Source organism: Cupressus sempervirens, chromosome 9, assembly GCF_028749045.1.
Source record: "Cupressus sempervirens isolate cs-2001-9-10 chromosome 9, ASM2874904v1, whole genome shotgun sequence".
Lineage (NCBI taxonomy): Eukaryota > Viridiplantae > Streptophyta > Pinopsida > Cupressales > Cupressaceae > Cupressus > Cupressus sempervirens.
This window is the reverse complement of record NC_143126.1, coordinates 808564281-808636369: the sequence shown is the minus strand read 5'-3', so window position 1 is coordinate 808636369 and position 72089 is coordinate 808564281. Positions and strand designations below refer to the sequence as shown.

The 72089-nt window shown below is 36.6% G+C and overlaps 2 protein-coding genes across 3 annotated transcripts; one reads left to right on the top strand and one right to left on the bottom strand.

The window, feature by feature from the left end:
- Positions 1–25037: 25037 nt before the first annotated feature.
- LOC149541166 (uncharacterized) lies at positions 25038–25737 on the top strand. Its single transcript, XM_089802791.1, has 2 exons — positions 25038–25453; positions 25695–25737. Exons 1-2 carry the CDS (start codon positions 25038–25040, stop codon positions 25735–25737), a joined length of 459 nt encoding a protein of 152 aa, XP_089658917.1.
- Positions 25738–28450: 2713 nt separating this feature from the next.
- LOC149541165 (O-fucosyltransferase family protein) lies at positions 28451–69351 on the bottom strand. Of its 2 annotated transcripts, XM_089802164.1 has the most exons (10): positions 68972–69302; positions 68683–68872; positions 67478–67519; positions 63015–63093; positions 62827–62897; positions 48913–49001; positions 38062–38188; positions 37658–37941; positions 29914–30043; positions 28451–29180 (listed from the first exon to the last, which is right to left on the bottom strand). In XM_089802164.1, exons 1-10 carry the CDS (start codon positions 68977–68979, stop codon positions 28536–28538), a joined length of 1665 nt encoding a protein of 554 aa, XP_089658290.1. In that variant the 5' UTR covers positions 68980–69302; the 3' UTR covers positions 28451–28535. The 2 variants fall into 2 exon arrangements, with proteins under 2 accessions (XP_089658290.1, XP_089658291.1); XM_089802165.1 differs by lacking the exon at positions 67478–67519 and having other exon boundaries at positions 68972–69351.
- Between the last annotated feature and the right edge of the window lie 2738 nt (positions 69352–72089).

Genomic DNA, 72089 nt, shown 5'->3' with positions numbered 1-72089 from the left:
TGTCATATTGGACATGGTTAGGTTATAAAAAATTAGGATTGGAGACCCATTACCCATAAATTTATCCTCCATAAAGGCATAGTTTGCCAAAGATGTTAGAACCAAACACAAATTCTATAAAATATATGGTGGAAGAAGCTCTAAAAAAATAGAGGAAGAAATAGTGATGCAATTATCTCAAATTATTCACTACATATTACTACCAAACATAGAAGAAAGTCCTTTCACTAGTAATACCTGATTCACGGTGCATGGTCATTTTGATATCTTAACTTAAAGGTAAATGTGATGTAAATGCAATGGAAGAATGGTTGACAAAATTGGATAGGAATTTTTCTATGAATACCTTCTAAGAAGATAATATCTTCACTTCTGAAAGCTAAAGCACATGTGACATAATAATGGAAAGGAAAAATCTCAACAAGGAAAAATACTCTAGTAAACATGAGGAGGAAGAATCAAATAGAGGAATGGGTGACAATCCTACATAAGGGGACTTCATGGAATCTATTAAAGTATATTATTTTCTTAAGGAAACTTATGAGGAAAAATGTATGGAATGGAAATTCCTACGACAAAAGAAATATCAAATAGTGAAAAGATTGTACCAACAAGTTTGCCTTATCAACCAAACTTGGAATACACCACTAAGATAATCATTTAGGTGTTGAGATACCATTATCATGGGCTTCATAGGTATATTCAAATATAAATGTCCTTCGTGAACATTCAAACAATGGGAAATGCTTATAAAAATGCTACAATAATTGAGGAGAAGTTTTAACAAAAGGGGACAGAGGAATACATTTTCCCTAATAGAGCCAAAGCCTCGAGAAAAAAAATACTACCAGCAATCCTATCTCCTAATCACCAACATGGAACACATGTATGTAAAAATACCTAGAGAAATAAGCATATGGTGTGATATCCATTAGAGTGCTTAATACAATAAAAAGAATTGAAGGGACACAAAGAAATCAATGAAAAATGACCAATAGGTGGAACTAGAAGCACATATATTTCCCATAGAACTCTTTGACCAATATAATGGTGAAATAGTTATTGAAGCAAGTCCATGTGCCATAATTGCCACTACAAAAATCATTTATCAGGAAGACGAAGAGCATGTATTTCACTAGTAGATGTGTACGAATGGGAAAGCCTTACATTTCATAGTTGACAATGGGATTCAAAAATATATAATCTTTGCTAAAGTTGTAAAGAGAATGAATTTGAAGATGAAACCTCATCCTTAGCCATACTCTACAAGTTCATTAAATCAAGGAATTGATATCTAGGTAAAATAATAATGTTTCTTATATTCCATAAAACTATTCAAAGATAAGGTCATTTGTGATGTTACAACTTTGGACGTGTATGATGTATTTTTTGGGAAAATCCTTTATGTATCAATACTATGGTGTATATGAATTGAGTTTGTGTAGAGTCATTGTCAAGGTGGATGAGTGAATGTATCAAATCCCTAGGGAAAATCCCATAAATTTTGCTTCTTTAATTAGTACAAAAGAATGTCAGAATTTAATTTCCTATTCTGGAGTATTTACATTGTTGATGATACAATCAAAGAAGCCCAAAATGATGGTGTGTATATGAGTGAGTAAGAGATTAGTGAAGGATATACATACACAATAAAATTGAGCATATGTGATCATACAAGTACATTTATAACAAGAGATTCATGAAGTGAATAAATCAAGATCATAATTCGTTGAAAAGCCAAATATGAGAAGGTGAAACTTTGTTTTGGAAGTTGACACTTCCTAAGTAAGAGATTGATATCTCTTACTAAGTTGGTGTTTAACTATAGGGGCTGGGACCTTCAATATGAAGGTGTCTATGAATTGTGGGGATTGTTGTCTCTAGTGGGTTGATGCCTACAGATTTTGGTGATTGGCATTTCTAGTGTGTTGGTGTCTACAAAGTAATATTTTGTTGTGATTTACTCCCAGAAGGGTTTCTACGAAAATATTGTGCTCCTTGAGTTGCATAATTATTAAATTTTGTGTGATTAATATTGTCATGGTTGTGAAAAAGATAAAGTCTACCATTTATTGATTCACCCCTCCCCCTCCACTCAAAATATAGGTTTGTGCTTATCATCATGTATGTTAAGGTAGAGGACCCAAAGAGAGTGGAAGTTGCTCAAAATAAAGCAAGAGGACATGTAAGACAAAGTTAAAATTTAATCAAATAAGTTTCATGCTAATTATTGAACAAAAAAGCATATCCTATAGCCACACAGAAGGATAGTTCCAAACACTAGGGAGGCTAACAAATGATAAAAATATGCACACTAGGTTTCAAATATCAAAGGTATGGGTACTAGCTCTAGGAAGTAGTATCCCAACTATTATCACATAAATAGGGCTAGAGAGTAAAGGTAAAGTAAGTGATTAAATTTAAAACATCACGAACAAAATAGTTTGTGCTTAATAGAAATCAACTTTGTTCAATGCGCCCCTTGGAAATCTCAGTATGGTTCCTATCTACACACTAATAGAATAATTGTAACAATTCTATGAAATTATAAGGCAGATGCATTTTGTCTAGAACTATAGGACACTATAGGTGCTAATACTACCTATAGGAAACAACTTCCCAATTATTATCACATAAATAGAACATAATATATTATGATAAAGATGATGGTTAAATCAAATCTCACTAGCAATCGAAATCCAAGGAAGAATAAAAGATTATATTCATGTCCAATTATAATCAACAATGTTAATGGAAAAAAAAATTTAAAAGTGACAAAAATATGGAAAAAATGTGCAATTGTACTAAATATTGTAAGGAAACTCAGGTGCGGAAACAACTTCCTACACTAATCTCATAAGGAAAGTATGATGCAAATCCTATTAAAAATCTTCTACACTTACAGATTTCAATATCATGTAAACAACAATATTGCAACCAACCATGCATACAGAAAATAGACAGAGAAAGGAACACATAACACAAGGATTTGCCGGTGGGGAAAAACCTTTCAGTAAAACAACCCCACCCCTTCAGAACTTGCACAATGTATTATCTTCAACACGAGGTTACAATACACTTGCAATGCAAGTTCAACATGAACAACTGAAGACTCCAGTAGCTACTCGCAGTACCAACAATACACCCTTTTCGCATCGCATCTCTTTGCAACCCTAAAAACGCTTATAACATGCACTTCACTTTAGGGCTACTCCCAAAGGTAAACCATATTAGGGTTTTACCATTCTTCGAGAAAATAGGAACCCCAAAAAAAATTTCGGGCCGATGCCTCGAACCCCACTATTGGGGTAGAGCGTACAGTACTCAAATACCTTAGTTGCCACATGTCTTCAATTGTCATTGAATCTTCCTAACATAGCTCTTACGTGTCATAGGAATCCATCATAACCGTTTTAGTCATGATCTCCTTATACACAATTCAAGATGTCGACACATCAACATTATTTGCAAGAAATACATTTTACAAAACAAATAATAAGAATAGGAATTATAAAAGGTTGAGACACCTTATTCCTAACAAATATAAAAGAATTATTAATAGAATTACCTCAATTAAAAATCTTGAGAATAATCAAATAGACGATCCAAAAGTTACAACCCAAGAAGCAATTTCATTTTTCACTAGCATGCTTAATAACTAGGAATTCTTAGAGCTTAATGCTCAAAATTCAGTTCTAGAAAACATTGCAAACCTTATAAAAAATGAAGATGATGATATGTTAAACCAACCCTTAACTATGGGATAAATTAAAGAAACTTCACTTCAAATGAATCATGACAAATCCCCCAATCCTGATGGCTTCCCAGTAAGTTTCTTCCAAAAATGTTGGCACTTTATGGATTATGAGCTATGGGAAGCAATTGAAAATTTCATGAGAGGAGGTAATTTTCTTAAGGAAATCAATAATACCTTCTTCGCACTAATTCCAAAAAAAACTAAAGTTGAGACCTTTAGTGATTTCCAACCTATTGTCCTTTGTAATACAATTTACAAAATAATGTCTAAAGCTATTTACAACATATTAAAAATCTTACAGCCTGGACCTATTTCTGAATAATAAACCAGATTTATGGTTGGAAGGTTAATCTTTGATGGTATAATCATTATCCAAATCGTGTCAAATTCCCTAGTCATGATGGCTTCCCAACAAGTTTCTTCCAAAAATGTTGGCACTTTCTAGATTATGAGCTATGGGAAGCAATTGAAAACTCCATGAGATGAAGTAATTTTCTTAAGGAAGTCAATAATACCTTCCTCGCACTAATTCCAAAAAAAGCTAAAGTTGAGACCTTTAGTGATTTCTAGCATATTGCCTTTTGTAGTATCATTTACAAAATAATGTCTAAGTTATTGCCAACATATTAAAAATCTTATAGCCCAAAATTATTCCTAAACAATAAACTAGATTTGTGGTTAGAAGATATATCTTTGATGGTATAATCATTATCCAAGAGTTGATGCACTATATCCTCAAAAATAAAAAAAACCAACCATGTTTATCAAACTTGATATCCAAAAGGCTTACGACAAAGTAGATTGGTGCTTCCTATGTAAATGTCTAGAAGCCTTTGGCTTCTCAAAGCAATGATAAGATAAGATAAATTTATTAATGTCCAATAGGAGACCAAGGAGGGTCTAAGGGACTTGAAATAGTACAAAGGGAAAATGCTAGTAGGGGGAGCACCAAACGGTGTTTGGAGAAAGAATGTGAAAGCAAAACAACAAAAGAACCAAGAAAAGGAATAACAACTAAGAACTCACAAACAAGAAGTAGTCTGTAGTGGAAAGGTGGACATTAAAGAAATCAAGTACTCTCGAAGGTTGCTACCGAGTGTGATCCCTGTGGGGTCTCACAGATCTAGTGCATGACCCAAGATAGTACAGGGAGGCTTATTCAATCCTCAAGCAAGGACTATAGGACTGAAGAAAGAGGTGATGAGCTATGTAGGGGTCAATGTCGAGAAAAGTTGGAGCTGTATAGTGTTCTTGCGAAGCCGCATGGTCTCTTGAAGGTAGAGTGCAAGATAGTGTTGGTCAATATATTTGAAGAAAGAGGGAAGTGGCCGACACTCTCTGAACAAATAGTAGAATCTCCCTTGGATCTCATAGTAAATGGGACAATGAAAAATATAATGAGACTCAGTCTCCACCTCCCTGAGGTGAAAAAGTTGACAAATCCTCTCCTCCCTACTAATCTGGTGATCAATCTAAATACGTAGCCAGTGAGATCTCACTCTAAAAGATTCCAAGGAGATGTGAAGAGTGTGAGCCCAACGACAAGTGAGATACTAGGGCTGTAAGATGATCCCATCCTACATATCAAGGAAGTGCTCAGCATAGAAGGTCATATGCAGGTGTAGCCCACCTGGGGGATTCCTCCAGGTCATGATAACATATTGACTGTAGATGTCAAGTCTAACATGCTCATTCAACTCCCGCTGAGATGGAAGAAAATGGATCAACCTTATTTTTAATCTTATCTTAATTCCCAAGTTTTCAGTCCTTGTCAATGGATCTCTCAAAGGATTCTTTGAGATCTCAAGAGGCATCTGCCAATGAAACCCAATTTCTTCATTCCTTTTCATCTTAATGGTTGAAACCTATGGTAGAACTATGCATCTTGATGGTCAGATTAAGGGAGTAAAGGTTACAGATGGAGTGGAAAATATAACTCACCAACAATTTGTTAATGATACAATACTACAGGGGGAAAGTATTGTTAACAAACCAACAAAACATAAGGGAATTCTAGATCTCTATATGAGAGCATTCGAGCATAAAGTTAACCCTGGGAAATCATAAATCTTTTTCTTGAATACATTGACCCACTAAAGATGTCATTTGTAACTGCTTAGGATACAAAAAGGACACCTTTCCTTGTAAATGCATAGGTATCTCTTTAGACAAGGACAACAGATCAAACAAAGTTTGGGATCCAATGATTAGTAAAACTGAGGCAAAATTAGACAATTGGAAAGGTAAATCGTTGTCCAATGCATGACGGTTGATGATGATAAAAAAATGTTCTTGTTGCTCTCCCCTTGTATCAAATGCCATGTGTTTCTCTCTCCTCTAAAGCCAAATTACATCTAGATGGCAAACTGAGGAGTTTCTTTTGGCAAGGTGTCTCTAATAAGAAAATAAAGTTGTTAATTAGTTAGGATAAATTAAGAAGTCTTATCAAAAAGGGTGGAATAGGTATAAAAAATCATGGCAAAATAAAGCTATGGGAGCCAAATTATTTTGGAAGTTGTATCAAAATTTGAAATGCAAATGGGCTAAGATTATCTTTCACAAGTATCTGGACACCCTTTAATCCTTTGAGTATTTTTAGGACCATCGACCCCCCTAAGGGTTCCAAAGTCTAGAGCTTTATCCTCAACTGCAAGGATATCATTGTCATCAAACTCTCATGGGATATTGGACAAACAAAGCATTATTCTAGGAAAATTCCTGGGGTGGTTACCCCCTGCTATTAGATTTAGTATCCCCTAATACTAAGGCTATCCTGACCAATCTTTGGGGCAAGGTAAACTTTAAGAAACCCCCCTCCCGAAAAGATATATATTATTGGTGAATCTTTCATTATTTTGAAAAAACAAATTATTTTCATCAGTGAATCTCTCAATTTTTTAATTTTAAATATTATTTACGTTGGCGAGTATTTTGGAATCATAATTTTTGAGTAGAAAATATTGGTGAATCTTAATAATAGTAGGAAGTTCGCTAATTGTCATGGAATATTACAAATCAAAATTGAACATGTTTTATCTCATGGAAATTATGGGGATAATTACATTATATTTTAAATCAATAGTGAAAACTAAATATTGGTAATATATCCCTAAACTAATAATTATAATAATTATTGGTGAATTAATTTTAATTTCTTCAATAATATATAATATTTAGGTGAATCAAATCTAATCATGTATGGAATATTGTGGCAAATATTTGAGTTTAAATTTTTTAATAAAATAAATTATTAAGAAATTTTAAATATTTTTGCACTAAATCTAATAAAAATGCGGCGATTTAGGTTGCATTAAATCTTAAATTATTAGCCAAATTACTAGCAAAAAATTCTAAAATTCATAAAATTATGAATATTCACCACTAAAAAATACCCTACTTTGGAGGAAAATAGTGGACAATTACATTGAATTTCTAGACAGGGACCCCTACCGTAATTGGAAATGAGAAGTTGTGGATAACACTCCTCTTTCACTTGAAGAAAAAACTGGATTAATGTTCATCTTGTTATTTAGAGTTATAACTCCTAACTTTAATAATGACAAACTTATATGGCTTGTATCCAAAAATGGGTTTTACAATGTCAAGGACGAGCATAATATGCTCGTAGTCAAAATTGGTAGTTCACAGACTTCCCCTACATTATGTTGGGATAAATTTTGCAACCCAAAGCAAGAATGTTTACTTGTGCGGCTCTTAAAAAACACACCATCACAACAGAATGGTTCAGGAAACTAGGCCGTGAAGGACCATCTCAGTGTGTTTTATGCAAAGCCCAAGAGGAATCTATGGATCATATGTTGTTGTTTTGTCCATATGCTCAACGATGATGGAGGTGGCTTATTGGTAGGCTTAATATTTAGATTACCCTCCCTAACAATCTCTTGGATTTCTTCAAAAGTTGGCCCCTTTTGAACAACTTTACCTTCACTCCCCTTTGTGAGATTACAACTTCCCATCTTGATTTGGGAGTTATGAAAGGAACACAACTGGAATTTGCCAAGATAAGCTGATGAAATCATAACACCTCCTCAAGAAAATGGAAGCTAGCGTTGCGGATGTAACAAATAGTAAGCTTTGAAACAAGATTAAGAAAGATTGGCCTAACCTTTTCACCCCCCGCTCCCTCTCTGAAGTTGGTGAAGGGGGCAAAGAAACACTAATTGCTAGACAAAACTACAAATGATCTCCTCCCCCTCATATTGGCACAAACTTAATTTAGATGGTGCTTCCATAGGAAATCTTGGAATGAGTAGAATTGGGTGCATTATTCATGACTAGGAAGGTGAGGTGCTTGGTAAGATAGCCAAACCAGAAGGCTCTGTAACTAATAATATAGCAAAAATTGAAGCCATGTGTGAGGGACTTCTTATGTCCAAAGCCTTAAAGATTGCAAATTTAGAAGTGGAAGGAGACTCACAAATTGTAATTAGTGCATTAAGAATTGGATTGACACCGAATTGGGAGATAAACATAAGACTTTTTTTTTTGATAGGTAACATTTATTTAATTATAAAGATTATTCTTACAATAGTTTGTCATAGTGTTAAGTGGACACTGTAAAAGTCCTCATAAAAACTCCCATTAACAAAAATGTTAATGCATACTAAAAACAAGATGCATTAACACCTATAAACTTATCCCATCTCATTACATTAAGTAAACATAAATCTTGGGGAAGCAACCAGTCGTCCACAAAAAGACCTGGCCCACTCAAATCTTGAACCAGGTTGCAGCCTCCTCCTTAGTGAAATTCAAGATGGAGAGGTCTTCTCCATTGATTGTCACCTCCTACAATATCCACTTGTTCCTGCCTCCCTTGCCAGAGACACATCAACCCACATTCCTGTTAGCATGAATGATGATGATACTACTTTGGAGGAGTATCCTAAGCATTAGAGAGCATTGACATGTTGCATTCATGACTGTGTTTGTCATTGATGTCAACATAGCAGTGGGTCTATAAAGATTGGCATAGTAACAAAGAGGGATTGTAGTTGTATGAACAAGGTGTTGCTTGTATGGCAATGCGTAGTCATGGACATATTTAGTACAGTGTCCTAATGATGTGGTTTAATGCATAGCACATAAGTCGAAAATGTATGGAAGTTTTACTTGATTTACAGAGCACAGTTCAAAGATAAGAGTGCTTGGAAAGCAGTTTCTGACATTTGTATTATATCTTTCATCTGAGATGTAATAAGAAGATGTGCAGTCAGATAGTGACATAGGACAGTAGGACAATGACATCAACTGATGTGCAAGCCCTAGTATAGCACGTGTGAAGTTTTGCATAGACTATGAGTCGACAGTGCTATTGTAATTATAATTAATTAATTATCTTATTATAATTAATTGGGAAAGCCTCCAGGCCAACTCAAGGAATTATTTTGAAGATATGGTAAAAAGGAAAGGTGTTTTCCTTGTTTGTAAAGTGTATCTAGTATTGTATGAAGTGTGAAGTGCAAAAAAGAGCAGTATTTACTGCATGCAAGTGATCCAAGGGATTATTGGATGCATGTTTTGTGATTTGGTTACAAGATCAAAAAGGGAAAAGGTTCGATTGACAGGATAGAGGAAGGAAGTACTATTCAAATCCATTATTTAGCAAGGAATAATATAGATATCATTTGGACAGTGGGTTCATTGGTCTTGCCCCTGAAGTTGTTTGGGCAATGGGTCCAGTTGTCTTCTACAACTCCTAACAAGGTTGGCAAAACTCCTAATAGGGATTCAAAGTCTCCTACCAGAGACTGATATGTACTAAATGTTGTTATAGACTCCTAACAAAGTCCATCCTCTAACAAGGAATATTTATATTAGTACATCATCTTGTGGGTACCATCCCCACTGGGGTTTTCCCTCTAATCAAGGGTTTCCCTAGTTAAAATATTTGGTGTTAGTGTAAGAGTATCTTGTTGTGGTTTCTGATTATATTCTTGCTCGCATGGACTCCCCAGCAGCATCACATCTTTTCTTGCACAGCTGGTATCTCAACGGTTCTCCAGGTGGTTGCACACTTTTCCTCGGTGTCATCTTCATAAAACCCTTCTTCCCATCATCCAACACCTAGATCTTTTCCTGCAAAAAGGTGCATGTGCTACTCTAGGGGAGTTGCAAACATCCACACAACCAAAGGTTGCAGCGAGGAATCTCCACCTCCAATTAGCCTCCACGGTTCCTACCCCATTTCTAGCCCTACACCCAACTCGGCTCTATCAATGACCTCGTCTACTCCCAAAAACCATTGCGGGTCAATGCACTCAACAATGACCTTGCGTACTTCCTCTTTTGTCTCTTTGACTAATAGTTCCAAGGCCACAAAGAGGGACATGAGATCCAGATTGGAACTCCTCCAATAGGATTCCAAATATTCGAGGCCAAACATCTCCATGATGTCACTCATGAATTCTTGATCTTCGATGAGAAATAAATTCTTCAGGTGCCTTGTTGTGATCTTCCCTTCGTATGCCTAGGTCTGATTGTCTAACTCCAATGCAAAGTTGGCCTCCATCTCTGAAAACTCTGGTAAATTTCTTGCAAAAAAAAAAAGACCCCTCCCTACTTTAAAACTCTCCCACAAATGATCTAGAAGCCCACACTTCGAGATCTTAATGAGTGTGGATCCTTTGTCACGCACGGAGGATTACTTGCTCATGAGTGTCCTTGATAGCAGGGGTAAATAATTGAAAATTGATCCATCAAAAAGGAGGCAGATGGACATAATGCCACTTAAAACACACCATCCTTAATAAAAAAATAAGAAGCCTAAAGTCTTCAAAAATGTCATTCTAGTTCCCAAAAGGGACATTTGCTCCCAAGTTGGTCAACTTATCTACCACCTTATTGCCTCCTTGTAGACATGGGATATCTTGAAGTCCTCAAACTCCTTCAACGAGCACTTTATCTAGCTTATGTGCTTATCAAGATGCCAAGTCTACAATTTACCTTTCTTGATCCCATTTATGATAATCTCTTAATCTCCTTCCAGATGCACTCACTCGATACCCAATTTGACTCCTAACACTAGAGCCTCTTTTTTTGCTTCACATTCTGCCACATTGTTGGACTCATCCCTTAATCTTTTAGTAACAAGAGCTACAAAGTTACCTTCATGGTCTCTTGCTATACATCCAAATCAAGGCATATGCAAGTTTCCTTAAGCAGCCCCATCAAATTTTATTTTTATCCATCCTTCCTCTGGTGGTTGTCAAAAGCATTTTTCCTTCCTTTGTCAAGGATTAACCCTTAAGGGCCCATTAACGGGCCACCTAAACTCTAGACTTATTAAAGCTATTAACCTATCTAATTATCTTGCAAATAATAATTTTTAGTCATATTTACAGAGAGGGTAACTCTACAGTGGACAAATTGGCTAAATTAGGAGCAGATAGCACTAATATCATCTGAGAAACTAATCAACCCTACTGTTAACTTATCATTGTTCTAATTTATAACCCCTCAGAATAAGCCCATGGTCTAATGTGTAGCATTTTCCAAAATGAATTCATAGAAATGTTCATTTATATGTATGAGTAGGTGTAGGTTGATTTAAATATTTTATCCCTATATCTACTTGTAGATATAAATAAGCACTATGATGTACTTATAATTACAAGTATTGGCAAAGAGTTAAACTAGTCAATAGGCTAATCTCTCAATTAAAATAATCAAGGTCCTTGGAGCTTTTTTATCAATGTCCATAGTCGTATTTATAAATACAAACAATACTTATTTATATGCATGGATAGGTGCAGCTTGAGTACTATAAAATAAGAATTTTCAGATCAGAGGCAAATTCCACTGCCTATTATGGGATTATAGATCCCTTTCGGCATTTTTAAATTATTTCGATCAGCAATGTCTTGTGTTATACCTCCAAGAGACTTCATCACTGCGTGATCTCACTTGACAACATATGTTCCCTCAAAGTTAGGCCTTGGGTCAGCTCATCACCGAATTTTTTCTGCCTAGGTCATCCTCCAGGGGCATGAAGAGGTTGCTTGCTACTGCTTGTCTCCAGGCACACTAGATTTGTTAGACCTCATCGTGGATTGCCCAAACAACAACACCCTACCTCTAGTGTTACTCAAAGACGGATTTGGACCCTTGATCGCCCTAGGCCTTATCCTTCGGTGTTGGATTTCTTTTTACCAATAAAGGATAGTTAGTCCTTCTCTTGTATGTTGTGGCTCTCTTTCTTTGCTTTCTTATTATTTTTCTCTCAGTCATTGTTTGGTGCACCTGTTGGGTTGTTTTTGTAAGAATTTGCCTAAGGCAATAATTCAACACCAAGACCAAGAAGCTCAATAGATAGCACAAGAGAGACTAATGATGATCAAATGAGAATCTCAATAATGATCAGAATAATAATTAAAATCAAATGAATACACACTAGAAGTGTCTTGTATATAAAGGCAATTAGGATGACTAGGAATCAACAAAGAGATAATCATCATGACTAAGCACATGTCCACCAAGAGTAGATTATCCTCCATTGAGCACAAAAGTTTGTGCGATGATGAGAGGATAAGTTTACATAGGTGTATCTCATAAAGAGATGTTGTAGACACCATGTGCTCTAATAAGTTGCTAACTCATGTGTTGTCAACAGGACAACTCATATGACTATGCATATTCCTAAGTAAAGTTAAGTGTAATAATAATTAATTATTTACACTAACACCCCCCCTTAAGTGCAACTTAGGGGAATGCACATAAGCTCACAAAGCTGAATGCAAGATGCAATGTGGGTCCCGATTATTAGGCTATGTTAGGTACCCATGTACAAATGCAATGCAATCTCTCTGAAAATGGAGAAAGAGGGAATACCTAATGGAAAAAACCTCCTCCAAAATGAGAGATAAATACAATAAAGAAGAGAAGAGTCATGTGACACCCCCCCACCCCCTCCCCCTCCCCCCCCTGATGAAAAATCCCGCACCCCCAAGAGATCTCGCAAATGAAGATACTTGACCTCAGTGAAGGACTTGGTGAAGATATCTGCAATCTGTTGTTTTGTAGGACAATACTGCAATGCAATGACCTGGCCATGAATTAGCTCGCTGATGTAGTGCATATGAACCTCAATGTGTTTTGTGCGTTGATGTTGCACTGGATGTTTTGGGATTTCAATGGCACTCTGATTATCACAACGTATGACTATGGGTCTAGGTATGTCAAAACCAAACTCGTCCAGAATATGTTGTAACCAAATAGCTTATGTAGTTGTAGTGACAACTCCTCGATACTCAGCCTCAATAGATGAAAGAGCAATAGTATTCTTCTTTTTACTCTGCCAACAAATGGGGCCAGAACCAAGATGAAACATGTATCCTAAAGTGCTTTTACAAGAATCAAGATCCCCTGCATAGTCTAAGTCTGTATAACCCACTCACTGTAATCCAGTACCAGCTGCATAGCATATCCCATATGTATGTGTACCCTAGATATAGTGTAAGATGCTTTTGGTTGCCTTCTAGTGAAGTTCATGCGGCTCTTGCATGAAGCGAGAAACCATGCCAACTGCAAATGATATGTTAGGGCATGTATGTGTCAAGTAGATGAGACTTCCAACAAACTGTCTATACAATTTAGCATCAAAAAGTGGAGTGGAACACTTTTCTTCTAACTTAACACCTAAAAGAAATGGAGTTGATACAGCCTTGCAATCACTCATGCGAAATTGAGCAAGTAGATCAAGAGCATACTTGGGTTGTGATAATGTGATCCCTAATGAAGATTGTTGTATCTCAATACCAAAAAAGTAATGAAGTAGACCCAAGTCAGTCATGGAAAATCTATCTTGCAAAGTAGACTTGACACGATCAATGATTGATGTTGTACTCCATGTAATGATCAAGTCATCAACATAAAACACAAGTAACAAGTGAGAATCATCCCGCTGAAGAATATAGACATTCGAATCTGAATGACATCTGGTGAACTCTACTGAGAGAAGGAAAGAATCCATCTTGGCACATCAAGCTCTTGGAGTTTGTTTTAGTGCATGGATAGACTTTTTCAACTTGCAAACCAAAGTAGAATCATGAATGAACCCCTATGGCTGCTCCATATAAATCTCCTCATGAAGATCACCATTCAAGAATGCACTCTTCACATCCATCTGATGAACAACCCATCTATGAGCTGCAGCTATAGCTAGTGTCAAACGAATGGAGTTCATTTTGCAACTAGAGCAAAGGTCTTAGTGTAGTCAATACCAAGTACTTGAGAGAAACCTTTTGTAACCAGTCTTGCCTTATCCACACTTCCATCCGCTCGATAGATCCACTTACACCGAACCAATTTTCTTCCCTTAGGAAGAGAGACTAAATCCCATCAAATTTTTTTCATAAGAGATTTGTATTCTTCCTCTATTGCTTTATCCCATTCTGGAATTCCTGAAGCTTCTTTGAATGATTGAGGATCGGAAGCAACTGTAATATAAGCATGAGGGAGTGAGTTGTGTTGTGATCTTGTCCTTCTAGTATCTGAAGGATTCCCTACCAATGGTCCTGCTGCATCCAATATCTGCTGAGCCCATTTTGGTGTAGTAGTAGAAGATGTAGAAGTAGAAGGGATTTTCTCAACCTCATCTATCTAATGCCTCTGTTTGGGTCATGGATGAACATCTTCCAAGTCACTGTCATCACTTTCACTCTCTTCAATGAAGGAGGAAGAAAGAGGAGTTGAAGAAGTAAAGCTTGGACAACTTTCTTCAAAGTGTACACTCTCATAGAAAATGTTGTCTCAAGACCCATCAATTTGTAGGCTTTATGAGAGTTTGCATAACCAACAAAGATGCAAGGTTTACTTTGAGGCTCCAATGCCTTGTGTTTCTATGGAAGTATACGTGCCCATGTTGGACAACCAAAGACTCTAAAGTGCTTTACAAAAGGTTTCCTTCTAGTCCAAGCTTCAAAAGGAGTTACACCATCCAAAACTTTATGAAGACTCCTATTCTTGATGTAATTTGCATAATTCATTGCTTCGGCCCAAAAAACTTGATCAAGAGACTTATGTAGTAGCATGCAAATGGTCATCTCCTTGAGGGTCATGTTCTTCCTTTTTGCAACACCATTCTACTGTGGAGTGTATGGTATTGAATGTTAAAGGTCAATTCCCTCTCGAGTACACAAATCTACAAGTCTTGAGTTCACATAATCCCTTCCATTATCTGTTCAAAGAACCTTGAAGGCTTTCTCTGACTACTTTTCTACTTGAGCTTTGAAGGTGAGAAATCATTCAAACACTTCACTCTTATGAACCATGAAGAATACCCAAGTATAGCGAGAGTAGTCATCAATGAAGGTGAGTGCATAGCGAGACTTTCCAAATGATGGCACTAGAAATGGGCCCGCCACATCACTATGAACTAGGTCAAGAACACTTTGTGATGTCCAAGACTTCCCCTTGTCAAACGTTTTTTTCTATGTGCTTCCCAAGTGTGCAACCTAAACAAACACCATCTAAGAATCGGACTTGAGCTAGACCATGAACCATGCTCTTGCTGCTAAGCTATTGAAGATACCTGAAGTTGATATGTCCAAACCTCTCATGCCACAATTTGCTTTCTGTATTCAAATGAATTAACAAGGCTTGTGCATTAGATTTAGGCACAAAGGAAGAGAAAGTGTAAAGCCTTGAATCATGTTTATCTTCACCTAATTCAACCATAGAATCATCTTTGATGCTTTTCACAACTGAATTTGGAAGAAATTCAACCTTGTTTCCACCTCCATAGTGAGTGATTTGGTAGACTGAAAGAAGGTTGGAGGTAAGATTAGGAACATACAGAACATCTTTGAACGCTCCACTTTCCATCTCAACTTCACCTTTTCCTTCAACTTCTACTTTAGTATCATCCCCTACAAAGATGTGAAATACCTCTGAAGGTGTCATTGAAGAAAAATCTCTCTTTGAAGTCCCCATGTGATGTGTGACACCTAAGTCAATAATCCATTCGCCCTAACTGACAGTGTGTGTGAGTAAAGCTTGCCCTTTGCTCTTAGGATCTGAAGATGAAGACCATGTTTCCTTATAAGCATTAGGCAATGGAACATTGTGCATCTTCATGATGTTTTTCAATTCATCAACCTACTTGTCATAACACTCATGTTCATCATAACCAATTCTTTTACAATAGGCACACTTCTGCTTTTCTTGATTATTGTCCCCCTTTTTGTTGGTATTAGGAGAAGACTTGCCTTCTTGTTGATTTGGTTTAGGTGTTGATTTTTTTGTGTCCCCTTGTTTGTTATCTTTCCGCTTCTTCTTTTTGCCCTTGTCTTTGTTTGAACTTTCACCAATTGGATTTTTGGAGCTCTCATTTTTAGCCACCAATGCCTTGAACTTTGAAGACTTGAGAATCCCCATTGTTATCAACTTAGCTTGTTCATCCTCTAACAACTGGGCATAGTCATCAAAAGTGGTTTCTTATAAGAAGCCCCTAAGGTAGCCCTTGAGGTGTTGAAAGAAGAGACAAATGTGGAGTAGTATGATTGCAGCTTATTCAGAATTAGATAAATCAATCTTTCATCCTTAATGGGACTACCACAATCATTAAGTTTTGTTCTCAACTCATTCACCTTAATGATAAAATCCTAGAAGGAATCAAAATTCTTAGGATCTAGAGAGATAAGTTCATCTTCTATCTTGTAGGCATCCTCCTCAGTCACTTTCCCATATAGTTTTTTAAGGGCATCCCAAGTTTCCTTGGATGTATCATATTTTATAATCTAATAAAGGATATTATCATCAACCCTTAACCTAATGATTCCTAGGGTTTTTCTATCTACCAATTCCCAAGCACGAATTTTAATTTGATTGACTTGATCACCTATGGGTTTAGGAAGAGATCCATCTACATATTGAGAAACTTCATTCATTAATTGACACCATTTTTTCACTGACCATGTGGCATAATTATGTGGTGTTAATTTTGGAACCTTAATGTTTCCCATAATGCAACGAAAGAAAGATAGCAACAAGAAGAAAACCCAAAAATGAATGCTTTGGGCACTTTATACTTAGTGTGATTACAATAGCCACTTGCCAATTTAGGGCCTAAGTGGACTTCTGATTTTGTTGTTTAGAACCTCCTCTTGGAGTTCAAATCTGGTACTTAGAAGGGTAGCTCAGAAATACAACAATTTTGAAGTTTGATCAAAGCAATACAATGCAAAAAAATGACTTCTTTCTGAAAGTGGTATTTCTATGCACACAAGCCTATAATCTGATAGCAGATCTAGAAAGTAGACGAAAAATTATGCACTTTCAAAGAAAAACAGAACTTGATCATGTGTCTAGATGAGCCCGTACGGAGCATTTGAAGTTGCAAAATGCAGGAATGGACAGATACAGTCACCAAAAAATGATTCTTCTGACAACTCCATGCACCAAAATCAGAAAATAATAGCACCACTAAAAAATTTAAGAAATTCTAGCTCAAATCAAAAAAAATTGTACCTAATTTGGAGTCCGGATGACCAAGATATGGCTCTTTGAAATCAAACTATCAAATCAAAAATGCATATCAAGAGGGGTCTACCTTGATGACATAAGGAAACCGCTAGGTTAAATTTGACATCCAAACGGCTGTCTCGGCAGTGTAATTTGTCCTACTTATGACAATCAAATGGCCGTCAATTTTAGGCACATGAGTTAATGACGTCAGCAAAAAATGGTCTGGCTGGCTCACATGACAGTATGGACGAATGACATGGCAGATCGTACAGTGCTAACATGTTTGTACAAGAAGCTGACTGTGCAGGGGGCGTTGATGTGTCACTATTGCCATCGGATGCTAATGGGGCGATAACATGTCTATGACGTGTCTGCGTGACGAGTCGAAGGGTCTGACGTGGCAACGCTAACTTGTCACCATGGGCAACGGAGCCAGAAAAGCCTTGCTGGCAGTCGGAGGTTGTTGGAGGAAACTATGGTCGCCGATGGGAGCGGCGAATGATGGTCGGCGAATGAGAAGCCGACAGTGAGTGAAGCTGGCAGGTGGTATGGTCGGCGGGTTGTGTGGGAATTTTAATCCCACACGCACCACGTTCGGGTGAATAAAAGTAAAGGGCCGCAGAGTTAAAACAACTCAAAGCCACCCATATGTCGTGATTTGAACGTCGTCACCAATTGGATGTGTTATGTGTCGGTATGTTGTGGTGTTGAATAAGCCGGTCACAGTTGGAATATGTTGGCTGCTACATGAAATATTCCGACCGTGGGCTGCCGCGGTTTGATCGCCCAATTTGTCTGCAATAAAAATTACTCTCCTACAGGCCTAAAAGGCCAAAAAAATTCTGAAAAAAAATAATGCAAATTCGAAAAAAATTACAAACGCAAATAAAAAATGCAAATCTAAAGAGATCATACCAATTTCACAAATCGAGCCTTCGAGTTTCAATTTGAAAAAAAAAAAATTGCCTCAGATTTGACTATAGCCTAGGATAGGCAAATTTATAGTCAAAGTTCACCGAATCAACGCTTCAGACGCAATGGTGAGGTCCACTTTGGCTCTAGATGCTCTAAATAATTGCAGATACTCTGGATCTGAATTGTGGCCCTACGAGAGGTGAAGCAAAAAATGGTCTCCAATAGCTATAAAATGAAGATCCCTCCGCTCTGATACCATGTAAGAATTTAGTATAGCTCTGATGCCATGTAAGAATTTGCCTAAGGCAATAATTCAACACCAAGACCAAGAAGATCAATAAATAGCACAAGAAAGACTAATGATGATCAAATGAGAATCTCAATAATGATCAAAATAATAATTGAAATCAAATGAATACACACTAGAAGTGTCTTATATATAAAGGCAATTAGAATGACTAGAAGTCAGCAAAGAGATAATCATCACAACCAAGCACATGTCCACCAAGAGTGGATTATCCTCCATTGAGCACAAGAGTTTGTGCAATGATGAAAGGATAAGTTTACATAGGTGTATCTCATAAAGAGATGTAGACACCATGTGCTCTAATAAGTTGCTAACTCCTATGTTGTCAACAAGACAACTCATATAACCATGCATATTCCTAAGTAAACTTAAGTAAAGTGTAATAATAATTAATTATTTACACTAACAATTTTTCGCCCTTGTTGTATCCTTCAGTCCCTTAGACCCTTGTTTGGTCTTTTGTTGGACATTAATATCATTGTCTCGTCTTATCTTACCTTGTCTCTACACCTATATGTAAGTCTTAATAAGTACTAAAGATGTATTTATAAATATGAGTAGCTGCAGAGATACTAACAGGACACAGGTCTTATATAATCCATTTTATTTATTGTATCTTTATTAGACCATCCCATAGAAGATTTAGCCATATATCTTTCTTCCTTCTAACAAACTCTAGTATGCCCAACCGATTATAGAATTCAAAGAGAAGACCATCTTTGAAATACTCTGGCCTGAAATTGAAAGAAATCTGCTCTTTCTACCATATGAAAACACTGAATGGTTGTATCATTAATTGTCTGCAAAGAGTTTTATAATGCCTCTATCTTACAAGTGGTTGGATCTTCAAGTTATGCAGATAAAGCTCCACAACTCTTTCAAGAGACAAAGTAGGAACAAAAAGAACTGGATAAATGTTGAAGCTCTATTCTTGAAGGATTCCAAGGATAGCTTGGATGAAGAATTAGTAATAATTAGGAAGAAATGAAAAAAGGAGTCAAGGAAGCCAGTTGATATTTTGCTTTAAACATTACCAGTTAAGATAAGGGATCCTTTGGATACAGTCAATAGAAGTGTGGCATATGTTCCAGTCTGTATATAGCAAATAGTTTTACATGACTAGACATGTAGATAGCTAGTACTATGGTCACTATCTTTTGAATTCGGCACCTGTCTGAGCATATAATATGTTTTATTTTATATTATCATCTATTAATATGAATGATGTGCTTCTAATATCTGATGCAGGACAGCAAGGTAAACATCAAACTATCATTGCCTTAAGAAATATAGCCTGGCTATCAATGATTATCCTTGTTTTTTTATTGGTTTTAAGATTGGGTTTCAATTCTAAATAGTTAGTTTGCTCAATAATAACTATGATTTTGTTATTCACAAAGCATTTGGCTCTAATACATATTCTACTAGTGAATTGGTGTATTAGAAAGTGGCTTACAGGAAGATCCCACCAGCTGAAGATATGTAATGTTCCTGAACAGAAATAAATGTATTTAATTATTTTTGTGTAACGGGCTGATTGTTTAATTTAACTCAGACCCAAATTTAATTTTTCTCAGAGTAGAGTGTGTCGCCGTCAGCTAATTTTGTACACCCTCGGAAAGATTTTTCTGATGGGTATTTAAGCACGGCTCGTAGTAGTTGATAGGTATGCTTTTGGATTTCAATTATCTATATTGCGGATTCCTATTGGAATTCAGCAATTATTCGCCATTTTGGAAGTGAAAGACCTTCCCTATTTGGCTTGCGCGGTTTCGATGGGATTCAACCCTCACCCTATTCCATTGGTGTCCGCCTCGATCTGTATTCGGCAATTCGAAGACTTAATTATACAAATATCTCCGTTGGTGATTGCTCTTGGTTTGGTATCGGCTAATTGTATATGTATTTATTGCAATTAAAGTGGCATTGTTTGGTTTATGATCATTTACAGGAGTCCCTTGTGTAGTTCGGGATACTCATTCTAGCTGTACGGCTTGTTATTTTTACATAAAACTCGTTACCATTCATTCCCTACAGCATTCAACATTTTCGTACGCCATTTCTTTGTATATACATCTGTACGGCATTTCCTATGCCTGTACGGCCTTGACCAACCACTGTACGGTTATTCTAAGCACCGTACGGCCTTTCCAAAGCAATCCTCAACACCATACAATCAAGCTCATTTTGCAGCTCCCGAGTGCTTGTTACCGTACGGCCCACCATTTATGTTTGTTGAGTCACACTGTACTGTCTTTCTTGCTCCCGTACGGACACACTCCAAACTTTGTACGAACTTTCTATAGGAAAATTTTCATCCAGTTTGAGAATTAACTTGCCTTGGAACATTACAGTGGTATCAGAGCAATCGATCCTGCCAGCCTGTCATCGGTGAATGCGAGTTTATAGCCGGAAGCGAAGGACACATTCTGTTGATCGAATGGCTGAAGAACAAGAATGGGAACGGGAACCGACAGGTGCCAAACTCATTGCACTTATGAGGGATCTTGCGCGAAACCAAGCACAAATCACTAATACTCAGCGGCTTATGGAAGAAACTCTTAAAAAGTTGGCGGAAAACAAAATTTTGGAGAACCGAATGGACATAGCGCAAATTCGGTGGCAAGCAAATCACACCCTCACACTGCACACTCTCGACCATCCATGCCGAGTTTCCCACCACAAACTGAGACACATCACGAAGAGAGACTTCCAACCTTCGAGGAAATACGAGAGGATTGGCGGAATGCAAATCTTGAAGAAGACATCTCCTACAAGGATTACGCAAATCTAAGAATGAGATACGCAGGAGGTGGAAACAAAGGAGGATATTTTAACGATGACCTAAGGAAAAAATTGAGTAAGGTGAACCTGTCTCCATTTGACGGTTCAGGCTCCATTTCAGCACAGGCATGGGTAATGAAAGCCGACACCTACTTCCAGCTAAATCCTATGCCCGAAGAAGCGATTAAATTTGCCGTGTTACACTTGGAGGGCATTGCGCACAAATGGTGGCACCACGGCGCTATCACTCTTGGGCATGATCAAATAAAGACTTATGCTGAGTTCACGGAGAAACTAATTGAACGATTTGATGGAAAAGATCCTGAGCTCAATTTCAAAGATCTGGCACAGCTGAGGCAAACGAGATCAATAGATCAATTCATCGCAGAGTTTCAGAGACTTTCTATGTTGGTGACAGACATTTATGAACGAAGGCGGGTCGTTCTCTTTATGGATGGACTGGCAGAACCACTGAAAGGTTGGGTGAAAGGATTCGACCCGTCAACTTTGACGGAAGCAATCAGTAAGGCACAAAACATGGCGTCATCGTCAGCATCATCCTCTTCCTCTCGGATTCATTCACATCTGAAACTGCCGACGTTCTCGAGGGACAAACCTCCACCCAAGAAGCCATCACTGGATGAAGCATCCCGACAAGAACTCTGAAGAAAGAAGTTATGTTTTAATTGCAAGGGGCCTTGGGAACCTAGCCACCGATGTCTCAAGAAAGGGAAAATTCATTACATCGAATTGATGTCTGATGAAGAAGATGAGCAGGATCGAGAGGAAACGCCAGTAGAAGACATCCAACCTAGCGATGACATTGACATGGCCAACTTCAACCATACGGAGAGGATTGCCGCTTTAATAAAACATGGAGGATCCATTGCCTTGGCTAGCAGTCTGAGGTGTACAGTTTTCCATGTGCGAGGTACCCTTCAAGGACAAAGGATCACAGTGATGCTGGATAGCGAAGCTACATTGAATTTCATAAATTCATCTTTAGTACAGCGAAGAAATCTTCCGATGGAAGCACACGTGGGCTTTCAGGTCAAAGTTGCCGAAGGGACTTTCCTGCCCTGCACGCACCTAGTTCCTCAGCTGAGCATCACGATGGCAAATCACAAGGTGACAGAGGACTTTTTCATAGTGGATCTGGCCGACATGGAGGCCATCCTCGGCATACAATGGATGGAGACGCTTGATGAATACACTCAGAGTTTCAAGCGAATGGACTTCACTTTCGTGGCTAATGGGAAGAAGGTGGTTCTCCGAGGGATGGCAAATGAAGGACCGAGGGAAGTGTCTGCGCATTGGATGGAGGCAATCCTACGGCATGGGGATGTTGCGTGGGTTGCACAATGTTTCATCTTGGCGGAACCTAGTAAGGGGCACCGAACACCTCCACAGGATAAAGAGCTTCAGGATGTTTTAAGTAAGCATGAAAGGGTTTTCATAGATATTCCTCCTGGCATATCGCCGCATCGAGGATTTGAACATATAATAGAGTTGGAACCAGGAGCGAAACCTATTATAACCACACTGTACCACCACCTGAAGAAGTTCAAAGATGAAATCGAACGAACGATCCAAGAGGTACTTGATAAGGGATGGATTCGTCCAAGTTCTAGCCTATTCGCATCATCAGTGGTGTTGGTCAAGAAGAAGGATGAAACATTGCGTATGTGTGTGGACTATCGCGCACTGAACAAGAGGACAATAAAGAACAGGTACCCCATTCCGAGGATAGATGAGTTGTTGGATGAACTATATGGTGCGGTCTATTTCTCAAAAATAGATCCCCATTCTGGATACTATTAGATCTGAATGAGGGAAGAGGATGTGGAGAAAACGGCCTTCCATTGCCATTACGGACACTATGAGTTCTTGGTCATGCCGTTCAAGCTGACCAACGCACCTGCTACATTCCAGTCATGCATGAACCGCATCTTTAATAACCAGTTCCGTAAGTATTTGTTGGTGTTCTTTGATGATCTTCTCATTTATAGCAGGACATGGGAGGAGCACCTAAAACATTTGAATGAGGTTCTAAGTATCATGGAAGAACAGTCCTTGTTCGCCAAACAATCCAAATGTCAGTTCGAAATGACGGAGATATTGTACTTGGGGCATGTTGCCAATCAATATGGGGTTCAAGTGCATCAAGAGAAGATCTAGGCTATCCTCGATTGGCCTCTCCCGAAATCACTCACGAATCTGCGAGGGTTCTTCGGATTGTGCAGCTACTACAGGAGATTTGTCAAGGGTTTTTTTTAGCTCAGCGCACCTTTAACAGATCTGACGAAGAAAGGGGCTATCCAATGGAATGAAGAAGCGCAACTCACATTTGATAGGTTAAAAGAGGCCATGAGCACTTGTCCGATGTTGGCATTGCCTGACTTCACCCGACCATTCATTTTGGAATGCGACGCCTCAAGAGAAGGCATTGGAGCAGTTTTGATGCAGGACAGACACTCCATCACCTATGAGAGCAGGAAGCTTACACCAGCTGAGCGCCTATATTCCATCTATGATAAGGAAATGTTGGCCATTGTTCACACACTGACCAAGTTTCGACAGTACCTAGTTGGTGCCAAGTTTGTTGTCCGTACGGATCACAACAGTCTGAAATATTTCCTCGAGCAGCAAGATCTGAACGAACGGCAACAAAAATGGGTAAGCAAGGTTCAATCTTTTGATTTTGATATTGAATATGTAAAGGGGAAAAACAATGTTGTTGCAGATGCCTTGTCCCGAAGACCCACCATCTGCTCACTAGAGCAGATCTCAACCGACTAGAAGGCACAATTGCTGGTGGAATATTCTAAGAATACTTTTGCGTGTGAGATAAATGGATGGTCACATCCACGATGATCGTTATAAGGTGGTGAATGATATCATTTATTATAAGGATCAAATCTACCTAGTGCCTGAATCAAAGTTGAAGAAAAAGATCCTAAAGCACGTGCATGACTCCCCTCTGGCTGGTCATCCCAGCTTCCTAAAAACTTACAGAAGTATGAGGGAGAGGTTCTCATGGAAGGGATTGAAAGGGGATGTATTGCAACATGTCAGAGCATGTACTATTTGCCAACAGAACAAATCCAAACACACTCTTCCTGCTGGATTGCTACAACCTCTGTCGATTCCCAAACATAAGTGGAAAAGTATATCCATGGATTTCATAACAGGTCTTCCCAAGGTGAACGGAAGGGATTGCATCTTCGTGGTAGTTGACCGATTGACAACGTACGCTCACTTCTTCGCCATCCCTTCGGACCTTCAAGCTGCACAGATCGCCAATCTATTTTTCAGAGAAATCTTCCGCCTACACGGGTTACCCCGAAACATCCTCAGCGACCGGGATAGACGCTTCATCGGTATCTTCTGGACAGAACTGTTTCGGATGGCAGGAACTAAACTATCACCGAGCACAAGTTACCACCCACAGACAGATGGCCAAACTGAAATTGTGAACAAATGGCTCGAAGGTTATCTACGGAACTACGTCTCGGCACAACAACGCGCGTGGGTGAAATGGATCCACCTCAGAGAATACTGCTACAATACCACTTATCACATGTCGATCGGAATGACGCCATTCAAGGCTCTATACGGGCACGAACCACTCTCCTTGATATAGTGTTGAGCGACAGTCGCGCTCCAAAGGCGAAGGATTGGCTTTAGGAAGGACAGGACATTCTGAAGAGTTTGAAAGAAAACTTGCAGCAGGCACAAAACTGACAAAAGGTATATGGCGACAGACATCGATTAGAGAGGAGTTTTGAAATGGGGGATTTGGTCCATCTCCGACTACAGCCTTATCAACAGTCCTCACTAAAGGGAACAGGGAAGGAGAAACTAAAGCCCCGATTTTATGGTCCCTACTGCATGATCCGTCGCATTGGTGAGGTAGCGTACAAACTGGAGCTTCCCGAAGGTAGTCGCATTCATAATGTCTTCCACATTTCTTGTTTGAAGAAGGCTATCGGGCAAAACATCTCCGTCACTACAAATCTTCCACCACTCAATGAGGGGAAACTCATCTTGAAACATGTTGAGATTCTCGAAGTACGCAAAAAAGTCTTGCGTAACCGAACGGTGAGAGAATACTTGGTACGTTGGCGACATCTATCGCTGGACGATGCAACGTGGGAAGGCGAACACATCCTTCAGCATCCGGCATTGCATTTTCTTGAGGACAAGCAAATTTCGGAACGGGAGGACTATAATGTTCCTGAACAGAAATAAATGTATTTAATTATTTTTGTGTAACGGGTTGATTGTTTAATTTAACTCAAACCCAAATTTAATTTTTGTCATAGTAGAGTGTGTCGCCGTCGGCTAATTTTGTACACCCTCGGAAAGCTTTTTCCAATGGGTATTTAAGCACGGCTCGTAGTAGTTGATAGGTATGCTTTTGGATTTCAATTATCTGTACTGCAGATTCCTGTTGGAATTCGGCAATTATTCGCCATTTCGGAAGTGAAAGACCTTCCCTATTTGGCTTGCGCAGTTTCGATGGGATTCAACCCTCACCCTATTCCGTTGGTGTCCGCCTCAATCTGTATTCGGCAATTCGAAGACTTAATTATACAAATATCTCCGTTTGTGATTGCTCTTGGTTTGGTATCGGCTAATTGTATATGTATTTATTGCAATTAAAGTGGCATTGTTTGGTTTATGATCATTTACAGGAGTCCCCTGTGCAATTCGGGATACTCATTCTAGCTGTACGGCTTGTTATTTTTACATACAACTTGTTACCATTCATACCCTACAGAATTCAACATTTCCGTACGCCATATCTTTGTATGTACATCCGTACGGCATTTCCTATGCCTGTACGGCCTTGACCAACCACTGTACGGTTATTCTAAGCACCGTACGGCCTTTCCATAGCAATCCTCAACACCATACGGTCAAGCTCGTTTTACAGCTCCCTTCATGCTTGTTACTGTACGGCCCACCTTTTATGTTTGTTGAGTCACACCGTACGGTCTTTCTTGCTCCCGTACGGACACACTCCAAAGTCTGTACGGACTTTCTATAGGAAAATTTTCATCCAGCTCGAGAATTAACTTGCCTTGGAACATTACAAGATAAATGTGAGGATTTGAATTAAGTCTATTTTTAGAATACAAATCAGTTTGCAGGGCCCAAGAGAAGACATCACTTAAGATCAGACTCAGGCTGACAGCTGTCATTTTAAGTTCTAATACACTCTCCAGAGTCGAGAAGGAATATTGTTAAAGGCAGATTGCAGCAAGTATTAATGGATTACGTCATCCATCAAGGATAGAACCTTGAGCTCTTATGTAATAACAAATTGTATTTTATGGCCATGAGCTTCATTTGGTCATGAAATTCACTTATATCAAGGGGAATGCCCCTGGGGTCACTTTGTGTTAGTATTAGGACTTGCTCCCGGGCTATACCGAAGGTTTTTCTTCCCTCCATTCTTTTCCTCTGATGCCTGCATTGAATGGAGGTAAATGTTTAAAAAAATAAAAATTAATAAAAATCAACGCTTATGCTGTTTACCCAAAAAAAATGCAGCTAGTTCAAATATTTAATTACCAGTGCTCAAATGAAACAGTAAAGATGAAATTACTAAAACAAAATCTGAGGAAAGAGGATTAAACAGAAGGTTAATAAAGCCCTGGAGAAGTCAAAATGTGCAACCATAGAATACAAGTCAATCCCGCAAAATGGTACCCACTTGCGAAAAACGAGCCACCAAAGATTAGGGAAAAGGAGCAAAAGAAAAACAAATACCTCATCTGTCAGAGACACAAGATGCAGCAAGCCCATAAGTGTATTCGACCTCACTGCCAATGAGAATCAAATTTCTGAAGCCAGATATCCACAGCAAATATCCAGAACCAAAATCTACATACTTCTAAGTTTCCATCAAAATAAGGCGGGAGAGTAAAGGTAAACTAAGTAATGAAATTTAATACATCACAAACAAGATCACTTGTGCTCAATAGAAACCAACTCTGTTCAATACGCCCCTTGGGAATCTCAGTATGATTCCTGTCTACACACTGGCAGAATAAATGTAACAATTCCATGAAATTATTGGGCAGATGCATTTTATCTAAAACTATAGGATGCAATATGCTTTTTGCCCGTATATGAAAGTCAATTAGATCTAACTAATTAGGGGATTTTAGGCTGCAGAAGTGGAAAGATTATAAGTGTAAAGTAAAGCAGGGGTTCTGTCTTCCTTCCCAGGTAAAAAGGTTAGACATTCTTTCGGAATATAACTCTGTTAAACCAGATGTCTCTGATGCATTTGAATCTTCCAACCAGCATTTGTGCTTCATTTTCCTTTTACAGGGGCAGTTTGTGATTCCCTCTAGCTTTTATTGTTGCATGGCCTGAGTACTCTATTTTACTGTATCTGCATCTTAAAAATAAAATTATTCACAAACTATATGCAATTCATTTATCATAAGAACAACTTTGAACAAAAAACAATCATTAACATTTCCTTACCTGGCAAACGAAAGCATATCCATTTCACAGAGTAGATGGATTCCTGTGAAATAATCTTCTGAATGAAGCCAATATGCAATACTAATATTCAGTTTCATAAGAACTTCTTTGAGAGCATAATAGTTTACTCTGCATCTCAACCTTTGGTATTCACAATTGTCAACCCTTCCACCAAATGATGTGAAAATGAAGTGAGATATACATCACCATGATCTTCAATATTCTCCAACTAAACTGTTTCATACCAACCTGGAGGAGTATCTTTTGGGGGAAAATACAACAGGGAAAAGGAAACTAAACTGTTCAGATTTTATTTACATGCAATATAAGCATGATAGTATTTAGTTAAATAGCACAGCTACATTTTATCAGAAGTAAACACGGTTAGTCTTGTGTGCCTCGAACTGCATCAATTTTTACTTCTTCCCTGTCGCTGACATTTCTAATTTTATGGAGAATTCAATAGAACCTTTACATCATATTTAAGAGATTTGATGAAGTGATCAACCCCATGAGTACCTGCAAAGGCATCATTATATATGATCATAAAGACTTAATGAAATGTATATGATTCCCAGTAAACATGTTTAGAAGCACCATTTACATCCTCGACCACTTGAAGCAACCCCTAGGAATAACTGATTGATGGAGCATTCTTTAACGAAAATTCATTAGTGAATATACTCAAGCAATGGGCATTTGATGAAGATAAAAAAATTCAAATTCTTAAACGTGGAGCACAAGAAGTGCGGAGTCAACAAAAACAAATCAATACTAGATCAATTATGCACCATGCATAATTGATTTTCCATCCAAAGAATGATTCAAAGGGCTTTCAGTGGCCAACACATCTAGACCTTTTACATCAGACGATTGATTTTTCACAACCTCCATGAATTTTGTGGTGGGACACTTGTGCTCAACACTATCTGTAGATATTTGGCAGAAGCATTCAGGCCAAGGATTTGTATAAAATGACTCTGGATGAATCCGCTTGTGTGGACCACCAAACGGTGTCTTCTGCATTACTAGCCTCACGAGAGCTTCAAAGTTCCGAGCTCGGGATCTCTCACGATCAATAAATATTGTAGCCAGTGCTTTTCTATCAGGTTGAATGGTGGACCGAAAACCATAATACAGACGATGTCCCAATAAATTATTGGCAAAGTTACTAGGACCATCGTATGTTGGCATGAATATGTCTGAAAGAAGACAGACCATGTAATCAACTGCAGGTCCCAGTAACCCTCTTCCATCTGCATTTACTGCTGCCAAATCCTTAGCAGAGGCAACAGTGGTCCGATTTTCAAGGTGAGGAAACAAGGCATGGAAGGGCTTCATGAAACGCTGACCACCAAATAGTTCACCAGCAGCCAAATATATGCGAGTTGAATTATCAAAGCCCATTGCATTAAGGATAAGGCCAACCTGAAATTTTCAAATATGTCCACTGATGAGTTATAAAGAAAATCAAGATCTCCATATTAATCAAAAAAATCAAATTAAAAAATATAAATTAAAGAGCCTGGCCTCGGTTGGAGAAATAATGAACTCTTGATACAGATGTATATCAATAGAATGAGGCCCTGTTCTACAAATTTTATGCATCATCTGTGGGCTACTTGTGGGACATATGTGCTTGCTCATTTATGTTGATGAATAATTAAAATGCAAACTAACTGGTGTAAGTGTCAATATTAACTTAGGTTAAAATTAAAAAATTATTTTTCTGTGGGATTTTACCTGTATGCTTTTAGGCATCTCATTATGACTAGTACTCATAATTTCCTCAGTAAGTTATTATCACACTAAAAATAATTTTTCCTTCATACATGGTAATAATTACAAAGGCAAGAGGACACACTTAGCAGACATGCAACTCTAATTCTAGGCATTTGTTAGTAGGGAGCAGGATGACGAATTTAATTTTCTACTTGGAATTTTTCACCATCTTGCCTGTCTCCCCAGTGGCAAAGCTTTTGAAGAATGAGTGCTTCAGAAAATCGTTAAATAATTGCAAAATAATAATTGGCATTAGAAGCCAAAAAACAAAACAGTAAAAACCTTTGGAGGCCAAAAACTACCACACACTGCAAGTTACATTGTATATAAAGGGAAATTGCACAAGAAAGAAAGAGAAAAACCAAGAGTTGGTAAGTACCTCCTCCGGAGTTAAAGGACATTTGCCAATAATTCTCCTTTCAGAATATACAAGTCGTTTCTCTGCAAAATTTTGCTCCCTGTACTTCCTTAAGATAGCCTGCTCTTCTGGGGTAAAGATATCAAAGCACCTGAACATCAGAACAGGCATCTTAACATTAAAAAGAGAATATAAATTGAGCTTGTGAAATATGGTTATTTAAAGCTGACGACAGGCTTCTTAGCTTCCACAATCATGTAGAAACAACTCAGAGGGTATGGTATTAGCTGCTTCACATCTTGAACATTAGTTTTTGTTTTTGTACCACCAAAAAGAATAGGCATCCACTGACTACAAATTTGTATGCCGTATATTTTCATGAAGATATTTCTAGCTCTATGTCAATATGCAATCTTCAGTCTTAATTTTGCAGATGCTTGGAGGATACCCTTCCACGCTATCATTAGACGATGAATCATGAAACTGTTTATTTCAAGATTTGAATACATAAACTATGCACCTAGCTTATTCCTCTATATATATGCATGCTAATTGGATTAATGTTGGATAAAAGTATCTAGAATAGGTTCTGTTCAGTTGATTTTGATTGCTCATCTCAGGGCAACCATGGTTTTCTGGTACAGAGGTTCTTTTAAGATCCCCAGGGATCTTTGGAGGATCTTTCTTTCTTGGTTCTGAGGTTGGAAGTTGGCAGCATCATCATAATGCAAGTCTTTAGAAATTAAAAGGGGCTCTCAAATTTTTATCATTAACTGCAAAATAGTACCTAGAGAGTTAAAAGCTCAAAAGCATTTAGGAAGAAAGTTTAGTACTTGGTAGCCATTTTAAAAATATTGTATTCTCTCATTGCTTGAACTTAAAGAATCTTATAACGTGGCAGACTAGTTAGCTGATGAAGGCTTATCCTAGCTCCATTCTCATCTACAGTCAGATCAGTTGCTTCTCATTGTGAGATTGAAACTCTAATTCATTGTTGGTAAGCATGGGGATTTTTCTAAGCCCAGTTATGACAGAATCAATCTTTAGAAATAGCATTCTCTTTTGTCCTCACTATCTCATGATGAGCTTATTATTATCCAGGTGTACAAAACAGTTGGGTTTTATTGCCTCCTTCAGTTTTAACATGATTTATCTGCATGTGAAAAATGTCCTGCTAGCTATAGAATGCCAAATACTTATTGATTGGGTCCTATTTTATAACAGCTATAGATTGGTTATTACTTATTTGTACTTGTTTTTATGTGTTGTACATGGACTTCAGTCTGCAAATTCAATTGGCACCATGGTTGCAGTACAAGTTTGGTCACAGCAATGGCTGAGGGTAAAAGGCTCTGTGATTCTCCTTCTGGCTGAGTGTCATTTTGCTGCCAAAATGATGCCACAAAGACATAAAATTGTCTATTATGGGTAAATCGTGGCAATGGAAGTTTCAATATGGTATTGATAGGTACATTTCTATGGTGTCTTCGGCGCCTAATCTGAATGCTTGTTTGTTATTTGTGTTGTTTGGCTTAGATAGCTAGATCATTCAAGTCAACACAAATTTCATGCACAAAATTTTGGCAGACCCAGTGGAACACACATCACAGATCTACTAACCACAATTTGATCTTTTTTTACTTTAGCATATTTGCAAGTCCAGAAGGGCAGATCTATTGCTAGTTTAAAAACTTCAATCTACAGATAGGTGAGAGCAATTATAAAATAGTGAAATAAACAAACACATACTCTTAATACTAGATTGAAAATACAAAACACACAAAGCAATATCTGAATGAATCAATGAATTAACTCACAAAAGGGAATGTACACAATGTAACAACCGTCCAAAAAGTAGGGGTGCCTAAAAAAGGGCATGCCGCCACTTAATTTTGAACTAGCTTGAAAAAGCAAGCGGCAGGCTAAAAATAGCACATGGCTAAGGATAGAGACCTAGCCCTTCGCAATCCTGGGCAAGTTTTACTCCTGCACTGAAAAAAGAAGCCACCTCAAGGAGCTAGGAAAAATCAAATTGCTGAAGCAATCTTTCCATGGCAAATATCTAGCATTAGAATCTACGCACTTTTTAAGGTTCTACCAAAATTAGACCAAAGAGCAATAATAATCTGAAATCTACAAATGATAACCTCAAAGAAGAAGATAGTGTTAGTTTGTGGTGACTGATCAGGGCAGTATTGTACATCATAAATTCTTTGGAAAAAAAAAAATTTGGACCATGGCTGACGTGTGGCTGACATATGGCCGACATGTTGTAACCCTAAAGCGGCATAAAATTAATTGTATAAAAGGGCGTAGGATTAGGCGTTTTCATGACTGTTGCGAAAATTGGTTCTTGCGGCGGTATTGAGCTGTAAGGGATTACGGATTGTAATCAGATTGTAATCACTGGATCGTAATAATATTTGACTTTTTGTTTGGTGGACATAGCCCAAGGATTGGGTGAACCACGTTTAATTTTGGTGTCTTGTGTTCTTTTCTGTGTGATCTATTATTTTCTAATATTGGTTATATTTGCATGTAATTGTAATTTATGTCTGAGGTTTAATCCTAACAAGTGATATCAGAGCCTAGTTATTTTCCAGTTATCCTCTGCAAGAGTCTCATGGTTGAGTGGGAGCGATGGCAGACGAAGGTAAGCTGAGGGTTGACAAGTTTAATGAGCAGAACTTTCAATTATGGAAGATGCAAATGGAAGACTATCTTTATCATAAGGATTTATGGAAGTCGTTGGAAGGAAAAACCAAGAATTAGGGATCTATGTCAAATGATGACTAGGATCTTTTAGACAAAAAAGCACTTGGAAACATTCAATTATGCTTGGCACCATCAGTGGCATTTTATATTACAAAAGCAAAGATAATAGAAGAGTTGATGGAAACCCTAGCGAAATTGTATGAAAAGCCCTTCGCTTCAAATAAGGTATTTCTCATGAAGCGTTTAATTAATATGAAAATGGCAGAAGGTGGATTTATTACAGATCATTTAAATGAGTTTAATACTATTACTAGTCAGTTATCTTCTGTGGGTATCAATTTTGATGAAAAAATTAGGGCTCTCTTGATTTTGTGTTCTTTGCCTGAAAGCTAGAATGGCTTGGTAATGGTTGTGAGTAATTCTGTTTCTAAATCTAGTACCCTAAAATATGATAATCTGATCGGTGTTATTTTGGGTAAGGAAACTTGTAGGAAATCCTCAAGTGGGTTTACATCAAGAAGTGCTTTGAATGCACAACACAGAGGCAGAACGACTAAGAGTCTCAAAATCATGAGAAATCAAGAGGAAAGTCAAAGGGGAGGAGGTCTCAATCAAGAGGATTGAACGACTACTGGTACTGTGGGAAACTAGGGCATAAAAAGAAAGATTGTTGGACTTGAAAGAAAAATGAAAGAGATAAACCAAATGGAGACAAGGAGGCAAATGTGGTAAGTAACAAATCCGAAGAGAATGTTTTGCTTCTGTCTTTAGAAAGTATTGATGATTCATGGGTTTTAGATTCTGGTGCTTCATTTCATGCTACATCTCATAGAGGTTATTTCATTGATTATGTCCAAGGGGATTTTGGGCTTGTTTATTTGTGGGATAATGAACTCTGTCAGATTGTTGGAAAGGGAAAAGTTAAGATTAAGTCGTAGAATGGGAATCATTGGCTACTACACAAGGTAAGACATGTTCCAAGGCTAAGTAGGAATTTAATTTCAGCAAGGCAACTTGGTGATAAGGTTGTGTAGTTACTTTTAATAATAAAAATTGGAAGGTTTCAAAAGGTTCTCTTGTAGTAGAAAGAGGTGTTAAAGTAGGCACCTTATATCTTTGTACAGGTAATATTGTTCCTTCTGCTTTAACTGTTTCAGAAAAAAATGTATGTTTAGGAACAGTTGCTGCAGTTGAGCAAGTAAAACAAATAGTTGTTGTAGATTTTGATACAACATTGTGGCACTACAAACTTGGGCACATGAGTGAGAAAGGTATGGAAGTACTACATTCAAAGAAAGTTTTACCAGGTCTGAAATGTGTTAATATGGATTTCTGTGAAAGTTGTGTGTATGGAAAACAAAAGAGAGTGAGTTTTGTGAAGACTGGGAAGGAAAATAAAAGGAAGAAATTAGAGCTTGTGCATACAGATGTATGGAGACCGGCTTAGGTATCTTCCCTTGGTGGCTCTCATTATTATGTTACCTTTATTGATGATGCAATTTTAAAAGTATAGGTTTATTTCCTTAGACAAAAATCTGATGTATTTCAAACTTTTAAGAAATGGAAATGCTTGGTTGAAAATGAGATTGGTAAGAAACTAAAATGTCCCAGATCTGATTATGGTGGTGAGTATTGCAGTCATGAATTTGAAGATTATTGCTCTACTAATGGTATTCGTAGGCAGAAAACTGTTCCAAGGACTCCACAGGAAAATGGAGTGGCTGAACACATGAACAGGACTATAATGAAGCATGCAAGGAGCATGAGGTTGCATGTTGGGTTGCCTTTGCACATGTGGGTGGAGGCTGTCAATACTGTTGTAATAGAGGTCCCTCTACTCCTTTGGGTTGTGGTATTTCAGAGGAAGCATGGATAGGTAAAAAAGTGAGTTATTCTTTTCTCAAAACCTTTAGTTGTAAAGCATTTGCTCATATAGATTCTGAAAATAGAACCAAGTTGGAAGCTAAGTCAAAGAACTGTGTATTTGTTGGTTATGGCACTAATGAATTTGGTTATAGGCTTTGGGATTTTGAAAATCAAAAAATTGTAAGCAAGGATGTCATATTCAATGAAAAAATGTTGTACAAAGATCTATTGCAGCAACATGAGAAGAAAGAAGATGATTATGTAGTACTGTATGATACTTCAAGAGATGATGTTCCAGCAATACCTCATGATGTGCAACAACTGCAATAACAAATATCACACAACCCCATGAATGTTAGATGGTCAACAAGGCTAAGTAGACCTCCAAAAAGATTTTTTCCTTCCTTGTATTCTATTTTACTTACTAATGCTGATGAACCTGAATGTTATGATGAAGCTGTGCAGGTGGATACTAAGATTCAGTGGGAGTCTGCCATGAAAGACGAAATGGACTCTTTGCTAAAAAATAAAACATGGGATTTATGCAAGTTGCTCGCAGATAAAAGGGCTTTACAAAATAAATGGGTTTACAGGTTAAAAAAAAGAAGATGGAAGTAAGAAAAGATTTAAAGCCAAGTTAGTTGTAAAGGATTTGCACAGAAAAAAGGCATCGATTTTGATGAGATATTATCTCATGTTGTTAAAATGACTTCTAGCCATACTGTTTTAAGTATTGTGGCCACTAAAGATTTGCATTTAGAGCAGCTTGATATTAAAACAATCTTCCTTCATGGTAATTTGGATGAAGAGATATATATGGCTCAGCCACAGGGATTTGAAGTCAAAGGTAAAGAGAACTTAGTGTGCAGATTGAAGAAAAATTTATATGGCTTGAAGCAAGCACCCCGGCAATGGTATATGAGATTTGATAGTTTTATGCATGAGTATGGATATAGTAGGTGTCATTCAAATCATTGTGTTTATTTTAAAAGGTCGGATGATGACAGCTACATTATTTTATGTTTATTTGTTGATGATATGCTTGTAGTTGGGTCTAACATGGATCATATTAAGGGGCTGAAATGCCAATTAGCACATACATTTGTTATAAAGGATTTGGGGGTAGCAAAACAAATCCTTGGTATGAAGATTTGCAAAGATAGAAAAAACAAAAATTGACACTCTCACAAGTTGATTATGTTGAGAAGGTTTTGCAATGTTTCTCTATGAAAATGCTAAAGTTGTTAGCACACCTTTACCCGGTCAATAAAAGTTGACTAAGGAGATGTGTCCAAAGACACAAGAACAGGAGGATAAGATGTCCAAGGTACCCTATGCTTCAGCTGTAGGAAGCTTGATGTATGCTTTGGTATGTACAAGGCCAGATATTGCACATGCAGTGGGAGTCGTTAGCAGACATATGAGTCATCCAGGCATTGAGCATTGGAATGCAGTCAAATGGATTCTCAGAAATTTTAGAGGAACATCCAGTAAGTGTTTATATTTTGGGGACTCTACTGCTGATTTATAGGGATATGCTGACTCGAATTTGGCAGGGAATATTGATACCAGGTGGTGTACTACAGGTTATATATTTATTGTTGGTGGGCAGCAGTGAGCGGGGTTTCTAGGTTACCGAAGGTTAATGCTTTATCCACTACAGAGGCAGAGTATGCTGCTGCTAGAGAGGCATCCAAGGAGATGATATGGCTTCAGTTCTTCTTAGAAGAATTGGGACACCCTCAGAGAGATAATTATTTGTTTACAAATAGCCAGAGTGCCATTCATCTTGCGAACAATTTTGCTCTGCATTCAAAGACAAAACACATACAGTTGCAGTACCATTGCATTCGGTCAGGTTTGGATGATGGGCAATCAAAGTTGGACAAGATACATACAGATGACAATTTAGCGGATATGTTTACAAAGGTAGTGACAAGGGAGAAGCTGAATTCCTCTTCAGCATTGGTTGGTCTTCTAGACTGAACATGAATAAAAGAACAACAGAGTCCAGGGTGGTTTGATCCAGTGAGAGCCCCAAAGGATCAGTCTCCAAGTGGGAGATTGTTGTCTAGTGTGGAGTCTGATCAGTCCCCAAGTGGGAGATTGTTAGTTTGTAGTGACCGATCAAGGAAGTACTGTACATACTTCATAAATTCTTTGGAAAAAAAAAAATTGGACCGTGACCGACGTATGGCCGACATATGGCCAACATGTTGTAACCCTAAAGCAACACAAAATTACTTGTAAAAAGGGCGTAGGATTAGGTATTTTCATAAGGAGTGTTCTTGCAGCAGTATTGAGCTATAAGGGATTACGCATTGTAATCAAGTTGTAATCACTGGATCTTAATAATATTAGACTTGCTGTTTGCTGGACGTAGCCCAGGGATTGGGTGAACCACGTTAAATCTCGGTGTCTTGTGTTCTTTTCTGTGTGATCTATTATTTTCTGATATTGGTTATATTTGCATGTAATTGTTATTTTTGTTTGAGGTCTAATCCTAACAGATAGTTTGTGCTCAATAGATAGTTTGTGCTCAATAGAAGTCAACTTCATTAAATAAGCCTCCTTAGCAAAATCTCAATTTGATTCTTGTCTACACAGTGGCAGAATAATTACGTCCAATTTGTTGAAATTATATGGTGGTTGTATTTATAATTTTGTCCACAAGCATATTTTACCAAATGGCAGAAAGCAATAAAATTGAACTAATGGGAGGGTTTTGGGCTGCAGGTACCCTTTGCGACTAAACTGTGGGGAAAATGCTGGAAGGACTTAGATACAGAACAAGCCGATGGCAGAAGTGGAATTAACAATTATAACTGTATATGTAATGTAAATCGGTGGGCTTTGCCTTCCTCCCAAGGTTAAAAAAGATATTGTTCTTTCACATGTTACAAAAACAAAAACTGATTGATAAGGATGCTAGTTAGGAACACCAAGCTTTGTTAAACCAGAGAACTCTGCTTTCACTTGTGTTGTTCAAACCAGCAATTTGCTTCATTTTCCTTTTAATGTGGCAGTTTTAATCTTCTCTAGCTTACATTGATGCATGAGCTGAAGTTACTATATTTGGCTCTGTCTGCACCTTAAGAATAAAATTGTTTACAAAGTACATCATGATGCTCAATTAACATGAGAACAACTTTGAACCAGAACATGATTATTCCCATCTCCTTACCCAGCAAATGAAAGCATATCCATTTCAAAGCGTAGATGTATTGCCATAAAATGACCTTCTGAACGAAGCCGATTGACGATACTAGTACTCAGTTTCATAACGTCTTCTTTGAATCTAAGAGCATGATAGTTTACTCTGCATCTCAATCGCTGGTATTCAGCGTTGTCTATCTCCTCTGCCAAACGATGAGAAAATGGAGTAAGATATACAGCACCGTGTTCTTTCATTTTCTCCAATGCAACTGTTTCATACCAACTTGGAGAAGCATCTCTAGGGGGACGAAGCTGCGGGGAAAAAGAAGCTAAAGTGTTAAGTTCTTATTTATCAGCAATATTAGCACAACAGCATTTATTACAATAATAAATCTGCATTTTATCAAAGTATGCATGGTTAAACTTGTGTACCTGGAAAGGCTTCATTTTTTTCTTCTTCTTTCCAGTCACTGGCACTTCTGGTAAACTTTGTACAATTTTTACATCATATTTAAGCGATTTGATAAAGTGATCAACATCATAAATACCTGCAAAGCCACTGGAAATGAAAAGTGATCCATCACTGTATATGATCATAGAGACTTAATGAAATGTGTATCATGCCCAGTAAACTTCTTTAGTTGCACACTTAGATCACCAACCACTTGAAAGAAAAACCTGAATAACTGATTGATAAAGCATCATTCAAAAAATATTAATAGTGAATAATAGTGCACTGAACAATAGATTGCTAGTATTGTTAATTCTATTAGTGGAGCAAAAAGAATGATGAGGTAACAACAAAAGTTATCTATAAGAAGAGCTCTTTGCAAGCTGGAGTCCCTGCCTTTTGGCAATAAAAGGGGTTGTAGTTGTTAGTGTCACAGGAAAAATTATCTTCAATTTTTTATTCTATGAAACATTGGTGTACTTTCTTGGTGACTGCAGTCCATGTATTGGTATTTAAATTTTTTTGTTTTCAAAGAAAAATGTAATTTATCAAAAAGTTTACAAATATATAATCTAATTTTATTAAAGCATTATTTTCTAAACCTTAAACTAAACTTACAAAATATTTATTAAAATAACTTATAAGTAATAATAATAATTTTAAACTCTATTAATCTTAGTTTTTAATTTGATTAAAGCAAAATATTTATTTTAAAATTATAAAAACAAAATTGAACTTATATTTCTCCCGAGTTTAGAATTGAAGTATAACAGTTTTAAAAAATATGCCTCTAACTATGTCCAATTCATTGACGGAAATAAATCCCCCTTGGTCTGGAGAGGACTATGGTTTTAGTCACATTGCATTGACTAAGGTTAGTTTAATAGCAAGATAACCCCTATAACAAAATGGAAGGATTTCAGATTGTTTGTGGAGAATTTCTATTTATTAGGAGACATCTTAGCCGACCGCCAAACAAAAGGGCGGACTTCTCGCAAAAGCGTTCCACCTTAAAGTAAATAAAATAATAATAAAAAACAGTTGTGGTTGCCACGTAGGCAGTGTGGGATTATTAATAGTATAGTTGGGGCATTATTGGTAAGTTAGTTGATGAATTTAGTTGTCATGTGACATGTCTCATCTCACTCCTACATTTTCTACCTTTTTCACGCATTTATCAACTCCTCCAAAATTCAAATCAATAATGCACGCGAAGATCAGAATATTTGTCGCTGAAAATACGGACCACACGAACCGTCTGCCAACTAGAGCACATACACATTTTGTATATATCCTCGTTAACAAACGTATACACATGTTGTATATGTTTAGGTGGTCAAGTGTGCGGATTGTGTGATTGACCGAATATTCATTTGGAAGAGGTAAACCCTAAGGATTGTGCTGAGCTGGCAAAGGAAACAAAGATCTTTCCAAAGAAGGCGTGGGTTTTAGAGCTGAAAGTGCCCGAAAGTAGGCTTCCTGCCTTGCATGTACTTACTCTCCCATGTCGTCACTCTTCCTTAGGAGGCCTGTGGATAACTTTAAGTGCAACAACTATTCACTTAATCAAAAACGTTCGAGAAGGCTCTGACACGCTGCCCAAGTTCATAAAAAACATCAGACAAAAACTGACAGCACATTAATTACATTCTTATCTATTACATTTTCTGTAAATTTTCAATTGGAAAAATAAGATTTTATGTCCAACTGGTCATTAATGGATTTGTGAATGTTTGACACATGGCAAAAACTTAAGACAGGAATATTAAATACATTCTTGACTTTCTCTTTTTTTGAGAAATTTCTGATTGTAAAAAATAGGATATATACCCAGGAAAATAGCATTTAACCAATCAAAAAAAAGGAATTTAGTTTGCTAAATAATTTTAAAAATACACAGCATAAAAACTTTAGGATATGATCTTGCTTATTAAATGAAAAATTAATTGGGGGAGGTGAAACAAGAACATTAGTTCCCTGCCTTTAAAAGGCAGAGACTAATAATCCTATTATGCTCTGTACAACAGCTCCCATCACAGGAAACAAATATGGATTGAAAGTGACCCTAGGACACCACCAGCTAGATGGCAACATCCTTGTTTGACTGATATGGCAATCTCCTCACTCTTGTCCTTATCTTTCCCAGAGAAATGTCAATCTACTGTTACTTAGCAATGTATGACTCATGACCAACAATAGTGCAAGAAAGTAATAATATTTGCAACCATATAAATTACAAGTTTCAGCTTTTGTATAGTCTGATAAAACAGAAAAGGACAGATAAAAGAGACTTGTACAATGTTAACAATGTTCCCAAAGTTGTTCTATGATTTCAAGAATGGTGTTATGAATCATATATTAAAATAAACATCAATGATTTCAACAATGGTGTAATGAATCATACATTAAATAAACATCAATGGTTTCAAGAACGGCGTTATGAATCATATATTGAGTGTCAAGGAGCTAAGATGAGAATTGATGAATGCAATTATTGATATAGTATTTCATAAGAATGTTTATATGAACGTAATGAATATCAAACTATAATCAAAGCTGCAACCTTTGGCCATATTAAATAATGATTGCCCAAGGATATCTGAAAAAATATTAAGGCTTCATTATATCAAATGCCAAGCTTCCATAAGTTGCCAAATGCACCAGAGTAGAAGGGATATGCCTATATCCATCCAAATGGGATAACCAAGTAGCAACCAGGTCAGCTGAAAGCTAAATTGTCAATTGAATAGCACATCAGATGGAGTAATCAAAGTCAAGAGTAATCATTTCGGAGAATCGTGTACTGCATAGAATACAAAGATCAAGACAATAAGCAAAAAATAAATACTCAGTAAACATGATTAAGTGCATAAATGGAGGGATTCGGCAAAGGTTGCATGGATATGTATTTGGCAGAAAGACAAAATGAAAAGCCAATCAACAAAACTTGGATGTAATCGGGAAGAAACTAAGTGCATACTAGGAGATTAGGGTTGAAGTTTGAACCATCCAAGGAAAAAGAAAACATGGTAGCATCAAGAAGCTAACCAAGGAAAAATAATTACTGGATATCGATTTTGCCAAAAAGAGAAAAATCAATAGGTGTTCACAAGTACAAGACAAAACACCTAAGCACCAAATAGCAAATAGGCACCCAAATAAACTTCACAGTATATTGGGCATGTAGTGAATGGATTTCACAAGAGCCAAAGGTTGAAAAAAGAATAAGGTAGTCTAGATTATAGAATAGATATCAGAAATTTGGTTACTTGTGGATCAAAGTAACTATAATGTCCCCAATTACAATCATGCAATATTTTGCGCAACGTTATGATTTATTGGATTTTCCTGAATTTTGAAAATCAAACATAATTGGAACAACAAATAAAAATTGGAAAATTTTGACAAGAATTTGGCAAACCATCATTTGCTGATACCACTTTTCATAGTTCATATGATCAATCTCATCAATTACAATTGCTGATATAAACCCTAGGTTACATCAAACACTCGAGTTTGAATTAAGATAATCATGTCAGCATCAAACCTTATCATAAAGTCAATTAAGAAACCTCAAAAGATCTGTTTTTATTTACCCACTATTCTGATTTTAGCCATAAATGATCACCCACAAAATATAAACCTAGACATGGCACGAAACCCTCCAATACCTGGTATGAACTATTGTAGGTCAAGTCATGGAATCTTAAGACTGGCAACTGCTATAACAATGTAGAGAGTTGTTGCACAACAGTACATAATACTGGACAACTTCCCCAAGGCGAACTGAACCCTCCTTGATGCCAGTACACAATATATGGTATTCCCCTGATCTGATATAAATGTGATGCAGGAGCATCCAGGGTACACGAGCAGACTTGCATCACCCCAAAATATTGTCTAATTTTTCAATAAGAGTTATTTCGGGCATGGTTACTATTTTGTCGAGTTTACAATTTTTAGTAGTTGTTCAATTGAACACAGGCGGTTTCATTCTAGCCTAGAGGTTCATTATGGATCTATAAGTCTGCCAGTAAAGTTTCATGGCAAGATCAAGTTTGGTTCTGAAGGTGTTGAATTCAGTTTTGATGGGGTGGTACAAAAACTTTGAACTCAGCTGTAAAGGCTTTAGAGGCTCCAAAAAGGGGTCAAACTTTGATTGGGTGGCGATCTGCCATCCAAGGCTGATGAGTGCTTCAAGAGGTTTATAATAGACAATCGGTTAATGGTTCACAAGTTATAGCCTCCAAAAGTTGCTTTACTTTAGGTGAATTAGTAAAATCCCTTCAAAAACTCCAATAAGTGTCAAAACTGTTTGGGGGTATATTGTCAGCATATTCCAATAATATTAAAAACAATGATGTAAATGTGGTCAGCCCCCAAAACCTTCTAGGGCAGTTAAACTTCCCAATATAAAGAAGACAATAAGGTGTATCTGGGGCAGTTTTGATGGCTCATATGGTGGCTTTGGCTTTAAAATTATTCTAATGAAAATGCCCATGTGACTATGGCATGTAAATTATTTGTATATTGTAATGTTATTTCATTGAGGATAATAGAACACAAGGTTTTTGTTCTTATAATTGTTTGATTCTTGCAATTTCCTATTTATTTATTTGTTGTATTGTGTTTGGATCAGTAAGGGAGTACCCTTTATCAAGTGGTATCAAAGTGGAAGTTCCTAAGTGTGTAGATAGATCGCCCTACATCGCTGAACGTAGGGCAAATTACACTAGGATTTTAGTTGTGGGTTGAAAGAAAGTGTGGAAAAATGCCTCCCCAAAGAAACCGTGGTTAAAGAATCACTAGTGTAACAAAAAAGGGTTTTAGAGTCCTCTAGAGATAAGTACTTGAGTACTAGAAGAGGAGTTATACAAAGGAGCCGATATTATGACAAGAGATAAAAGTGAGGATGAATTTGACAAGGGAAAGCTTGAAGAAGAACAAGAAATGGCTAGAGACCTTGAGGAAGTTAGCTTTTCAAGGTCATTTCTAATATTGGAAAAAGACCAAAAATTGAAGTTTCCACATTTTCTAGAAATCTCAATCCAAAAGAGTTAATCAATTAAGTCAATGATATGGAAGAGTATTTTGAATATGAATATGAAGTAGAAAATACTGAGGGTCATAGGAGGGTCAAACAATGGCCAAGTTGAAAGGTCATGCCAAAATTTGGTGGAAAGAGGCCTCATTGAAGAGAAATAAACGAGGGAAGGAGAAGATAACAACATGGGACCGGATGGTGGAAAAATTGAAGACACTTCATTCATGTTGACTCCAACAGAGAGTGAAGATTTGAATAGACAAGTGCAAGAGTTGTTGCTAAAGGGACTGATTTGACAGAGTTTGAGTGTTGTACCAACGGTATTAGCACCAAAGAAAAATGAAGAATGGAGGATGTGTACAAATTCATGAACTACCAATAAGATTACTATCAAGTATAGGTTTCCCTTGCCAAGGACGGAGTATTTCACAAAGACAGATCTAAAGCGTGGATATAACCAAATACGGATTGGAGAAGGAGATGAATGGAAAACAACCTTGAGATGAAGGAGAGTTCGTATGAGTAGTTAGTCATGCCCTTTGGACTAACTAATGCACCAAGCACATGCATGGGGCTCATAAATAAGGTATTCAAAGAATTTTTGAGTATGCTTGTTGTTGTTTACTTGGATGATATTTTGATCTTCAATAAGACATTGGAAGACCATATAACGCATATTAGTAGGATCTTTGAGAAGTTGAGGGAAGAAAAATTCTTGATTGATCTGAAGAAGTGCAGTTTTGTGAAGAAAGTAGTGTGCTTGGGTTTTTTGTCTCTGTGGATGGACTTCAAATGGACCCAGAGAAAGTGAAAGTTATCCTTAAATTGCCTATGCTAAGGAATTCTATAGAGGTAAGATCTTTTCATGGTTTTGCAAGCTTTTACAAAAAGTTTATCAAAAATTCCAGTAGTATCTGTGGACCCCCAACTAAAACAATGAGAGAAGATAGAAGAGAGTTTAATTGGACTACAGGAGCAGCAACGAGTTTTGATTTATTGAAAACAAAAGTTGCAAAGCAACCGGTTTTGTTACTTCCAGATTTTAATACAGTGTTTCAAGTAGATTGTGATGCTAGTAGCAATGCCATTGGTGTCAAAAGAAAGTACTTTCTTTATGATCAGGAGTTCAGGCATTGAGAAATGATAACATCATCTTTTGCCTAAAGAGTTTGTTTTATTCATTGATCAAAAAACTTTACAGCATTTGAATAGTCAAGGAAGTTGAATCAAAGGCATTTAAAATGGATTGAATTTTTGCAGAGTTACACTTTTGTTCTGAAGCACAAAAGTGGAAAGTATAATAGGGATGCAAATGCCCTGAGCAGAGGGCAACGTTTGTTGACAAAGATTCAAATCGAACTTATTGGGTTCAAGGAACATGTGAGTCTATACCCTAAGGGTCCTTATTTTGGCCAAGCCTGCAAAGCTTGTATAGAAACTATTACTCTGGACAAAACCAAGTCGTTGGATTTTATAATCCAAAAAGTTATGTTATTCAAAGGAAGCCAATTGTGGCAATCCAAAGGATTTCATGAGGGAAAAACTGATCAAAAGAGAAGTATAGCGGGGATTGGCTAAACACTTCAATCAAGATAAAAGCATTGCTCTAGTTAGTGAGCAATATTATTGGTTGCAATTACAACAAGATGTTAAGAAGTTTGTGCAAAGTAATAGCATATATCAATGGCAAAAGTAAACAAGCCGAATATAGGGTTATATCAACCATTACTTGTACCAAAGAGGCTATGGGAGGATATTAGTATATGGACTTTGTTTTTGGTTTACCAAGGACTCAAAGAGGGCATGATTCCATTTGTGTGATGGTAATCAAGTTCTCAAAGATAGCACATTTGATTCCTTGTAGAAAGACTAATGATGTTGTTGATGTACTGGAATTGTTTTTCAAGGAAGTATTGAAACTAAATGGTTTTCCCAAAAGCATAGTTTCAGATCAAGACACTAAGTTTGTTGGGTACTTTCGAAGGACATTGTGTTGAAAGCTAAAAACAGATTTGAAGTTCAAATCAGCACGCCATCCACATACTAATATACAGATAAGAGTAACAAATATAAATTTGGGAAATCTATTGAGGTGCTTAATAGCAGATAAACCCAAGGGGTAAAATCTGACTTTACCATAGGCAAAGTTTGCATACAAAAAATCTAGCAATAGGAGCACTGGTAAATCAACCTTCCAAATTGTATATGGAAATAGTCCCACAAATGGTTTCGAATTGAGGAAATTGGACAATGGAAAAAAGATCAGTGTTGAAGCCAAAAATTTTGTAGAACACTATTAAAGAACTTGCATGAAGAGTTTAGAAAGCATATAAATAAAATGAATATTTAGCACAAGGCTAAGACAGACCAGAAAAGAAGACAAGGACTTTCAGACTAGTGAAGAAGTCATACTTCATTTGAGAAAGGAGAGATTTCCAGTGTGAAGATATAAGTTGAAGATGAAAAGGTTCGGACCTTACAAAATCTTAAAGAAGTGTGATTCAGAAAATGCTTACGAAGTGTAGTTGCCTAGTGAACTCAATAATTCGATTTCATTTAATATTTCAGTTTTGACAAAGCATCATGAATGTAATATTGAAGATGAGCTAACAAAAGCATAGTGGAATATTTCAACACCTACTTCATCTACAAAGGAGATGGAAGACATATTGAATAGCCATGTTGGCAAGAGCACAAGAAACAGGAAATATGAAGAGTATTTGGTCAAATGGAAAGGATGAATTGTTGAAGACTCTTCATGGCCATCAAAAGAAGAGTTTGAACATATTGGTTTTCTTCTAAACACCTAAGATGTGACAAGGTCACTTCTCAAATCACCCCGAGTGTTTGATGCAGGAGCATTCAAGGTATAAGAGCAATCTTGCATCACCCAAAACTATAATCTAGTTTTCAATAAGAGCTATTTTGGGCATGGTTACTATAGATGGCAAGTTTACTATTTTTTAGTAAGTTGTTCTTTTGAGCACAGATGGTTTCAACTGCTTTCTTGGAGATCCATTTTGGATGTATATGTCTGCCAATAAAATTTCATGTCACGATCAAGTCTAGTTTTGGAGATATTGAGTTTTTGGTTTTGGTGAGGTGGTATAAAACTTTGAACTCGGTTTTGCAGGCTTTAGAGACTCCAAAAAGGGTCAAACTTTGATTGAATGGTGCTTCTCTACTCCTGGATGAAGAGCACTTTGTGAGGTTTCCAAAATGGGGTTATGATACACAATTGGGTCATTAGTTCACAAGTTATAGCCTATAGAAATTGCGTTACTTTAGGTGTAAAAGTAAAATCCATTCAAAAACTCTGATGAGTGTCAAAACCATTTAGGGGCAATATTCAAATGAAATAAAAAATGATATAAATGTGGTCAGCCCTTAGAACCTTCTTGGGTAGTTAAACTTCCCAATATAAAAAAGACAACAGGGTATCTACAGCAGTTTTGATGGTGCATATGGTGGCTTCTTCTTGCAGATTATTGTAATGAAAATGCCCATGTCATTTCATTGAGGATAATAGGATGCAAGTGTGTTTGTTCTTGCAATTGTTCGATTCTTGCAATTTCCTATTTATTTCTTTGTTGTGTTATGTGTGTTTGGATTAGTAAGGGGAGTGCCCTTTATCAAAATGTTGAATGAATAGCAATCAACATGCATGCAAGCCCTTGAAAACAAATTTAGGTATTTTTGTTCAACTAGGCTACCTCCGAAAACAATATCAAACCACTCTAATGATGTCAACCAGCAGCTGGTATGAATGAAACAACTCATATCCTCAACAAATCAGCATGATCCTGATCCTTAAATCCAAATTGGGAAACTAGGGTTTTCATTTTTTTCCTAAATGTACAATCCAAAAGCATTTTTGTCCTCTCAAAACTCAAACAAACCAATGGTTTGCATGCTTGGAATCTTTTGATTGAACAAATTGTTCATTTATGAAAACTGAATATTAAAGGATAGCTTGAGTGCCCATGAATGGGGAAAAGTGTTCATTTTATATTTTCCTTTTGGGCCTATAAATGGGCCACTTCTCCCTATTCAAGGACATTCAAATTTGTGCATCCAGTTTTCATAAGTGAGCATTTTGCTTAATCAAAGGATATTTAAAGTTCATACATGGCATGTACAAATATGCGTTGGAACTTTTACTAAACAACTAAGTTACCAATTCAAGTTCGATTCGAAGTTCGAGTTTGAAAAACCAGTTCACCGATATGGCAAAATTTGGAAAGGGTTTTGGGTTTTTTTGGGTTTATTTGTACAAAAACATGTTAAAATTATATATATATATATATATTTATATTTATATTTATGAAACCTACATGAGTTAAAATTAGAATGTCGCATAGAATCATAAAATCATATGATTTAAACAACAAAAACGCCATAAACTTTAAAACTTGTAATCATAGCATCATGAATCATGATCATACCATCATATACTTCAAGTTCAACATCAAAGATTCAAAACATTAAAATTAAATCATAATAGCAAGTTTATTATCATTATTTCAAGTTCAACTAATGGATTAAAAATTTATTTATCAAGACAAAATAACCTATTTGCACACCACAAATAAGAATTAGAAGCCAAAATAAGCCTTTCATTTCCACCTTTTACAGTTAAGGATGTCAAAGCTTTATAAAAAAATTGAAAAAAACATCACTAGAAAGACATCCACTAGTCCTAGTTTGTCAAAGTTCATGCTTGGTTCAAAATGTTTGGGCATGGTTCGCCCGGGTTCAATCTGACAGCCAGCAACTTCAAACTGGGTCCTTGATTTTGAACCCTGCTCGGACCAGCAGGCAAACTGGACCAGAACTAGGTACTAGTTTGTACCCACACATGGTTCGGAGGGGCTAGGGGCGTACCAGGGTAACTAAGCTAAACAATGGTAAGGGTCCATACATGACATGTACATGTGTAGGTAATGTTTTGGAACATTTAGTAAACAAAGGTACAGATCCATCCATGACATATTAAAAATACTTTTTATATTTAAGTTCTTAAAAAACGCTTTATTCATTTATTAAAAAACTACGTTACCCCGAATTTCCTTGACGAGGGTCCAAATTTTTTTTCCCTAGAGCAGGGAGCAGTAAGGGGTACAGCTATATAAAAAATAGGGAAAATTTTAAATACAAAGCAGAGTTTTAAATATTCATTATATTCATATGAAAACATGGATAAAGCATGCTTACATGCATTTTAAAACCTTAACATATAATGTTTGCGTTAAATAATTTAGAGTTCCTATGAGAGTGGGAGTCAAACAAATTATCAAAACTGAAACATTAATTTTATGAGCTAGCCAGGGGGGGGGTTTCCAAAAGTTGCTGGGACGGGTTCAATTATGCCAAAAACGTGTCCCTGGGTAACACTGTTAAAAACTAATGTTATTTTAATTGCACATGACTAACATGCCATCCAATATTCAGTTCTATTAGTAAAAGTTGACAAAACTACAAATGAAAACAATCCCTTACAAAATTCAACCATAATTTAGAAAAGTTGTAGAAAGCTTGCAAAGCTATCATCTCTATTCTATAGTATTTTATTTCTAAAACTTGTAACAATTATTGCATCATGCATATGGTTATACAAAAAAGTTTGTTTTTACATTAAGGAAGATAATTTCCAACATTTACTTCAGATATAAAAATAACTCCTCAAAAATGAAATTCAGATAAAAATTCCTCTCATGCCAAAAGTAATTCGTGACCAGTTCTAGAAAAAAAGATGAGAGTTAAAAGGATCTCGAAACTGAAGAAATACCTCTTATCATGCCAAAATGAATTTGTGTCAAGCTCAGGCAAAACAAGTGTTGCATTCATTATTCTGGCAGCAAGGACAGCATTGCATATCTGCAAGACCAGGCCAGGGGTTGAAAGAAATGTTTGACCAAAAAAAATATCACCCATCAAAATTCATATTTCACATTCATCTGTAATAAATCATTAGAAAAGAATTAAGCTTGACAATGTTCCCTTAGTGAATTTATTGAAATGTATAGCCAAGTCATAAATGAACAAAGGACATCTACAGCTATGTTAACATTAAGATCAGTGTAACACCACTACTGGGGGTACATCAGGATGGTGGAACACCGAGACGAGTTTCCGAGGCACAGGGAAAATGGGCCTCATTTTCAGAACAGCGTAAGGACGGCCAGGGGATGGCAGCAAGGGGAAGATGGGGCAGGGAGAGGTGTTTAATAGTATACATATAGAACTTGAAATGCTAATTATAAAATGATGTTTCAGTAGAATATACCAAATTAAAATAATTGGACATAGCAAAATTGCAACATGAACTAGAACCGTTGAACATTCAACATAGAAACATATTACATACCTAATAGAAACATTCAAAAATCAAAATACAAATAGAAATTCAAGTACCCAACCCAACGGTGGCATGGTTGCGGAATGGTGGAGGTGGGGGTACATGGGTACTCAAGTACCCAGTGTGCGAGTCCCCGTGTGACACTGATGACACTGATTAAGATGGAATTATTGCATTTTTCAGACAAACTGAAATGGAAAGTCATGCTCAACTTAAAAATTTCAGTAAATCAGCCTCACAAGCTGCTAAAAATGCAAGCTTCTGCAAAAACAAATAATTAATCTTATACATATAATTTGTTGCATTTCCAAGTTCCAACTCAAGCCTAGTATAGCCATGATAGCTATGAAAAGGATGATCTAAGTGCAATGCAAATTAAGACTTGACCGTGTATGTTACAGGACCTAGCAACACAATCTTACTCCAATGCCATCTTCTCAAGAGTAGATATCTATTTGTAAACTAATGTCTGGTTGAAAAGCCAAAAAATAAAGTATGATGCTAAAGGATATCATTCGCTGGAGAGTTGACAGTTTATTTCCCAATCCAGTTTTGAAGAGTCATAACAGAAAAAAAAATCCTTACCCTGCAATGACGTCCATGTTGGATGTTTTCCTCATTGATGTCATGCTTACAAAATTCACATTTAAGGAACTTGAGGTGTTTAGCCAGCTTCAAGAGCTTGAGATGCTTATTAAAGTTTAAGGTGCTCAAGGTGCTTAACCAGCTTGAGGAGCTAGAGCTGCCTGTTTGACAGCCCTACGTAGGAAATTGTTGATGATTGACATGCATTTGGTGTTGAACCTTGTTGTGCTGGTCCTGATCTGTATGGTGTTTTAATTCATCCAGTCTTTGGTTTATCCTTCCTACTTCAGTTCGACTATCTACCACGTGTCTTTTTATTCAATCTGGAAACACGTGTCTGTTATGTTGGAGATTGTAGCTGCAATAGAGATCTTTATCACTGGGCGTTAATCCCATTATGGACACCTTTAGCTGAAAAGGACATTTATGATAAATTGTAATATTAAATATTAAGATGTGTCGCTTAACATGCATTAAGGCATGGAAATACGAAGAGTTGTATTTGAAAATAAAGAATCATATTTTGGGAAACTCAAAAGACCTCTAGTTGTAATGTGAAGAGTCTATCCTCTTGTTATATATATCACATCAAGCGAATGTCATTGTACACTTGAACTGTTATGATCAATAAAATGATTTTTTTTGTTGTGTGGCTGGGTTTTTCCCATCATTCTAGAAGGGTTCTCCTAGGATATTGGTGTTAATTGTTTCAATTTTGACTCTTTCTTATTATTGTTTATCATCATTGATTTATGGGCTCAAAATTGAACATGGTGTCAGAGCCATGTTGATAACATCAATAAGGAAATTGTTTTATATTTTGGATGTTGTGAGATATTTATTCTAGTCTCTTTTGACTTAGTTCATTCTATGTTTGGAATTTGTCAAAGGAAGGGCTTTCTCATCTCTTTTATTGTGTATTATTGTGTATGCATGTGCGAGTTTTTCTTATGTATTTTGGGCCTTTATTTGTTTCGATGTCCTGGCTCCTATATTTGTCTTGGCTCCATACGAATGTATTGAATTTCATTCTTTCGGGTTATATTTTGGAGGTGTTGTCTATTCTGTAAGAATGTCAAGAGTTTATCTTCCATTGCTTTCTAATTCTATATGGTCGGGGCACCAATGTTGTAGGCCTTGCATTGTTCTTATGCTCCTCTAGCAATTCCTTGTATCTGCATTGGTCTGGCATCCTTTGTCATAATCAATTTGGTTCACATCGGTTCTGTTATTATCTTGTGTTGAGAGCTGCTTTGTAACAGCAAGTAAATTTTTGTAGTGGATTGTCATGACCTTGTCTACTCACAGAGTAAAGAATGATATTCGTGGATACTATGTGTTGATTGCTATTTTTTAATTCGCATGGATTATATGACTGCATCTTTAACTGATTTCTTTAATTATGCTTCTACCGCCGACAACTGTCTTTGCCTCAGTTTTTATAATTGTCGTCTTTTATATCGAGCTAGTCTACCTTCGTTTTCTCTAGATTGAGATGATTAAGCTTCGTTTGGCTAACATTTTGTCCATGCCATGTTTCAAGCTCCCTTTATTATTTATGATCATGCTTTTATTATAGTGGTCAGTTATGGTTTTGTCAAGTACCTTTGAGCAGAATAGTATTAATCATTCCAAGCCTATTAGATCTCATTTGTATCAGGTATCATATCTTGGATGATCGTGATCTCTGTCATTAACGTCTATTTCAATAACTTGACTTGCTGGTAATGCCGATTCATTTATCGGCTTCAAGAGTTATGTTGTGGACATCGAGGATCAAACCACAATCTTTTCATCATTTTGAGTGTGTCATGTTCTAGCATCAGGAGGTGTGCTTTTAATAAATTTTTATTTTCTTGAGAAGCATTTCTCCTATTGTCGGAATCATTTGTTCATATTTTTAATCATTGTTTTGTCTTGTTGTTTCCATGGTTCATGGTGGGAGATTGTGATTTTTTGGACATTAATGATAATCATGACATCACTATTTTTATCTGGCATGACACCTTAATGGTTCCAGTTGGCATCTTCTGTATCTCAAATTTGTCTTACAGTATATGGTAAAGCGATCGTTTAGCCGTGAAGCTTCATCTCTCTTCTCTATCGGTTTTTATCTTAGATTTTTTTTTCTTCGTATAGAGAAAACAGTGATATGTGAGCTGACATTGGTGATTCATGTGTCTAATATACATTTTTTATATACCTCTGTATTGGCTTCAATATACATGATTCTTTTGTATATACAAAAGTAACTATGAGGTACTTGCAACATTTATGCTTGCAGATGATTAAACTACGAGCAGTGTGGGAACATTTGTGGCTAGATTGGAAGCTTGAGTTGTATAACAACCTGAGCACTTTGTATAGCTTGCAAGAGGTTTAGACTTTAGCAAGGAATCATATGAAATCTAAAGATAAGTTTGCATATTATTGAATATTGATCATAAACTAGTTTATGCATTATTTTTATAATGGGTTAATATTAGGTTTATCTCTCTTGATTACAAGATGCAACAAGAATCAATGAGATAAGGATGTTTCTTACTGAATTGAATTATGATACATGTTTGCATTCACTAGGAGCTTGTGATTCAGAGGGAGATGCTTAGCTTCAGAGGGAGGCTTCATAATTAAGAGGGAGTGCTTAAGGAATCCCCTTCATTCTCATATATGCTTGTGATGCTTGTGGTAATTGTAAAATTTGAGACTTAAATGGAACCAAGTCTTGTTTTTTATGCCTGTTTCTATTCTTGTGTGAATGAGTAAGATTGTAAGAATCAGCTATGATAGCTCTCACTCTAGGAATGATCATCATGTGGAAAGAATCCATGATGACATCACGTGGAGAGAATCCGTGACAGGAGTTGGATGTCATGTTGAGTGATTTCATGACAATTCACATTGAGAGAGTCTGTGATTAAAGACTTAGCTTTGATTCTTACAAATCTACCATGTCGAATGATTTCATGGTTATGAGTAAATGTTATAGGACTATCATGTTGAGTGATTCCATGATTATTAATGAGTATATTGTTTTTTTAGTGTCATTCCATGACAGCATCATGATGAATGTTAGTTGTGATACTTGCAAGCGCTTTATGATTGAGTTATTCCATGAATTTTATAGGATCCATGTGATGAGATTTTTTCATTGACATTTTGGTTGCAGCCTTGTGTGATTGATCAATTAAAGATCTCTCTCTAGCTAAGAGGGAGCGTTGGAGATTGTAGCTTTGATAGAGATCTTTATCCATTAACATTTTGGTTGCAGCCTTGTGTGATTGCATCAGTTAAAGATCTCTCTCTAGCTAAGAGGGAGTGTTGGAGATTGTAGTTGCGATAGAGATCTTTATCCCTGGGCGTTAATACCATTATGGTCATGTTCAGCTGAAAAGGACATTTATGATAAATTGTAATATTAAATATTAAGATGTGTTGTTCAACGTGCGTTGAGGCGTGGAAATATGAAGAGTTGTATTTGAAAATAAAGAGTCATATTTTGGGAAACTCAAGAGACCTCCAGTAGTGATGTGAAGAGTCTATCTTCTTGTTATATATATCGCATCAAGCCAAAGTTATTGTACACTTGAACTTTTATGATCAATAAAATGATATTTTTTGTTGTGTGGCTGGGTTTTTCCCTTAATTCTAGAAGGGTTTTCCCAGGATATTTATAGTGTTTATTGTTTCAGTTTTGACTCTTTCTTGTTGCTGTTTATCATCATTGATTTCTGGGCTCAAAATTTAACATGTTCATCTATAATCATTTTATTCCTCTAAGATTCTGAAACCTATAACCCACGTCCGGTGGAATCAATTCATTTTCTATTCTGTAACTGCCGATGGAGAAGAATTTTCATCAGGATGTATGCATTTCTCTACATTTTGCATACATGCTTCTTAATGTGATTGTGACGGGAATGGAGGAGTTGGTTAAAAAAATTATTGATTACCTTGAATATAAACTGCTGTTTTGAGGGAAGAAATGACAGACACGTGGTCACAATTCCATTTGCATTCTGGAATGTGTGTTTCTTCTGCAAGGGACATACATATCAGTTTGGTGTGTGAGTGTATCAAAAAAAGGGCATGATAATCATGCATGTAGCAGGGACGATGGTGAACAGACAATTTACTTTGAAAAAGAGTTGTGTTACATAGCAAGGTGTCGAGTGGTTGAAAAAGATACCCAGATGTGAAGTGTTGTTATGGAACAGGAAAGAATGTGAAGTTCCGTTTTTGTATTTTTACCTCTGGAAATGATTATATCGGATATATTCTCATGTTCAGGTGTATGTCATTTTTACATTCTTAGAAATTGGCTGTATGTACATTACAACAAAGTGCCTTGTATGCAGAGGATATTAAGTTTATTCTGAATATCGGTTTGAAAACTTGGAAACGGGGAGTTTGCTAAAAAAAGAAACACGGACTACATGAAATGTGTGTGTTGGATATAGTGATAAGGGTGTCGTGACAATATTCTGCAACTGAGAAAGTAAAGGGAGTCTGGCCTGCAAATGTTTTTGAAGTCTCCTGTAGTGTGGGGGAGTATCTGCATTATGCTAAGGAGGTCATATATCATACAATAGAGAATATGAGCTTCAAGAGCTTTTGTTTTGTGGGTAGCAGCGTGGTAGTTGCACTTAGATCTCATTTAAGGCACTCAATATTAGTCTTGTCTTCAACAGACCTAGAAGGCTTTTGCAAAGTAAATTTTGTCTGCTAATCCAGTAAAGGGAACTTATATATGCAGGAGAGTGTTTAGTGTTGCTGATTTTGAGGGATATGTATATCATCTCATTGGGTGTTTTATCATTACTTGGTGAAACAGTGTTTTGAACAGCTTGTAATCTTGTTACTCTATTTCTATTTTCTGTGGTTTGGAGCCTATTGAAGGATGATTGTTTCTGTTCATTAAGGTTGGAGCCTTAAGTGTTTCTTGTTAAGCCAAAGAGATGGAGCTCTTATTGTATTGGGTTGCAGCCCATTTTGTTGGAGTAAAATGTTACCGTGGTTTTTACCCAAAAGCGTTTCCATGAGATAAACCTCCATATCCTTGTCTTCTATGTTTCATTTGGCTTTGCTTACTGTTTTAATGTTTTGAAATATTGATTCAACCTCTCCCCCTCTCAGCATTTCTTTGTTTTTCAGTCTATGTATCTCCAGTAGTTCTGGAAACAAGTATAGAATTCGAACATTCTTGAACTAGTCTTTAGTGATACTTCAGAAGATTTTTTTTTTGATGAATATGTGTGTTGGCATTCAATTAATTAGGAAATAAAGGTACACATTCAAAAAAAAATGAGTGGTTACACGATCACACCCAAAGTCACACAAGCAGAGCCAGGGAAGCTAAAACAGCAGAAACAAAACTATTAGGCGGCTAAAGCAACATCACCCAGAGGACGCAGAGTATCCCGGACATCTAGTTTACCCCATACACCAGCGAGGTTCGGAATGATTTCAAGGACAGACCACTTTTCATCTCCTTTATCTTTATCTTCCCTAGTGTACACATGAGAGATTGCCACAATGAACTGGGGTAACCACTTGAAAGCATCAGAAGCCTACAACCCAAAACTGCCATCAATTGTCAACCATGACCGCCCAAAAGGCCACTACACAATGGCACCCACGGGCAGAGAGGAAAAGCAATGCCAAATAGAATAGATCGAGCTATAGCGGCCACCAAAACAACAGCAAGGAGCGTGTGGGACAGAGAGCCACAAATTGTAAAACTCTGACATCTACGCCAACCACAAGGAGAACAATTGCAGTTGACAGAAGGAGCTGGAGGCACCCTAGCAACAATGAATACGGCATTTCCCTACTGATCAAACAACTCCTTAAGGCGAGCCACCTTATGAGCCTGCACCTAAATTTGCTATAACATTTGAGCAGATGGTGGCTTAAGAATAAAGTGAAAATTCCATCAACAAAGCAATAAGTCTTAACTATCCAATTTCTATCTTTCCGTACACTCAAGGGGATCTCCACCTTGAAAGCATGCCAAATTTGAGTATACTTGAAGGGAATGCAATGCCAATCCTCCAGAAGAGCCATATGCTAAGAGAAAGGCTCTAGGCAGAAGGGCAAAAAATCATAAATCTAGCTCCAAACTTGTTAGGTTCTGCTAACATAACCAAAAGTGATGGTTGAATGATGTTGGTTTTCCATAGAACAGATATCAAGGGTCCTAAATACCCGCATGCCAGAGACAAGAACCCATGGGTAAGCCTTGGAAAAATAACACACTAAGCAAAGTAGGTAAGCTTTAAATCAACAACAACCAACCAAACATTATAAAATCTGTACTGCCTAATTGTGAAGGGCAAATGCAAATGCCATTTCAAATTTAAATTGGGCACTATTGGAAGTTGCAGTGAATGCCAGTGACACCCCAAGAGCATCTTGTAGTTACAAAAAACAGTATTTGGAGTCCACTGCCAATCTAACCACCAAGGTTTGGAAGGGTGGACCCGAATTTTGTATATCATCTCCACATGGAGAACCACCATGATGGCATCAAAAGTCTCTTGCTTTGGCCAAGAGATGAATTAAGCTTTCAACTCATCCCAATAAAGGAGACCCGTGGTAGATTAGGAAAACAAATCTAAAGGATTGCAAATGCCCTTGTGAAAAGGCAAGGCTTTAACCCACATAAGCCTTTCCAAAGGAAGCGGTTATAACTAAATAAGTGAAGACAACTAGAGCTTTTGTTGCTTAAAGTAAAGCCTCTCCCAAAAAAACTGCACCAACACATCATAGCCTAGACTTGACAACTTCCCAAGCACACCAAATACTTTTGGCTACAAAAGTGCCCTTGATAAGCACAACTTCTTTCATGAGAAGAAGACTTCGAAAACCAATACCCTTCCAGGCAAGACGATGGACCAAAAAGCCTAAAGTAATGCAATGTTGGGGAAGAATCTTCCATGTTTGATAGCCAAAAATGGCAAGAATGACCCATTTGACACAAGGAGCCGAACCTTGGCACTAGGTAGAGAAAAGCCCAAGCCCTCCAAAGTCAAATGAATGGTAGCAAAACTCCAAAGCCACCCGATGGAACCCCTTGCAATCATTGAAGGAGGTCTAGAGAAAATCACAAAAAAGTTACTCAAGCTTCATATTGGAAGCCTTAGAAGGAGCACAACAGGAGGAATAATAAACATTGGTGACCACAAGAATTTTAAAGCAAACCTAGGATTTCCCTACCAATGAGAGACTTAGTAATCCATTATGCAAGCTTTCTCTCCAGGCTAGTGAGAGATGTGTTCTAAATTACCACAAGAGAAGCTTAAAAAGGAGAAAACCAAAATAGTTGAAAAACTTTCCCCTTAGTCTATCCACTTCTAGCCATAGTTGAGAAGCCAAGGCGGCACAAGGAGAGTGGATTAGGAATAACACTAAATCTTGTGTCATTGAATAGTTGAGATTGAATCAAGGCAAAAAGTGTCAAGACACTAGAGCACCTCCATGATATTTTCTCCTCTTCAATGAGGGTGAGGAACAAATCAGCAGCAAGACCATACATAAAAGGTGCAAGTGAGCACCATTACCAAATGAAATGAAAAAGGCTAAAAGCATGTGACTAGCAGCCATTTCGGTTAATGCAAGAAGAGGCATTTGCAAAGAGTACCTTAAACATTTGGAAAAATCTTGGGCCATACCCCAAGGCACAATATGTTTAAGCCGATATGGCACAGAATGTTGCCAAGTATGATTCTTATGTACTAAGATACAGTTTATAGTATTATCATCACACACAGTCAACTAAATGCAACAATACACAACATGGAAAAATATATCTTAATTGATTGTACCAATTGAGTTACATACCAGTACCAATGATCACCAATATTACCATACCCTTACTATTGCCAATGGACTTCTACATATAGCGCTCAGGTTGGTTACGAGAACCATCTGACACAACTCTTGGTACAAAGCGTTTCTTAACAACTACTTAATTACTCTAATGACGTATTTATAATCTACATTATCCCCCTCCCAAAAGAAGTCCTCTTCCAGATGACTAAACAACCTATTTCGATGAAGAAGGGTGAGATGACGTCCCTAGTGCTGCAGTGGCAGATGTTGTCAAGCGTGCGAATTGCTGTTTAAGGAGCTACACGCCTCGCTCTATTGCAAGTTGTTTAGTGCATGCACCTTGTAGGAGTCTTAGTCCGTTCATTCATTCTACTAAATGAAACAATACACTACATGGCAAAATATATCTTTATTGATTGTACCAATTGAGTTACATACCAGTACCAATGATCACCAATATTACCATTCCCTTACTATTCCCAATGGACTACTACATATAGCACTCATGTTGGTTACGAGAACCATCCAACGCCACTCTCGGTACAAAACATTTCTTAACCACTACTTATTTACTTTAATTACTCTGATGACATATTTACCAACTACAGAATGCATGGCAAGAATAAAAGGCCACTTAATGCAATCAAAGGCTTTGGCGAAATCAATCGTCAAGAAGAGGCCTTTTCGGTTAGAATACCTAGCCCATCCCATGTGCTCCCAAACAGAAATAATATTGCCAAGAATGATAATCTCATTTGCTCAAGACAAACATACTAAGGAAGTATATGACAAATTTTCAAAGCTAAAGGTTTGGCAATAAATTTGTATGTAAAGTTGAGCAATGTGATCCACCACAAGTTGCAAATGTCTTTGACATCATCGAACTTATATATGGATTTAACATTCCTCTATTGATAAGCTTCCCTAAAGAGTTAGAATGAAATCTTTAACATAAACATTATTAAGGTTGAGGAAATATAGTCACACGAGGCCTTATAGAACTCGTAACGGAAACCCCCATCCAAGTGGTTTATCATCAACCATAGAAACAATTGCTTCCTTGAGGTCATCCAAAGAAAGCAATTCATACCAAAAAAAAGGTTTTTGTGCTTCAAAAATTCTACACGAAACAACCCATTGTCAATCCTAAAGAGCACAATCCCACTCAAAGGAGGGCTCCTAAGCAGTAAGGACCCAGCAGTATCCAATGGAGGATTGAAGAATATACTAGGAACTCAATGAGTGGTAGTTGACCTTATATTTTTCAATGCCCTAGGAGGACTGTTGTGCTCCAAGAGTGAAAAAACTCTAGAGAGGCATTGTCACCAACTTTAAGCCAATGCAATATGGTTTTCGTTTGAGCGCCTCTTGCAAAAACACTATCTACAATTTGTTTTTGTTGATGAAGTTGTGCCATATGAACCTACAAGGTGAGATAACGGGATTTGCAATAGAGCCTTTTTAGCACAACGAAGCTCTGAGGTGGTGGCCTCGTATGATAGTGAACGAAAAATGGTCAAATGGCAACCATAAATATAACGAAAGCACATTGTGTGTTGCACAGCATGATTCCACCAAGGAACCCACCCAAATTGCTAAATAGGACAGCAATCAAGAGCCCGAACCCAATGGATGTGGACCAAAGTAGGCTAGTAAGTCATCATTGAGGTGCTCAAAAAAGATTGAGACTTGGAAGGGTGTGTCCAACCCAGTTGCCATTCAAAGTTGAAGTTAATAGGAAAGAGTTTTGGCAAGGTCACCTAGCGAACAAAGCATTGCAAAAGCAAAAAATGATTGCGTCAAAATCATGGTACAATCAAGCCATTTAAAAACTTTGCTATATTTTTCTCGAGAGTTACTCCATGTATGCCATATGGTACCAAATGGACCAAGAATGATGGCAATTAAAATTAGGGTCATAAAAGGCCCAATTTATTACACATACAATACCATGCCTCAATACTCACCATCTATCCGCTAAAAAGGCAAAGTCTCATCTTTAGCATAAGTCGCCTTGATCATATTAAAGTCACTAGGCAGAACCTAAGCTGTTGGAGGCATTGAATCTACAATCCACCGCCACAAAGTAGACATATTGCAGCATCATTGGAAGCATAAACATTAATTTTCCCAAAAGAATGATTATCAACATTCATGAGGATCCTCTATCCAGAACCTTGATTGTTGGAGGCATTGAATCTACAATCCACCGCCACAAAGTAGACATATCGGTAACATCATTGGAAGCATAAACATTAATCTGCCCAAAAGAATGATTATCAACATTCATGTGGATCCACACAAGACACTGAGTCGGATAGGACGCATGATTGAACACACAAGATTGCCATTATGGCGCAAGAAAGGTGAGATCTATTTATGACCAACCTCGTGATTGGAAGCAAAAAAAGGCCATTGGGCCAAATAATGAAATATGTTGAAGAAAGCTTGAAAATGTTGAATTCATAAATTCTTGAAGACACTAAACATCAATATCAAAATTATTATGATGAATATCCCACGAAAAATACTTGGAGAGGTCAATGAGACCTCAAACATTTTAAGATAGGAAAACCATAGATGAAAATCTTGCATATCATCCTCATCGTCCAAAGAGAAGAAAGGATTCTACAAAAACTTGAAGCACTTCTAGAACCTTCACATTCAATTCTTTTGATTCTCCAAAACAAACTCACCATCCTCTAAGCACCCCATTGAGTTGTAGGAGCAATGCAAGTTGGGTTGTTAGGAAGAATGCACATGTGCCAACTCAAGCGTTTGCACAAATTTTATTCAAGCTAGGACCTCAGGAGAGGTTGACACAATTTATTTTCCCTTCTTGGAAAAGTCTAAAATATTTGGTTGGGTTAAGCAATAACAAGCTCCAAATTTTACCTTGGGCACTAACAACAGAAGTGCCTTTTGCCTTACAGGTCACCATAGTCCATTTGTCCTTAGCATTGGGAATTTTAGAGGCCTGCAAAGGAGTCTTAACCTTGGGGGGGTGCCACCGACTAGCAATCATTGATTTTATGCTCAGAGAATTGACATGAGAAACAAGTATTGGGCAAATTTAGATGTAACAATCATTAAGTGTGGCAAAATTTGCAAATTTGAAGTCCCTTGATAAATCCAACATAGACTCATTTCTAAGGTCAAGCTTGAGAAAAGAGGTGCATCCCAACACATAACATTGAAGAGAATATGGTAGGAAAAAAAATCCAGTAAGGTAAAGGAAGACCAAGAAATTCAAGCTAGATAAGCACACAAAGCTTCTTATCATCCAAGAGAAAAAGTCTTGAATCCATAGTTGGAAGACTAACAGAGAAAACTAGACACATCACAAGTAATATTGAAAGATGGTTTGGACATGGCAATCTTCAACAAATTGAAAAGGGAAAAAAAACCTTAGTGAGGTTTTCAAGGCCGTCTAAGTGGATATAGGGAGAGGCCAAGGTTTTAGCAACCCAACCTTGTAGCATGCTTTTAGGGGGTTACCCCAACAAAATAACCAATAAGAGTATGTTGCTCTAACCATTGATATGAAGCATCAAAATCAAAACCGGATTTATGGGAGTTTCAAATTGCATGCCTCATTGAAAAATGTCAAAACAAACTTCTTAGAATATGCTCTTTATCCAATTGTAATCAATCTTAGTTACTACAAACCAGCCACAACCCAAGTATGCATCATACACTTTGGATTTAATTAAACAAAAAAGATCCAAATTCCAAAGAGTACATTTTAGGTCAAAAAATCTATAAGAATCTTAATCCCTGTCCCCCCAAGATTACACCCACTAATTGAAAAGTTGGGGTCCAAATGGTCGACTTACCTAGATTTCTCCAAGAGTATCCTTCACAAGTATATTCACACCAAATCCACCATCAACAATTGTATTTGTGAGATTCCTTCCAAGGATCTCCATGTGCACCACCACTAGTTTCTTTGTCATGTGAGCTCTCAATAACATACAATTCATTGTTTTGTCTGTTGTCAATGAAGGTTCGAATATTGGGTCTTCATTTTCTCTAGAATCCAAATGAGCCGTCTTATTTTGTTCAAATTTGATATTTGTTATAAAATTAAGGGTTCAAAAATACTTTGTAATAAAACCCCTATTTTAACTGGTACACTAATTTGATGTACATGCCTTCCAATATCTGTACCAAAATGTAATTATTTTGTTATTGTACTTTCATTTGCGTTTACGTGGTGTCATTAGCCATAGCATTTTCCACTTCAATCCTTGCTTCATGAAGCCTTTAAACTTTTGAACATAGGTCCAGATTTACAACCTTCTTTGCTTAAATTCAGTTAATGGCCAATACTTCACTATGTCTTTCTACGTCAATTATGTTGATATTGGACTTCAATAGCCAACATCTTCATCTCCAAGTCCGCACTATTTGCATAGTATCTTGTTGTACTTTGGTTGGTGTGGCAGTCTCTTGCAAGTGCTCATTCATGAAACTGCCAACATTGTAAAATGGAACAACCTTTAAAATTTTACTCTTACTCCATGATAGATGCAAGATAGAATACTTAAATGTTAGTCTACAGATTTTTAAAAATTAGAAAATACATTCAAGCAATACTAAATCTACTACTATGTGATCAAAAACAAGCCATAAAAACGATGCAGCTATTTTATTACTAGCGGAACATAGAATCCAACAACACTTCATGTATCATGGATATTTGAACCATAGAGCATAATTGGGTGATCCTAAAGGCATAATTTATAATAGAATTATTTATGCTCAACCTTTCAGCCACATCTAGGCCAACTGTCACCATCTAAAGCAATGATAACTGAGAATATTTTCCAGTTCAAACTCAAAAACATCCTAGAGTCATTAAAAGCAACAAAATTTAACTAGGAAAATAAATGTGTTCCAAAACAAATTGACAGATTTATATACCGCACTACGCTGCTGATTTAAACCACCATTGCAACGAACCACTAAATATCCATTGCTCTCCTTTGGTGGTGCTGCAACAATGAGATAGAACATATTTTAATAACATTTGTATATACCACATTTATTCAGAAAGGGCTTTTATAGAAAAGAAATGGAACAATCATAGCAAGTTCTTGAGAATAGTATACGAGGCCAGTAAGATCTTGGTGCCGAGGACGGCCTCCAACCATCAGAAGGAGCACCAGTCCAAAGTATTCCCACATCCATCTGCAAGGAGAAGACATTCATTGCTACCAGAGTTGTGATCCACAAAAAAACCTCATTTGTAAAAAAGTATAGTCAAATCAGCATTGTACAACTACTGAAAAAGATCCAAAACAACTCTCAGAATTCAATGGCCATCAACATCAACACGTGATTTACATTGCATTTTTGTCGACTCTACTGATGGAATTAAAATTGCACCACTTACAAATAATCAAATGACAAGATATCATATAGAAACTTCAACTACACTAATTTGCTAATATAAGTGTTTCCTTGCAACTAGCATTTTGAATAATTTCAAATTCAACAAATGTTCTTTGACAAATGTTTAATGACATAACTGCTCATATAAAAAAATACACATACATGCATGAGCAGAGATTTCAAGATACTTATTACCAATTGGCAATGCCAACATTTTCTTTGTAAATCTATATTTAGCATTTAGTTTCACTGTTTAATTCATAAGTAAGTGTATATAGTGAACCCCTCCCTTGCAATATTTTCACCTCAAAGCATAAAGCAAATAAGAGTGTTCTATTAGATTTGATTTGTTTTTCTTTGGTTGTTTCAAGATGATTCATGTTTAACTTTACATTTCCAATATCATCATTTTAGAGTCTCCATTTCTTGACCCATTTTTGAGACTATGTTTGTCAAAATACTGTGGACAGTTGTATTCACATTTATATCTTTGATATGTCAATTTTAACTACTCACATTTATCTTTTTGTCAATGCTTGAGATAGCAGGTAATGGGTTTCTCTGCATTGTTCATTTTTTATCCATAGCTTAAATATAATATAAGCCCTTGATTTCAATAGTTACTTTATAGAACTATTGGAATGGTGATCAATTTTGGCTATGATTTTCATGTCTTCAAGGGCATATATGATGATAACTAAGTGTGATTGTACCAGATATAAGCAATTTGTTCATTTATTCTGACGTGAATAAAGTGGTATGTATCCCATCTGTAAAGTTTTTGACAAAATAGAAAATCAAGTACAGAGTCTTACAATAGAAAGTAAGTTCTTCATCGCTGTTAGCATGGTATATTCAATGTGTTTTCTCCTTGATATTCTTATATTGTTCTACATTAGCTTATATAAGCCCTTGATTCCAATAGTTTCTTTATAGGACTATTGAAACAGTGATCAGTTTTGGCTACGATATTCATATCTTCAAGTGCATATATGATGATACTAAGTGTGATTGTACCAGATATAAGCAATTTGATCATTTATTCTGACGTTAATAGAGTGGTATGTTTCCCATCTGTAAGGTTTTTGACAAAATAGAAAATTAAGTACAAAGTCTTACAACAGAAATTAAGTTCTACATCACTGTTAGCATGGTATATGCAATGTGTTTTCTCCTTGATATTCATGCATTGTTCTACATTGTGCTTTACACACACACTCTCTATCCTAAAATCAAGATTATTAGGCATAATATACCTATTTTTAATATTTATAGATACAATAACAGTTATCAGTATGAATAATATGTAAAAGCCTACAACACAATGGTAACTTGTGAGCCTCTTATCTTGGAGATCTTGGATTCAAGTCTACTCAAGCTTAAGTAATAATAATAATAATAAATTACAACAAATAATAATAGTTAACCTTGGCTTCGGCCTATTACCGATCGATATATATATATATATATATATATATATATATATATATATATATATATATATATATATATATATATATATATATATATATATATGAATTATAAAAGAAAGTTAATACTGATGAATAATAAATTAATATATGATATAGTGTTGAAACAACTAATATGTAAAGTTATAATTATAATAAAATTATAAAAAATAATATTACTAAATAACAATTATTGATATATAATTAATTTTAAAATATTAATTAACATACATAACTATTATTATTTTTATTACCAATCATAATATTATAAATTTTTGAATAATAACTGGGCTTTGTCTGCCTAGGAATCTGATTTACCTTCAAAGCAAAAAGGGACCAATTCATGCTAGCTTTAAAAACTCATCTAGCATGAGTAGTTGACTGATTCTCAACAGTCTGGTAACTATGGGGTGCAGATGGTAGGGAGATAGAAGATTAGGTCAGGTTTCCACCTGTCCTTAATCCATTCCATTAGGATGGCCCTCACTCAGTCAACTCAAAATGAACCCAAGGCAGGCAGTCTAAGTTCAGGTAAAGGTGCATTATATAGGACAAGGTGATTTCACCGTACTAGCAGAAAAAATGCTAAAATTCATAGCAGATCTATCCAGTACCATCCCAGATGAAACCACAAGGAGAATCTCAAACCTTGTTCGTATCCCGTGCCCAACCAGACCCAGATATAAATTCATGCTGGATTGGACCCGAGCTGACAGGTCTAGGGGGGAACTGGTAACTTTGCAAAAACTGTATCAAAAGACTTGAAAATATGTTTTAATGACTGTCATGTCTCCACAAGTTACCTCAACTAGTTGGAGACACACCACATGACTTTTAAAAATCTATGGAAGACTTCTCAGTTTTCAATATAATTCACTCCCCTTCTCTTTTGGATGCCAAAATTCCTGGGGAAAATTGTCAAGGGCTCTTAAATACTTAAACATTTCAAAATTTCAAGAACTGAAAAAGTGCTTTGATGAATCTCATGTCTCAACAAGCTCACTTGACTTCTTGGGGAAATTCTTATCATGTGGCTTTTCAAATTCCAAGGCAGATCATTTGATTTCTTCTTTATAGAATTTTCATTTCCTACTAAAATGAATATAAAGGAACTGCCATACAAATGTAAAGACCAAGGTGTTATAGCACCGTAGGGAGAGCCAAATGCAGAGTGTGATAAATTTATATCTCTTCTCAAATACTGGTTAACTCTTTTTGCATTGATTGGAGAAGCTGGGAAGCTGGTAAATTCATGTCTCTTCCCAAAAACTTACCTCCTTTGCATCAATCAGAGAGTGTGATAGCTTCAATTCTCTTCCCAGAGATGGTCTTACTGTTTACATACCTCCTAATAATTAGTTTGAGATGGTCTTACATACCGCCCAATAACTAGTTTAACTTTATTTGCTACAAATATTATTCTATTTCTTTTTTTCCTCCATTCATTAATAGTCTGTTTAGTCACAGTTTTCCAATTATCTCTAAGCTACAATTCTCGTAACTAATCACTTCTTTCTGCAACTCATCTATGTTCAATGTTGTCCACCACATTCCCAGTCAAATCCAGATGAAATTTTCTCTAGGCATCAATGTGATTCATGTGACATATATATCATGCTTCATATTATAAAATGTGGACTTGAAAATTGTGAGCAGAAAGCCTCTGTTGGGTATATAATAAAGACAAAAGAAACCACTCTTCAAAAGTCTTTAAGATAGAGCATTAAAGATCAGCAAAGATAAAAATCTCCGCAAGCACGATAAGGAAAAACGGGACCCATCTCACATTTGGCCCTGCGTAGCCAAAAGCAAAAAGTTCCAACAACCTCCAATAAATTGAAATATATTTATGTGGGCAAATGACAATTATAGCTGAATAGGGCTGATCTTCAATGTTAATTATCAGAAACAAACAACGCAGGAGCACCAAAGAAGGGTGAGACTTTAGAAAAAGGAAAAAAAGAAAAAAAAAAGGGGGGGTTAACAACAAAACAGAGATGCTATACATCTATCATCCACAGTGAATAGAATTAGTCATCCTCCTCCTTGTAAAAATTTGATGATGCTCCTAATGGAGAATGTCATCTAGACAATGTTGTGAGATGATTCTATTATTGGATGAATCCACTTTGGCCATATTTCATGAGTAGTTGTTCACAAGAACCCATCTCTCATGAGTATGAATTATCCCAGTGTTTTCATGTACTTTATCCATCACCCTGATGTCATAAAGTTACTTAAATCTACTTGAATATGGACAAGTTAAATGAAGAAATGTTATTAATTCATTGACTATGTATTGATAGTTCACTTTATTTAAAGTCATCTAATTTACTGTTATTTTTCCGAGGAATTTCTGCAATAAGTGACCTTATATATGATTCCTCATTTTGTATCTACACCTTACCCCAGTTTCCCTATTCCCATGCAATAGATAAGCATTCAATATGTCTATTTGTTCTGCATACATTTATGATCTTCATATGTCTGTGTGTTCCACATACATTAATTTTGAGGTCATGATTTATAAAGTACATACTAACATTTAAGTCATTCGTCATACCTTCCAAGTTAAGTGACTCCTTGGCAAAGTGTGCGAACAAATCAGCTATGGGCGTTGTTGTGTAAAACAAATCATCTAAAGAGATATAGTGCATATCAAATTTACATACAAGCTCAGCCAAAGCTACTTGAAAATGCAAGTTGCCAACCTGTAGTGTAAAAGCATCTTCAGTGCCACTGGATCCAACTGTCTGGAAAGCAAGGTAATAACTCAAAAGCTTAGATGTGTTGATGGGTCCACAAAGCAAGTTAAATTTTAGCAGATTTCTGTACTAAATTAAAATTGTCATCGGCTCCTCTCAGAACTAACCTAATAAGGAAAGAATGTGGCAGGGAAATCATGTCAATTCTATAATTAAAATATATGGGACAGAAGAATAGATATAACAAACATTATCCAGATTGCCTCTTTCTGTCATTAAAAAGAAATTATATGAAGCCATACGAAATTTAAAATGGACACTAAAATTTGTAAGATGCAGAAAAAATTCACGACAAGTGGTGGAATTTTGAGCGATCGAGAAAGAGACCAACCAATGTCAATGAGTGAGCAAAGCAGGAAAATTGGAACACAGGGATACAACCCCATAGACGTTATTAAAAAGGTCAATGGAATTCAATAGTGGATACAAGTGTGATAGACAAATGTTAGAGACAAGACATACCCTATACCGAAAATCAGAAAGTTAATAACTACCAAAGCCAGAGAGGGTTAATCCAGCATTGGTATGTGCTGCATCTCACTCGCCAATAAATGAAAATGACATGGGTAGTGCAATTGCAAAGATTTGAAAAGAATTCATACAAGTGATGCAGATTAGGAGCAGTAGTTTAATTGGTACACATCCCCTAGTGCCCCAGGATATTTTTTCTTCTATCTGTATTGTGAATTTATAAGAAGACAGACATGAGTGCTAAATACTTTGAGATGCAAAAGCACTTAGAATGGTGGCATCTTGAGCAATGAAAGAAAGAATGAAATTATATTAATATACGCGAATAAACAAAATCAATCAATGGGACTGCCAAGAAGTCCTTGTGTGGGCGACCAAAATAGGCCAATTGAACTCGGAAACACATTAGCTCAGGTGCCTAAAGTACATCCTTACAATGTATTTCAAATTCCTACAAATAAAATTAACATGAGTGCGAATCGTGACATGCGGGGTACTACAAATATTCAAACCGAAATAGATACTGAAAAAAGAAAATAAAAGAATTTAACATTAAGATGCGCTGAGAATTCATGGCGTTGGGGTTTCAAGCAATCAAATTGGTATGCTTACTAAAATCTTCCAGATGCAAAAATATTTCATGACAAATCATGAGATTCGAAGCAACTAGGCCGACTAACCTGTGATTGAGCAATAAGCTTGTCGTCTCGGATGCGAGAAAACAGAGATATGGTGCATATTAGCAATACCAACAGAGCTACTGATAGTCTCCCTGCTATTACTTTGACGCCTGCGCCAAATTGCTTCAAATGTCTGCTCCCCAGCTGCCCTCTCCTTGGTGGAATCTCAAGGTTGTGACCACCTACTCCCCTGGAAATCAATACAGCATAACCCATCACTGTAATCAATATAAATGCTGTAGTGTTCTGTGTGTATGCCCATATAAAGGGAAATTAATTAATGGTGTACCTTCTCATGGTCTTAGAACACAGCTGCCCTTAGATTGCCTCAGTTCAAAAGAATTCAAGCACTTGAGAACATTGGATCTGTGGAAAACCCACATGAGAAAATAAAAATCGCAATTGGATATGTAATTGATCTCAGCCAAGGGCAATGGTTTAATGCAGAGATGAATATCTAATATCAACAATCGAAAGAGTTGCTATGCAGCATGAATTAGAATTTATTTTATCGTAGTCAGAGAACATAATATATGGCAGGAGCCGAACCGACAGGAGGTGGAAGGAAAAATATAGTTCAGATGTTTTAGTCATTTAAGTGGGCACTAGCAGTAAAAGTTCAATAATTTTATTACATTGACCGCTTTTTAAGTTTAAGGTCTCTTTCATATTTTATTCTTAAATACCCTTCTCGTTATATCAGGTTTTTTTCTTGAAGCGGTTATGATAAGGACTTTGAACATGAGAGGCCCCCACTTCGTGGCTAAACAAGACACCCACTCGTTGTAAGGAAGGTGAGACCCCCCTTAAACGGGACTTGTCGAATTCTTAATCTTTAGCCATTTTGTAATGAATAGTGTTTATATTATTGACTTAAAATAATAATAATAATAAAAAGTACTAAAAAGGCTAAAATTTTCAAATTTCAAATAGGGCTAGATTTATAATAGAATATAAAAATACTAGTATACATAAGGAGGAGGGGGTGGATATCATTCATCTAGTAGGTTACACATATTACGAAGGTCTAGAAGTGTTAATGGGAAGGTTTCATCTATTATTGATATATGTCATTATTATATCATTTATCTTTAGCAATATCAGCATGAGAAATAACAAGATTCAACCAAAAGAACTTGTCAAAGTTTAGCTAACCAACAATCTGACCACCAAAAGGTGGTGGAGAACTTAAGCAATGATGAGGACCATTCTTATTGAGTGTGATTTATTTTTTCTCAAAAGAAGTAAAGAGACATAAGAATGAGCATTCCAATTACCACAAGCTAATTGGTTGTACCCTCAATGATTCCCATGAAGTGAAAATTGACCTTTGCTTGAAGTGGGAGGAGGAGGGACATTTGCAATAAGGCATTCAACATTGCCTTGATGATCTGGAAACACATTAAAGGTGGGAAACTTTAAGTGCACTTTTATTGGCTTAAAATGCACATTGCAATGCCACCCCAACTTTGTCTTTGTAAGTTTGTAATGCAGTCATGGACCCTAGCTTGGATGTAGCAGTAGGTAAGCATGCTTGATAAATTGTTGTACTAGTGGTAATGTATTACTAATTTATGATTGGAGAGTCTATGTTATAATAGTTATAATTAAAAAAATGATGTATAGGGCGAAAAGGGAGATTCTTTAATAGGATGTAAACCTACACTTTATGCTGCTAAAACATTCAAAAGGAATGGATGGGATAAAGGGAAAGTAGTAATCCACAAATATGATTCTTCTTTATAACCCAAATTAGAATAGTAAGGACCCAAAGAAGAAAGGGTGCCAATTCTAAATTTGAATTATAAAGGAGACTACACTATAAGGAAATACACTATTTGGCCCTTATATGGTAATGTGTATGCAAAATTGAACTAATTGATTAAATAATGTAGATCTAGGTACGAAGTGTATACAATTAGCCCAATTAAGATATAGATCTAGGATAAAGATATGAAAGAAAATAAAATATAAAAGACTCACCTCAAAATATGTAGTAGAAGATGTGTTTTAGCACCCAAAATCACGAATTTGAGCATGTTTTTGAATATCTAGAAGCGGATTCTTGAATAAAATGATGAAATAGATGAAACCCAAAAATCATTCTTTTGAAAAGGCAAAAAGGTCAAGGTTGACCTGGTCGTTCAAATTCATACGAGGTTGATGTGTACCAGGGGCATTATGGCAAAGTTGAACCAACTTCTCCAAAAAGCTCTCAAGCAATAATTTCCAAATCTACATACAAAATTCCACTATCTTGTTCCTACACATAGAAAGTGAAGGGTTTTTGTTGTTTGGTGGGTGAGGGCTTGCCTTAGTCAAGCCTTAAATTAAGGAATCGGCCTTGAATTGAAATATAACTAATAAAGGAAATGCTTGCATGTAGTAGCTCTTATTAATATCAAATGAGAGATATAATTACCGTCGAAGATGCAATTGTATTTGATATGTGATCCAATATGTGAGTCTAGTAGCTTTGAATCAAAGAAAGCAAAGAAGCCAAAGCCTCGTGTATGGAAATGTATGTGACATGCCATGATGAATAATATAAGAGCTTGAATGAATTAATAGATATTCTCCTTAGAGTCAAACTCCACTACCACCTTAAAGGAAGAAGCTTGATGCAAGAAGGATATGCCAACACTTGAATGCTTGAAGATTCTTGTTTAAAGAAGAATGCCTCGATTATATGATATCTTGTGGAAGCCTTGTGAATGCATGATGTGAAAATGAAGCTCCCAAGCCATATTTTATACTTGTTTTTGAGCTAGAAAACAACTCAGGCTAACTAGAGAACAAAATAAATCAATTGGAAAACTCGAGGTCTTTCAAGCCCCAAACCCTACAATCACTGGGGACAAGGTTGACTTGTGACATAGGGAGAACAATGGAAACTAGGGCCAAAGGCACACCTAGCTACCAAATCCACCTACAAGAGTAAACATAGCAAAAACACAACATAGAGAACAACAACCAAAGGAGATAGAAGAGAAAAATACTTATTGATTCATCAAATTACCAAATACATGCTTGGTTGTGAGGCCTTCCAGGTTACAACCAACATTATAATTCAAACTCTGATCTTCAATGACGATCTCCGCATCCTAACCCTCCTTCTTACTCTTCTTGATTGAAATACCTCTAAGACTCTACCCAAGACCCCTTAAATACTAGCATGGCCACAAGTCGGCCTATTACAAATTACCAACTAAATAAACCCTTACATTAAATGCATAACCAAGCCACAAGTCAGCTCTCAACAAATATTAAATACAAATCACAAAATTAATGTGCAAGGTCAGCCCAAACTGGAACCAAACACATACAACTCAGTTGAAGAAGGACTAAGGCAAATACTAGCACTCAGCAACACTCGACACATACATGAACTCAACACCAATGAGCAC

Coding starts and splice junctions, on each gene's coding strand:
- LOC149541165 (XM_089802164.1), bottom strand. Junction 63,094..67,477: donor AAGATGCTTTTACACTACAG/GTTGGCAACTTG, acceptor TTCTCCTTGCAG/ATGGATGTGGGAATACTTTG. Junction 30,044..37,657: donor GATATGCTTTCATTTGCTGG/GTAAGGAGATGG, acceptor TCTGATGTTCAG/GTGCTTTGATATCTTTACCC.
- LOC149541166 (XM_089802791.1), top strand. CDS start 25,038: ATGGGGGATTTGGTCCATCTCCGACTACAGCCTTATCAACAGTCCTCA. Junction 25,454..25,694: donor TTGCATTTTCTTGAGGACAA/GCAAATTTCGGA, acceptor TCTGTACTGCAG/ATTCCTGTTGGAATTCGGCA.